General features: G+C 35.8%; 2 protein-coding genes, 1 long non-coding RNA gene and 1 pseudogene across 4 annotated transcripts in view; 1 reads left to right on the top strand and 3 right to left on the bottom strand.

Annotated features, from left to right (window-relative positions):
- Window positions 1-35,376: 35,376 nt before the first annotated feature.
- Window positions 35,377-35,898, bottom strand: LOC136233498 (uncharacterized). The gene is made up of 3 exons (XR_010690863.1): window positions 35,876-35,898; window positions 35,640-35,783; window positions 35,377-35,429 (listed from the first exon to the last, which is right to left on the bottom strand). It is a non-coding gene; the product is annotated as an uncharacterized lncRNA (long non-coding RNA).
- Window positions 35,899-35,973: 75 nt separating this feature from the next.
- Window positions 35,974-46,551, bottom strand: LOC136233591 (putative transcription elongation factor SPT5 homolog 1). The gene is made up of 7 exons (XM_066023325.1): window positions 46,447-46,551; window positions 37,231-37,321; window positions 36,919-37,080; window positions 36,786-36,834; window positions 36,585-36,674; window positions 36,370-36,450; window positions 35,974-36,082 (listed from the first exon to the last, which is right to left on the bottom strand). The coding sequence occupies exons 1-7, from the start codon at window positions 46,549-46,551 to the stop codon at window positions 35,974-35,976; spliced, it is 687 nt and encodes a 228-aa protein (XP_065879397.1).
- A 6,429-nt stretch (window positions 46,552-52,980) lies between these two features.
- On the top strand, window positions 52,981-54,800 carry LOC136233590 (E3 ubiquitin-protein ligase ATL4-like; annotated as a pseudogene).
- A 16,449-nt stretch (window positions 54,801-71,249) lies between these two features.
- LOC136232284 (putative transcription elongation factor SPT5 homolog 1) overlaps window positions 71,250-72,089 on the bottom strand; it is a 10,344-nt gene continuing 9,504 nt past the window's right edge. For both annotated transcript variants that reach the window (XM_066021344.1, XM_066021345.1), the window contains exon 22: window positions 71,250-71,544. In XM_066021344.1, coding sequence (XP_065877416.1) covers window positions 71,299-71,544 — 246 coding nt within the window. In that variant the 3' untranslated portion in view covers window positions 71,250-71,298. The remainder of the gene's footprint in view (window positions 71,545-72,089) is intronic.

The following is a 72,089-nucleotide window of genomic DNA, read 5'->3' as shown; positions in this document are numbered from 1 at the left end:
TCCAATTTTACTGTTTGTGTATTTTCTGTGTTTGATTTGTTTTTTTGGTTAATCACATCTAACACATCTCAACATAAATAATTGAAAAATTACAATCTAGAAGTACATCAGAGAAATTTGAATGTGCATCTTCAATATCATATATAGTGATAGAGTAATAGTTGACAATACTTGAAACTGTTTCTGGCATAACGACGGGAAACACTCCACATAGAATTGAATATATACTTTTTTTTCTTTAGGAATGACGTCGTGATCTTTCAATAAGTTAGATCTATGCGATGATAGGTAAAACTTTTTTTTCCATTAAGGAAAACATGATACCACTCATATAGAGAGACGTACCGTAATTACTCATAAAAGGAGAAAAAAACAAAAAATACAAATAATGAAAAAACTGTCAAATCAAAACAAAACAAAAAAAAGGAGTTTATCTTCTGGCTAAAATCCAAAAGAAAAGTCTAAAACCCGAATGAAAAAGAAAAAAGATTCTTTATGACTAGATTTAGGTCTTTTTTTCTCCGACCATAAATCAATTAATATCATATGTACATTGTTTTAACACCAATCATCTTTCTCGGGAATACTCTTACGTGCTAATTTTGGCACGATTAAGATTAACATTACAATAAAAAAGAATTAACTAAATATTACTTTTGGATGTTTATTTATTTTTATATAAATATCGTATATCATTTTATTAGATGAAAAAAAATATAAATATAGTACGGAAATTAGGAAGAATAAAACGCATCCAAACAATTCATTGTACTTTTTCTATTTTCATTGTGATTTTAAATTTGGGTTAATTTCAAAACAAACCTCTTTAGTTTTGCTAATTTGCAGATGAGTGACTGTGGTTTTTTTTTATTAAAAAGAGAGGACTCAAGTTCTTTTTCCATTTACAAATCAAGAACTTTTAAATCGATATTACTAATTTTACAGTTAATGATCTCAAAATTAAAAATTTCAAGAATTAAATTGTTTAGTACCATATTTACTATGACTGAGTTTTTTTCTTCAAAATTATTATTTTTTGAGCTTCATTTCTCTAAACATTAACTTTCTTTCTCCTAACCAAACAACGCTTAAATTATATCAAAACTAAAAAGTTGAAGAATTAAAGTGGATTCGAATAATATCAATTCTTGGAATTTTCTATTTTGACATTTATCAACGATCAAATTAACAATGTCAACCTAAAAATCATTGATTTGTAAATGGAAAAAATCTACATCCTGTCTTTTTATAAAAAAAAAACCACAAACATCCATCTACAAATTAATAAAATCAAAGGGTTTGTGTTGAAAATAACAAGTAAATTACATATATAGTTGTTAGCGATATTTTCGAAATATGCTAATTTCAACATTGTCACGTGTGGTTAGGGTGCGGGCGTGCCAGAGAAGATTACTTCTCAATTGAAATGGTTAAGTTTATGGAATATGCGCGCCAAAACTTGAATTCTAAACGAAACGATTGGCGAGGGACGCAAGGATTGAAAAAGTACCTCTTGGATCTCTAGCGCCGTTATAGAAACTTTGCTAGATAAATTGTTTTATTTAAGCTAATGCGGGTAAATTGAAGACGAGAAAATAAAGGAATTTAAAGTGCGAAATTGACACAAGATTTGGTGAAAATTGGTATTTTATTGATGAATAAAGGTTTGAATACATGAAATTGGAAATGAATTACAATTGAGAAATCTCCATATTAAACATATAGGTAATCAATTGAATTAGAACGAACAAATTAATACGAAGAATTGAAATGCAATAAAACAAATTGGAATTCAACAACAAACTCGGAGCCACAATAGCTATCTCGGATTGATGTCGAATTTTGGTGTCGGCGTGAGGTCCTTGGAGAGCTGCAACCGGTCGGGCCCGTACGGTATATGATCTTGGCAATGGCAAAACGTTGGTAGGCAAATGGGGCAGATTTAAACCTTAACTTCGGGAGGCTCGTTTGGATGCTTATGAACACGGAATTGCACGAGTAAATAGGCTAAATTTAACTTCGGGACGTCAGGAACAACTTTGTATAAGGGATCGAAGGCTAAAACAGATGCTAAGTAGACGAAATTGGGAGCTGAAAATAACTGGACGAATCTGGAAAATTCTGGAAACAGAATGTCTAAAAGAATTTGGGCTGGAAAGATCGGCTTGTAAATAGAGTTTCTGGGCACGGAATTGGGCAAATAAATATACTAGATCGAACTTCAGGACGTTAGGAACAACTTTGTCGAAGGGATTGAAAGCAAAAAATGACTTTAAACGGACGAAATCGGGCTTTGAAAGTAGTTGGACGAATCTGAAAAATTAATTTGAAAACAGAGTTTTAGCTAAGAATTGAGCAAATTGAAGGCTTGGAATGCTAAATTGAATTGGAAAGGACTTGGAAAGAGGCTATTGAAACTTGGATTGGAGCTAAAGAGAGCTAAAAAAGGAATCGAAGCTAAGAAAAACGAAGAACGAAAAGAAGAACTTTGAAGAACTTGAAGAACTAAACTTAAAAACTAAGAACTTAAAACTAGAAACTAGAGAGCATTGAGAGTAACCTTTAGAGAGGGGTTTGTATGTGTGTTGAGTGTGATTTTTAATGAAGGGGAGAGGGTCTATTTATAGTATTTTGGAGTGGTATTTTGGTAATTATTGAGTGGTATTTTGGTAATTATTCACCAACTAACTCAACTAACTCCAACTAACTCTAACCAACTAACTTAACTTCCTCCAACTACCACTAACCACCATTGACCAATTCCAACTGCTGCCGAGAGAGAGTTTACGCCCCGTGTATGTCCGACTACGCCCCGCGTGGTGTTGCTTCTGAACCTGTGCGTTTTGTTGATGATATTTACGCGTGACGTACTTGATGTTAACTCCCGCGTATTCTTGGTTACGCCTCGCGTAATGTTGATTACGCCTCGCGTAATGCAGCTTCTAGAGTTGGCGCGTTTTGTTGATGGTGCATATGCGTGGCGTACTTGGCATTACGTCCCGCGTAAGGAAGTACGTCCTGCGTATGAGAATGGACAACCCGCGTGTTGGAGCTTCTGATCTCGAAACGCCTTGTTGCCAAGTTTTACGCGTGGCGTCTCTGAGGTTACGTCCCGCGTATTGGAACCTCTGAAGCGGACCTTCTCCGGTTGCTTGATCTACGCCCCGCATATTGGAAGACACGCCCTGCGTAGTGCCGGACTTTCTCATCGGTTGGCGGTTAGTTTACAAGTGTATTTTTCATTATTTTCTAGACAAAAATAGAAACTATACCCTAAATTAAACATAAGCTTTCTATATACATAAAAATAAAATTTATTTTATTTTGGGCCAACAATAGTGCACAACCTTTGTCCATTTTCACACTTTAGTGTACAACATTCACTTTTACATAGAAAACTGTACAACATTTTGGTGACCTCACACTAAGGTGTATAATCAATAATTATGACCTACCAATGTAAGATCAATGCGTAATTTCAGCAATTTGACCTCTCTAAAATTCAAAATTGTTGTCGTGACGCGTTAACTTTGTGTTGACCAGTCAACTTTTGATTTTTAGGGAGGTTAAATTGTTGACATGGCGCATTGATTTCATATTGACCAGATACAATTACCGACTGTTTATTTTAGCGGAAAGTTACTATAAAATTGTATATTTTTATATGTAAAATTAAAAGTTGCACACTAAATTATGAAATAGGATAAATGTTATGCACGAGGTATGTACGCACTGTTCGAAACGAAGGCCGCCTAGGCGTTCGAAATCGAGAATCCGTCCCGATTTTCTATAATTAGTCCCTCTAGGCGTTTTATTGACTCATAGACAATTTTCAGCCGCTTGGGCTCCGCCTAGGCCGCCTCGACATCGCCTAGGTACCACCTAAACGACAATGAACAAAAGCATTTTTAATTATGAATTTTTTTGCTGTATTATAATTCACTTTTAAGTTGTTTCAATGGTATTGTTGTTGAAATGTTAATGTTTGCACAATTTTAAAAATATATGTTACAAAAATATACGTGTTTTTCTATATTAAATAATTTTATTTTGTTATTTTTAGATAGTATAATACATGTTTTAATTGAATTTATACAATAACTTATTGATTAATAAATAAAAAATATAAAAATATAAATCCGATTAATCTTCGACTAATCCCCTTGTAATTTTTGAAGGCTCTATCCATCCGACTATCGCCTAACGTTTTTTACCACCTTGTATGTACCTGAAAATAATCCTTTTAAATTTTTTCTAAAACGGGGGCATTTTAGGGGTAGGTCAATTTTGAATAGGTGACAAACAAAGTGGGGGGACTAGCTGGCCCTTAGACTTTATGGATATGGAAGAATTTGGCCACTATTTGTATGCAAAAAATCAAACACAACATGATCATTTCTTTAATATTATTTTATTACCATATAATTTTGTGGGGTCCGTTCTTAATTATTGCCTACTTGAGTTTATATTTTTCCTTTTTAATTGTATAAATAATTTATTAGTTCCATACATACAGTTGCGTTCACATGAACCCTAATAACTACATAAATTTGGTCATTCACCGTTAGATCTAGGCAGATTAAAATCTTAAGGTGGAAATTCAAAATATCATTAGGATTTTAATCTACCTAGATCTAACGGTGAATGACCAAATTTATATAGTCATCAGGATCCATGTGAACGTAACTGTAGTTCATGTAACATATTATTTAGTCTTTTAATTTTAAAAAAGATATTATAATATTTCTATTTTTTCTTTATCATTTTTCATTCTCTTAGTCATTTTTATCTATTTTTTAGATTTTTAACTATATATATATATATATTAGTCGTTTCAAAAAAAAAAACCTAAACATATATTAGCTTTTTGGACAACTATAATACGAAATAAAATGATCATTTACTCTGTTATCTGGTATAATATCCATTTGGCTTTTTAAACTAAGGGTTTAAAATCAATTAGGACTTTAAACTATTAAAATCATTAATCAGGTTCCTGAACTAACAAAAAATCATCAATTGAGGTCTCATCGAAAATCATTCAGTTAAACAGTTTCAGACCCTCTTTTTCAAACTCATTTTGAACCAATACAGATATTATTACAATCTATATCAAATAGTCACATTTTCTGATTTTAGGATAGGATGAAGATTCAATTGATGATTTTTACTTAGTTCAATGACTTATTTGATGATTTTTGATAGTTTAGGGTTCCAATTGACTTTGAAGCTTTAGTTTGAGGATCCAAATGGATGTAATGTCATGTTATTTTCTTTGCGTTTATGCTGGATATAACGATTAAAATTTTAAAAAAATCGATAGAAGAACCAAAAGGTTAACAATTAATGGGGCGGGTTTGGGATGGAGCGAGCAATTCCATCCCCATCCCCATTCGTAATGAGGATTTTCCATCCACACCCTATTGAGAAAAATGAGGTTAAATTTGTTCATGTCCCTGTACCAATGGGTAATAGGGATCCCCATGGATATACCCGCCCTATTTTGTAAATTTTTTCTAAACAAATATCAAATATATATAATTTACTAAATATATTTTATTTAAAAAAAATAAACATAAAATTGTGTAACCTTTGATGACGATTAAACATAAACAAAAAAAAAACACAACTTGCCTTCATTGATGATCAGACCAATCCAATTTAATGAATTGAGTGAAAATTGTGAAATAGGACTTTCTAATTTATAAGTTTGAATTATATAGGAAGTTAGAAAGTTTTATTATAATATAAGATTAGAAATTAAGAAGTTTTAGTTGTTTAGAATTTAATTAAAATGTACGGAAGTTGTAATTCTATTCGGATTGGATTCTATAGACTATAGAATATAATTATATTTTAAAATTGTTTTTTTTGCAAACTATATTAGTATTTAATATATATAATATAAAATATAATTTTTTTATATCAATGTTACATTTTAATGGGTAATCTTAACAGTAATGGGTTGGGATTCCCTATAGGACGGAGATAGCTATTACCGTTTCCAATCTATCTACGGGAATGGAGATAATTTTATTTCCCATTTCTAACCCTATAAAAATGTGTATTTGGGATTCTCAACTCTAATGGGACGGGACCCAATGAATATGGGTATTACCCGTCCAATTGCATATCAGTTTGTTTAAAAAAAAAGATTACGTATTTTCTGTGATTTAATAATAGAACTAGAGACTAATAGTTATAAATTCGGTGAATTTTTTTAATTTTTTTGTGCAACATCGTACAATAGACAGTATATTTTTTATTTTATTTTTCACGTCTAATCATATGTTTATAATTTGTTACTAATGAGTGATAAAATGACTCACATGTGAAGTGTAGATGACAAGATTCATGACCAAGAAGACAATTTGATGAATTATTTCTTAAATTGATCCAACTTGATAATGTTAGGAGTAAAATTGCTCTTGACTGCCAATGTTAGAGGTAAAATTGTTCTATTTTAGACGTTAAGGATAAAATTGCTTCTGACTATAAACGTTAGGGTATGTTCAGGGGCGTAGACATGGGGGGATGGGGGCCCGGGCCTCTCCGGCCGCCGGAACCACCTTGATCCCGGGTAGTTTCGGCCTCCTGTCTCAATTTTTTTTATCGGGGTGTTAAATTAGCACGCCAAGATGGTCCATAAAGTGTTAGGCTTGTCCAAAATTCAAAATTTTAATATTTTGGGTCTATTAGGTACTCCCTGGATCCAAAATTCTAATTTTTTGGGGCCTGTTATGACTTCTAAATCAAAATTTCTAATTTTTTTAGCCTGTTAGGCCTCCCAAAATCCAAATTTCTAATTTTTTTAGTCTCTTAGACCCTCCTTAAATCCAAATTATTAATTTTTTAGCCTCGTAGACCCTCTTAAATCAATTTTTTTTTAATTTTTTTTACCTGTTTGGCCCTCCCTAAATTCGATTTTTTTTAAAATATTAAGAATCTTAAACAAAATCTAGCTTAATTTTGAGAAATTGTATATTAATACTTAAAGTTGGTTCTTGACCACTCACATTATAACACGGATATATATATATATATATATATATATATATATATATATATATATATATATATATAATTGAGCAAGTTTGATTTAACAATTTTTTTTTAGTGATGAAGCTCTTAGCCTAGTGGTTGAGAGCTTACCTATGCCTTGGGAGGTTATGGGTTCGAATCACATCCGGGTCTGGTGGGGATTTTTCTTTATTCTTTAATGTAAGTGCATTATGCACAAATTTTTTTTTTAAAAAAAAAACAATTTTTTTTTTGCTAACGTACGTGTAAAATTGCTTCTAACCGAGTAATTCTGTATTCGCCACTGGGCATGTTTGCACTTATATTGTTGTTAGAATTGAAAATATGAGACAAATTGGGCCACACAAGAAGGGTAATAATGTGAGACATGACCTAGCAAAGAAAAATAGGAAAGTTAGGGGAAGTAGTCCATATCCATTATATTTTCAAAAGTTTGGTATCTAATAGTTAATTGTTTTGATGTATATGTCTCAAAGGTATAGTGGAGCCTTCACCTTTTGCTATTCTTTTGCACACCATCATTATCTTATCTTTGTTCTTTTATAACATGTTTAGTCCTAAATCAACTTAGCTAAAGTTCACAAAATACCCACTAATATATTTATAGGGGGAGAGACAAGAGGTGGCCGGAAGGTGCTCCGACACCCCCGACTTCTGAGATCTACCCACGAGAAGGATGGTTCAGCTTCCCTATCTAGATGTGAGTTTCAGTTTGATTCGATTACTAACCGAACCGAATTATCGATTAATTGAACCAAATATAGGAGAGAGACAGGAGGTGACTCGGAAGGTGCTCAGACACTTTTGAGAACTACCTGCTAGAAGGATGGTTCAACCTCCCTGTCTAATGGTGAGTAGCAGTTCGGTTTGGTTAGTAACTGAACCGAACTGTTAGTTAATCGAACCAAAAATTCATTCAAAATTAAAATCAAACGGAGCAAGCTCAATAATCGAATATAACCGGATCAAATTTTATTGGTTCGGTTCGGTTACTAATTGATAACTGTCCAAAACTTATCCTAATAAATTAAAATATTATAAAAACTATTTTTTATAATAAATATAAAATAAACTTGAAACTAAAAATATAGTAGTACATTGGTACTAAATATATTAAATAATCTTGTAAAATAGTAAAAAAATCTAAAAATAAATATTAATATATACATATAAAAAATATTTTTATAGTATATAAATAATTTGGTTCGGTTTTTTATTACCTCGAATTTTTTTAATAACTAAACTGATTTCTAAAGAGAGAAAAACCCTCAACCAGATGCATTAGAGAGAAAAATTAACGTCTAAAAGATTTAATTTTTTTTTTAAAGTTGTGTGTCATGCACTTATATTAAACAAAAGAAGATTACATTAAAGAGAGAAAAACCAACAGGCTAAGATACTTTATTTATTTATGATATATAGGAAATAGTAATATATTGAAAATTAATTTTAGCATTATAATTTAATTATAATTTTAATTTTAAATTTAACAGAATTATTATCTTTTCTTTAAAATTTTAAGGCCTAATACATAAATAACCCCCTGAACTTATCCAAATGTTGCAACTGCCCCTTCCAACTTTCAATTGTAACAACTTACCCCTCAAACTTGTCCAATTGTAAAACATAACCCCTCAAACTTGTTCAATTGTAAAACAGAACCCCAAATTGCTGACACAGACTGCAATTGAAGAAGCACGTGAAATACAAAAGCTGCAAACTCTCGTGATGTGATAATCAGATCTTTAGACCCAAAAAAATCAGTATTTAAGTAACCAAATCCTCAATTCTTCAATTTATTCTTCTTCTTTTTGTTATTGCTATTCGTTTTTTAGTGATTTCTTGATTCAAAGTTTTGGGATATTATGTAGGTGAAAATGTGTTTATGTGGAGAAATAGCTTCATTGAAGATTTCATAGCGTAATACAAATTCAGGGAAACATTTTTACGGTTGCTTCAAGTATGGGGTAAAAAAAATCCCAATTTGGGGTTATGTTTTACAATTGGACAAGTTTGAGGGGTTGTATTTTACAATTGGACAAGTTTGAGAAGTAAGTTGTTACAATTGAAAATTGAAGGGGGCAGTTGTAATATTTGGACAAGTTCAGAGGGTTATTTGTGTATTAGGCTAAATTTTAACAAGTAATTACATATGTATATTTTTTTCATCATGTTTTAAATTATAGTTTTCAATATGTAAATATATGAAATTAAATAATTATATAGACACATGTGCCGTGATTGGTGTTCCAATAATTATTTTCTTAAAATAAAAATAAATAAAAATAGTAAATCCAATTTGGTGTAGTCATGTAGACCTTTTTATTGATTCATGTCCATATCACTTTTCTTTCACTTTCTCAATTAATGAATCATTGATGTTTTATCATATCCATCTTAAATTTGTGTCAATAGAATTAAATTCCGTTAGTTTTACATACTGTTTATCGTTATGGTTTGCTGTTGGAAAAAAGCTACTTTTCAAGAAAGCAGAGATTATCTGCTTTTGTAAAAAACTACTTTTCACGTGTAAAAGGTAAACATGAGGTCACTAACCAAACACCTAAAACTCTCCATTTTAAAGTGAAAAGGCAAACATAAACATGAAAATGAACAAAACATCCCCTTAGGCGGTCGTAAGATAAAGTTATTGGAGGCTAAAATTTTAAATGGGTTAGTGGTTACGTTGGAACACGACTGAGAATTTAACGGGTTAAAGAGTTAATTGAGCATCTCAACAACGTGATTGAATACCCTAATCGAATAAGAGTTCACACCGTCTTTCCTGAACAAATAGGCGTGGACCACATGTAGCGCATAAGTCGTCGGGTCACACCGAGCTGTTTCCCTCTCGACAATGAAGCTTCCATCATCTTACTGGCCGACCTTAACTCCTCTTATTTTGAGGTCATATCTAGTTTTCAGAGTTTGCCTTGGTTTGGTACCGCTCCCGCGGCACGCACACCTACTATACTAAAACGTATTTAACTTGTCTTTTTTTACAACCGAGTGAACAATTGATTACATTTTACGCAAGTTCAGGAGGACTATCAAGACACTTTAAAAGTTTAGGGGACCAAAAAAATGTTTTGGACAAGTTCAAAAGGCAAATTATGTATTAAGTCTTATTATTATTATTATTATTATTATTATTATTATTATTATTATGAGGCCTAATATACAAATAACCCCCTGAACTGTCCAAATATTGCAACTGCCCCCTCCAACTTTCAATTGTAACAACTTATCCATCAAACTTGTCCAATTGTAACAACTTACCCCTTAAACTTGTCCAATTGTAAAACACAACCCCAAATTGCTGATATGGACTGCAATTGAAAAAACATGTGAAATACAAAATCTGCAATGCTTGTGGAGTATGATAATCAGATCTTTGGCGTGATACGAATCCGGGAAAACTTTTTTACGGTTGCTTCAAATACGGGGTAAAAAAATTGCTAATTTGGGGTTATGTTTTACAATTGGACAAGTTTAAGGGATAAGTTGTTACAATTGAAAGTTGATGGGGGCAGTTATAACATTTGGACAAGTTGAGAAAGTTATTTGTGTATTAGACCTTATTATTATTATTATTATTATTATTATTATTATTATTATTATTATTATTATTATTATTATTAATGGAGCCTGTTTCCTTATAAAGGTGATAAATGATAGTTGCAATTATTTTTTAAAGGTACAAATGAGATAGTGGCATTTATATGCATTTAAAGTTAGTACAAGTACACATTCAGTATTTCACATGTATTTTAATTTCATTCTAGTAATTAGAGTAATTTTTTTAACGTTGAAATTAGGTAATAAATTGACAAAATTATGCAAAAGCAAGAAAAAATTAAAAGTTATAAACTTTGAAATAAATTTTTAAAAATATAAAAATATTGTGCAGAAAAATATTTTCTAAATTTTTAGTGTTTGTTTGTTTAGAAAAATATTAGTCAATAGAAAATTATACGAAGAAAATGAGGATAGTGCTTTATTCTTTTTAGGCTTAATAGGCACCCAACCTCTTAAACTTGTAACTTTTTTTCACATGGCCCCCTCAACTTAAGGGACAACCTCTCAACCCCCTCAACTCTCCAAAAACCTCACATACAACCCCTTACACCACTATGTTTGGTCAAAATATTGACCCGTGTAGAAAATGCGCTCGACTGTTGACCACACCAATGCCACGTGTCATTTTTTTAAGGGTAAATTCCAAAAAAAATCCATGTGGTTTCACTTATTGACAAAAAAGGATCTGTGCTTTTTCTTTTGTCAAAATGGGGATTGTGTTTAAGACCGTTAACCAAAACGCGAAAAAACAGCTAACCCCGTCAACTGAGCTAACGTAGCAGAGGGTATTTTTGTCCAGTTTTTTTTCTTTCATATAAAATGTCTCCATTTCCATCAATAATCGATCATCAATTCAATTTAGGGTTTTCCCCCAATTTCTTCATAGATTGAGAAACCCTAGAAGTTAAATCCTAAATTGGGGAAAAACCCTAAATTGAATTGGTGATCGATTATTGATGGAAAGGGATGCCTTTTATATGAAAGAAAAAAAAACTGGACAAAAATACCCTCTGTCACGTCAGCTCAGTTGACGGGGTTAGCTGTTTTTCCGCGTTTTGGTTAACGGTCTTAAACACAATCCCCATTTTGACAAAAGAAAAAACATAGATCCTTTTTTGTCAATAAGTGAAACCACATGGTTTTTTTTTTGGAATTTACCCTTTTTTTAATTAAATTTTTCCATATTCGTGCGAGGTGTTGTCGCTGTTTGTCGTCGCAGCCTTATCGAGGTGCTGAGGTTGGCGATAGTGGTCGTCGAGGTGAAATGTATCCAAGTGATTGTTACAAAAATGACACGTGGCATTGGTATGGTGAACATTCAAGCGCGTTTTCTATACGGGTCAATATTTTGACCGAACATAATGGTGTAAGGGGTTGTATGTGATGTTTTTGGAGAATTGAGGGGGTTGAGAGGTTGTCCCCTAAGTTGAGGGGACCAGGTGAAAAAAAGTTACAAGTTTAGGGGTTGGGTGCCTATTAAGCCTTCTTTTTAAAAGAGTAAAACATTTTTTTAGGATAAGATGCAAAAATATCTCTAACATTTATAGCCAGGAGAAATTTTATCCCTAACATCTAAAATGGTGCAATTTTACTAGGGATGCAAGGGCGGGGCAAAGAATGCATTCCGACTAGTTGGGGATTCCCCGTCCCCGTTCCCGCGAGACAGACGGAGACAGATTTATCCCGCATTCCCGTCCCCGCGGGGATCCTTATCCTCGTTTAAAAACACTTTGTTCTCTATTGCATATCCCCATCCCCGCGGAGAATCACCATTTATATTTTTTTTTAAAAAGAATAGAAGAGATATGAGATAGCTTTGCCTTTAGTTTAGGTAAGGAAAAATATTAATTTAGTGATTATTAATAACAATATTCATTTAGTCCCATTTAATTTTTTATTTAAAAATAAGTCTATCTAGTTTAAGGTTAATGTTATAAATTATAATATTTAAAATATACTTTTAAATATAATGGGGAATAATTGGGGATCCGTCGGGAATTCCCTATCGTGGATTAATAGGGCGGGGTTGGGAATACCATTCCCCATCCCCGTTATAGGGGATAAAATTATCCCCATCCTCGTCCTATGAGGATTCTTATCGATGATTCCTCGCCCCCCTCGGGGCGGGTCACTGACGGGGATGGAGAATCCCCGTCCCACTTGCATCCCTAAATTTTACACCTAAAGTTAGCAGTAAAGAGCAATTTTACCCAAACTTAACAATATTAAGAGGTAAAATTGTTCTTGACTGCCAACGTTATGGGTAAAATTGCATCATTTTAGATCTTAGGGGTAAAATTACTCCTGTGCGGTAAACGTTAGGGTGATTTTTGCACCTTATCTTTTTTTTTTTTGGAACCATATTCCATTCATTTCTACCATTTTAAAAATAATGGTCATTCATTTTCTCATTTTCTAGTGTTGTAGCGGAACACCGGAACATATTTATTTTCCAACACAATTTTTTCTAGCAAACAAATGGGATAACATTTATTTTCATTTTCTTAAGGAAAACAATTTGTATTTAAGTTATTAATTTTTTTTGTTAATTGATCCAATAATTTTTCAACTTAATATGTTAAATTTCAAGTTAATTATTATTGCATGTAAAAACACCATTTTGTTTACTAAATTGGGTTTTTTTTTTCGAAATACTAAATTGGTTATTTTTTAGACTTAAAGCATCATCTGACCCCTGACCTATCCAAAATTGTGTTATTTGGCCACTGACCTATTATCTGGTCACATTTGGCCATTGACCTATTCCATTTGGTGAAATTTCACCCAATTTATTTAATACTTAACGGAATCGATATCTCATTGATAAGCAACAATATTTTGACACTTAAACTTGAAACGTGATATTTCTTAAAGTTTTTTTCGCACATTATGTGGAAATAATTAATTAAATTAAAAAAGAAAAAAAAAACAAAAAACAAATCCTAAACTAAAATTTATTAAGTTCAAGTGTCAAAATATCGTTACTTGTCCATGATATAATGATTCAGTTAAATTTGAATCTAAATTGGGTGAAAGTTCACCAATTTGGGATAGATCAGGGGCCAAATATGACCAAATAATAGGTCAGGGGCCAAATGACAAAATTTTGGATAGATCAGAGGCCAAATAGTGCTTTAAGCCTATTTTTTAAAATTAAATTCATTTAAAAAAAGTGTTATTCATTTTATTTATATTTATATATGAAACTTCATATTCTACGGTTTAAAATGAAGTTAGTGAGGAGTTGAATGCATATCAAAATTAAAAATTATGAATTCTTATTTTTTTTAAAATTTTAATATTTATTTACTTAATTCTCTTTTTTTTGGTAGGATAGGAAAAGAAAAACAAACACATAAAACCCGCTCAACTCGAGATCAGCCTAGGAAAACTGACCCCCACCACATCATCCAAGATCAAAGAGGAGATGAAGACCGGGGGAGAAGAGAAAGTAGAAAGACCCAACATTCTAGAATTCCCTTCCATCGCAAGACGGTTCGCTACGCGATTCTGCTCCCTATAAATATGAGTAAAACTAATAGACTTAAAGGAGGCACCAATCCTTTTAATGCCTCTAATTAAGTTAAGGCTATTCAGGCAGACAGCATTGCCCTCAGAAATCATGTTAACCGCTTCTTGGTTATCTGACTCAACAAGAAGCTTCTCCACCCCTAGATTCTTAGCAAGCTTCAGGCCAGAGAAAATCCCTCAAAGCTCAGCAGAAAAGGATGAGCCAATACCCAAATTGTGGGAGAAACCAGAAACCCACCTGCCACCATTGTCTCTAAGAACCCCTCCTGCAGCAATTCTTTCGTCTCTTAGACAAGAACCATCAGTATTGAGCTTAACCACACCTTCACTCGGCCTACACCAGCCTAAAAGATGGACCTCCTTCCTCTGAACAGCCCTAGCCAAGGGATCTTCAACAAAGCTCTCAACCAGGGTACTAATCTTTTTGGAAAAGAAATCAAGGACATTTGGCTGAGAAACCACTCCTCCAAAAATCTCATCATTCCTCCATCTTCAAATCTAATGGCAAACCACCACAAATAAAAGAACACCCTGATTCCCATCAGGAAGAAGAGTCCCTTTAATTCCATCTACAAACTAATCATTCTCTGAATGGGCTAAAAAGGAAGAGAGCACATCCCTAGGGAGAATACTCCTCCAGACCTCTCTACTTTTCTCACAATCCCTGAGAGCATGGCATAAAGTCTCCTCATACCCACTGCATCTGCCACAGGCTCCAGAATCCACCAGATGCCTCCTTTTTCTATCCGAATTAGTAAGCAACCTATTCCTGGTCCCAAGCCACAGGAAACTCCTAATACGGTACGACACTTTTAAGGCCCAAATCGTCTTCCACACCCCCCGGGACGAGGAATCCAAACCCTGATAGAACGCCTGGAAAGCAGATTTACACGAATAGGCCTCATTGTTTGTCAGCGTCCAACAGAAACTATCCTTATCTTCAATATGACTACTAATCTGAACACCTCTAATCGTAAGGAGTGAATCCAAACTGAGGTAGGAATCAAATTTATTCCAAATCCACTCACCCTCAGAATCCACCACATCAGCAATCCTCTAGTCCTGAATGTCCGACGGGGGCAAAGAAGTACAAACCTCCAATAAAGGCTTCTTACCTATCCAAATATCCTTCCAGAATCTGATGGACCTGCCATTACCCACGTTCCACCCAATTCCTGAACAAAATTCTGCAAAAACCGCACTAATGCCTTTCCAAAGAAAGGAACAACTAACCACTCTATCCTTGGGACCCCCAAACACCTTATCCTTCTGATATTTGCCACATAAAAGCTGGACCCACAGGGCTGAAGGAAACTGCCACATACGCCACAGGAGTTTCATTAATAGGACTTTATTATTATCTTTGGCTTTCCTAATGCCCAGACCTCCCATATCTTTAGGCTGACAAACCTCACTCCAAGAAATAAGGTAGATCTTCCTCCCCTCTTCAGCTTCCCCCCACAGGAATCTACGGTTGATTTTATCAAGATCTTTCAGCACAGGTTCAGGAAGATGACAAGCCTGCATAATGTGATTGGGAGTCGCACTATTGACAGATTGAATTAACGTAAGACGGCCAGCGAGAGAGAGAGTCTTAGCTTTCCACGTGGCACACTTCATATTTGCTTTATCCAAAGTATCTTGAAAAGACACTTTAGACACTCTCTGACTATGGAGGGGAACACCCAGGTACTTCCCGAGGGAGCAAGTCAGAGGAATACCCGACAGATCACTCAACCTTTTACAGATTCTCTGGTTCATATTTTTAGAGCACATCATTCTTGACTTTTGGACATTAAGCTTCTGACCCGAGGCCGAACAGAAACAATCAAGAATATCCATAATAATACTTAACTGCTCCTCATTTCCCTCCAGAAAAATCAGAACATCATCCGCAAAAAACAGGTGAGTAATCTGGGGACAGAAGCTATTGATAACCACAGGGCGGAATTTCCCATTATCAACAGCATCTTGGATCAGGTGAGACAATCTCTCCATAGCAATAACAAATAAGAAGGGACTCATTGGGTCTCCTTGACGGATACCCCGATCCGGAGAGAATTCCTCCGACATATCCCCATTAATTCTCTTATTATTTTAAAAATATAAGGCCTAATGCTCTTCTAACCCCCTTAACTTATCCAAATTGGTCATTTTACCCCCTCAACTCATTGAATGTCCTATTTACCCCCTTAATTCTATGAAAGTGGTATTTCTCACCCCTCAACTTGTCCATTTACTCCTCCAACTCATAGAATGTCCTATTTACCCCCTTAACTCCATAAAAGTGGTATTGTTCACCCCTTACAATCCGTTATCGAAGCCTAAATTGATAACTTTTTTTGAACGTTAAACCTATATTTATGTTATTTTGTACGTGGAACCTAAATTGATACTTCCTCAAAAATCATAGGCCTATTTTGGTACATTATCCCTACATATAATGTATTTAACTTGTTTATATTAATGTTCTTATTTGTATTTTTTATTCGTTTGAATAAGTCCTGTTAATTTTGTACTATAAAAGGGTAAGAAATACTATTTTTATAAGAGGGTAAATAGGACATTCGATGAGTTGAGAATGGGTAAAATGACTAATTTGGACAAGTTAATGGGGTAAGAAATACCAATTTTATTGAGTTAAGGGGGGTAAATAGGACATTCGATGAGTTGGAGGGGTAAAATGACCAATTTAGACAAGTTAAGGGGGCTGGGGAAGCATTAAGCCAAAATATTTTTTTTTTGGTAGAAAATGAAAGGAAAGCAAAGCAAAACAAGCAACTACACCGGGATTAGCCTAGGAAAGCTAACCCCAATCCTATCCTCTAAAAGAAGAGGATAAAGAGCGATAGGGGGAACGGTAAGGGTAGAAACACCTAACACCCCCTCATGGCCTGCCGTCGCCAAGTGATCTGCAACACGGTTCTGCTCCCGGAAAATGTGGCTGAACTCAAGGATATCAAATGAGGGGCTAAGCCTCTTAATAGCTTTAATAAGGTTGCGGCTATGAAGACCCATGGCAATGACTACCCAAAATCATATTGATGGCCTCCAAGTTATCTGACTCCACAGAAAGCCTCTTAACACCCAGCTGGATCCCAGAGAGAATGCCCTAGAGCTCCGCAGAGAAGGAAGAACCCAAACCCAAATTCTGGGTAAACCGAGAAAGCCAGGCGCCTCCCGCATCCCTAAGAACACCTCCGGCAGCAATCTTACCATTACTGAGGCAGGAACCATCAGTATTCAGCTTCACAACCCCCTCTCTCGGCCTGCTCCAGCTCACGAGGTGGACATCACTACTCGGGGAAGATCTGGCAAGGGACTCACCTTTGAAACTATCAATAATAGAGGAGAGTTTCTTCAAGAAGAACTCAGCTAAGTTAGGCAAAAGCACAGCTTTATTATCAAAAATCTCATCGTTCCTCCATTTCCACACTTGATGACAGATAATGGCAAAGAAAATGTCCTCATGCTCCATATAAGACAATAATTTTCCCCTAATACCATCTGAGAACCAGTCGTTCACAGAATGGGACATGAAGGAAGAGAAAGTATGATGAGGGAGAATTTTCTTTCAAACCTCTTCACTCTTAGGGCAATCCCTAAAAGCGTGGCACAACGATTCAACATGGCCTCTACATTTACCGCAAGCTCCAGAGGTCGCCAAATGCCTTCTGTAATTTTGAATATAGATATAATGAATAGTTATTATTTTTATTATTTTTTCTAAAATTTTGAATATAGATATATGTCCGACCATTAAAAAAATGAAAATTAAAATAACAGATTTATGAGGATGACTTTGCGCCTTTGAATTTAAACAAGGCTTAAACCACTTTTTAGTCCATGATCTATCCAAAATTTATGCATTTGGCTCCTGATCTATTATTTGGTCATATTTGGCCCCTAACCTATCAAATTAGATAAAATCCAACCCATATTGAATGAAAAATTAACTCTGTTAGAAAATTAACGACAGTAACCAATACAAAAGTGACACATGACACATAAATAAAATTAATTTTCACTCTATCGGAACACTAGAAAAAGTTTTTAGGATTTTTTTACTGTGTAAAATAGTTACTGTTGCCATCTCTAGTTGAAATTTAATTTTATTTATGTGTCATGTTTCGTTTTTGTATTGGTGACTGCTGTTAATTTTCCAATAAAGTTAATTTTCTATTTAATATGAGTTGAATTTTATCTAATTTGATAGGTCAGGGGCCAAATATGATCAAATAATAGGTCAGTGGTCAAATGCACAAATTTTGGATAGATCAGGGGCTAAAAAGTGCTTTAAGCCTTTAAACAATATCATTATAATTCCACTTCTAAAGTAATACCAATCCGTCCTATTATATAAATCATTCGAAACGTAAATTAAGAAATATAATTAATATAGAGTCAAATTAATAAATTTACATTAGTTAATTTAAAAAAAAATCATCTCTCGTAAGGGTTGGAGAACAAGCCTTTGACTATTCTGCCAGAGATTGATATAAGATGTATGATTGGACATTGACTATAAGCTTGAGTTTTTAATTTAAACAGTTCCACGACATGGTATCAGAGCCTATTGAGTCAAACGGTCGAGGGTTCGAGTCCTGACAACCTTATTAATTTGTGGAATTAAAAACACATGGTGTGATGGGCCAGTGTTGGAAGCGCTATAAGCCGAGGATATTGAAAATTCAAAAGTTAAATGATATTTTAAGCAACTTTAATTCTTCATTTTTTTAGGTTTAAGGTCATTTAGGTGGTGTTTTTTTATGAGAGAGAAAGATAACGTTTAGAGAGAGAAAACTCAAAAAATGACGATTTTGAAAAATAAAAAAATATAGTTACATAGTAAAAATTATACTAAACAACTTTAATTCTTGAAAATTTCATTTTGAGGTCGTTATCGACTAAATTTGGCAAAGTAAAAAAACATGTCAAATTTTTCAACAACATGGTTATGTTTGCAAAAATAAAAATATCACAAGTACCGATCTGCAAATCAGCTAAACCACATGGTAGTTATTTGTAATTATCCCAATTTTTTTTTTGGGTAAAGTTATTATGTACAAATTAAAATCATATTAAAAAATTGAACAATACCAATTATAATATTCCAAATTTTAGTATAAAAACTATTTTTATATTTTTGAAACATATATTTTTCTTCATAAATTTTGTATATAAATATTTTTTAGATTAAAAACATATGTATTTATATCCATAAAATCATTACTTTATTATAGAGTTAATACACATATGCCCTTTTCATAAAAGAAAAGACCATGCATTAAATAGAAACAGAATAGAAGGATTGAACAATGAAATCTGGAGAACTAATATGTCACTTCATCAGTTTTGGCATAGAATAGGATGCATTTGCAAGTTTATGGCAACACTATTTACAGAACCACTAGAAAAAATGATACCATTTATTAAGAACAACCTCGTAATAAGACCTGAAGGCAAGTTGATTAATATGTTGACTTTATGTCAATATATTACAATCATCAAGAACAAGACCGTAATAAAACCTGAAGGCAAGTTGATTAAGATCTAAAACCACCACATCTGCATCAAGAACAAGGCCGTAATGATACTATTTATTTTTTAAAATACTTAATTTAAGTTTTATCTAAGTTATAATGGTGAAAAACATAAATTTTACAAATTAATTTTGGGCCAAAATCCAAATTAACATAATGGAGCCCAAACATTGGCAAATTGAATAAGTTAATTTTGAATTTGTTGACATAAAGCACAACTGGAATAATTGATTTCTAATTATCCGATTTCAGGCTCAAATTGTGGATAAAAAAGGACTGAAATGAAAATTTACCACAACATTTTTTTTATAATTTATCCGATTTCTCAGTTCATGCGACACATTTTACGTGGATGTTCTCCCAATTAAAAACTCGAACTCGAGATCTCTACCTTAAGCCACTTGAAACCTTTAATCACTCAAGTCAATCTTAATTGATCTGGAACATTCATTTTAAATCAAGATATAATATACAAATTTAATTTATGAATTAAGGAGAGTGGAACTAGGGATAGCAATGGGCAAGGGATTATCCGAAAACTGCGGATATCTGAACCGACAGGGATAGGGAATAACCATAAAAATTGGGGACGGGGAAATTTTTTCTCCGAAACCTAAATGGGGATGGGGATAAGGATTGCTATATCCGCCCCGTGGGGATCCCCGCACCGTTACTGTATAAATTCCCGTGGAGATCCCCAAAAAATCCCCGAATAAAATTATTAATTTTAATTTCTAACCATTATTTTTATATCAATGTATGAAAATAAATTAGTAACTTTTTATTAAAAAAAAAATATAACCAGCAATTGCTGCTGGCTACTTTATAATGTAACTAGTATAATATTAATTAAAATTGAATGTGCATATTTTTTCTGTTTGTGATTGGTTGTTCTTTTCTGAATTGGTGAACATATTTAGGATTGCGTTCATTGATTTGTATTGGTGAACCAGGTACACATATTTTTGTTACTATTTTATTTATTACTATAAAAATAGTATTTATTTATTTATTTAGGATTGCGTTAATTGATTTTTATTGAAATAATTCTTTAAAATTTAGTTTATTGTATATTATTATTTATATTTATAGTATAATTTTTTAGTTTACTTAATTTTTAAAAAATACAAAGATATTAGTTGCGCCGGGTCGAACTGGACTTGGGAATTAGTTCTTTTAGTTTAGCCCAGCCCAGTATAAATATAGTGCGGGTTTGGTTGGACTTGGACAAAGTAATTATGTGACAAACCCGGTTAGATCCGGCTCAAATCCAGTCCGGCCCAGCTCATGAACATGTCTAGTATTTATAGATGTATTTTGGGGGTTTAGAGTCAAAATATAGGAAAATAGAAAAAGGGGTAATTTGGTAAATAAATGGAGAATTGTGGGTTGCCTGGAGATAATGGGCCTTGTGTGGCGCAACGCTCAATAAATAAATTTTAAAATAAATAATTAATAAATTAATAAAAATAATTTAAATAAATAAATAAATATTTTTAAAATAAAAAAGATAATTTTATCAATATCAAATAACTATAAAAATCTTCTCTTTTTCAGATCTGTCTTCTCTCTCTCAGATCTGTTGTCATGGTGAAGAATTTTTATGAAGATTGAGAGTTTTGAGATCTATCTCTTCTCTTTTAGATCTTTCTTTCTCTTTTAGATCTATCTTCTCTTTTTCAGATCTGGCTTCTCTCTCTTAGATCTGTTGTCATGGTGAAGAATTTTTATGAAGATGGAGAATTTTGAGATCTATCTTCTCTCTCTCAGATCTATTTCTCTCTTTTAGATCTTTTTTCTCTCTTTTAGATCTATCCTCTCTCTCTCAGATCTATTTCTCTCTTTTATATCTTTTTCTCTTTTAGATCTTTTTCTCTCTTTTAGATCTATCTCCTCTCTCTCTCGGCTAGGGTTCATGGTAAAGCGTGTTAGGGATAGATCTAGGGAGAGGGGGGCTGTGGCCGGCGAGGGGGGGTCGGATCTGGAGGGGATTTGCGGCAAGGAAGGGGGCGGTGGCCTGGTGGTTTGGGGCGAGAAGGGTGAGGCAAGTTTTGTTGGCGGCGAGCGTGCACCTGGTGTAGATCGGGGCGGGGCGCTTGGCGGGGTGGAGGCAGGGGAATCCAGGGGCGTCGGTAGGGATCTCGTGGGCATGGATGGTGCGTCGGCAGGGTTCTCGCGGGCGCCGCCCGTGCGGCTGGGGACGGATCTTTGCGATCCACAGGCGGCAGATTCGACAAGGTTGTCGCGGCTGGGTGCGGATCAATGGGAGATACGGGCGGCTGGGTTTTCTGATGCCGGGGGTAAGGCTCCCCCAATCTCGAGGGGAGAAGTGGGGCCGGGGGTGCCTGGCGCAGGGCTATGCGCCGATAGTGCCGGGCACTGCCCAGGCGCTGCCGGCTCCTCGGTCGGGCAGTGGGCTGGGGCTGTCGGCGCAGTGCCTTGCACGGGATCCTCTCCTCCGGGCTGTGAGGGGCAGGCAGGGGCTACGACGGGGAGGCAGGCTGCCTCGGGTCTGGATGTTTCTAATAATTCGGGAAGGGTGGGTGTTGTAGGAGTAGCTCATGGGAAGACGGTCTCCCCCAGACGTAGGGTTCAGATGAGCGAGATTGGTAAAAACTCTTGGAAGGACACGGTCATGGGGGTGGCTGAGGAAGAGCCGGTTTTAGAGGAAGTTTTAATGGTGGGAGATTCTGATGATATGTTCTCGGATTCTGATGAGGAAGATAATGGCCAGGAGGATCCTCTCTGTCCGGTCATTAGACTTTCCGCTGCAGAGAAGCGTGAGCTTAGAGAGAAGTGGAAGGTGTCTTTGATTGTTACTGTCCTGGGTAAGCGAATTAGTTTTAACTATTTTGCCCAAAGAATACAAGCGCAGTGGGCAAGGAAAGGTAAAGTCAGTATTACTGACCTGGAAAATGACTACTATGTCATTAAATTTACTAGGGTTGAGGATTATAATTCGGTTATCAAGGGAGGCCCATATATCATTTCCAATCATGTTTTGGCCTTAAGGCCTTGGGTTCCTAATTTTAATCCTCACGACTGTTCGGTTAACAGGATCTTGACTTGGGTAAGATTCCCGGGCCTTCCCATTGAGTACTACAGTGAAAACTTTTTGAGTAAAATAGGAGGTTTGGTTGGTAAGGTCCACCATGTGGACAAGACTACAATTGGGGCCATTAGGGGTAAGTTTGCTAGGGTATGTATAGATGTTGATCTGGCTAAACCTTTACTTTCTAAGTTCTGTGTTCAGGATAAAGTGTTCTTTATTGAGTATGAAGGTTTACATAACATCTGTTATGATTGTGGCATGTATGGTCATTCTCAGGAGGGTTGCCCTAAAAGGGAGAGGGTTGTTATAGAGAGGGTTGAGAGTAGTGTGCGGATTACTGGAGGGAACCAGGGGTATGAAGGGAACTTTGGTCCCTGGATGGTGGCAAAGAGGCCCGCTAGACGTAGGAATCAACCTGCAGTGGTTCACAATCGTCCTCCTGATATCAACACAAATTCTAAGTCCCTTTCTCCTAAAGCTACTGTTATTCCAAATGTCAAGGAGAAGCCTGTCCTCAAAGCTAGAAAGGAGGTTGGGGTTTCTTCAGTAGCCTTGCCTGGGTCCAGATTTGGGGCCCTGATGATTGAGGAAGTTCAAGAGTCAGACCAAGATGAGAATCATATGGATGAGAGTATTCCAGGATTAGAGTCTGTAGATCCAGTCGAGAAGGTGGTTGAATCTGTGAACCCGCTTTTTGTCTCTAAGGATGAAGCCCAGGGGGGGACCCTGACCCTTGCAGCTAGAAGGATGAAGAATTCAAATGAGGTTAGTATTCCTGTTCATGGTATTGATCCTGGGATTGGGAAATCTATGGGAGTTAACAAAACTAATATGAAAAAGCTTAAAGGAAAACAAAAAAGTGGCCTTAACACTTTGGCGTTTCCAGATAAGAGGGGGCCCGGGGGTACCTCGGTAAGGCTCTCAGGAGCCCCTAGTAAATACCTAGCTTAGGGTAGGGGTGTGGTCAGTTGTCCTCCTTTCTATGGATTTGTTATTTTGGAATGTTAGGGGTGCGGCTAGCAAGGCTACCCGTATCCATATTAATGATCTTATTAAGCAGTTTAATCCATCTTGTTTTGCTCTTTTGGAAACTAAGATTAGTGGTGAGAAAGCAGATGAGGTGGTTAAGAAGTTTAAGAACTGGCACTGTGTTAGATCGGAGGCAACTGGCCGGGCTGGGGGGATTTGGCTTTTTTGGAGGCCAGATCGGATTCATTTTGATATTCTTAGCATGGATAAGCAGTTCATTCATTGTAAAGTGAGTATTTCCGGCAATACTTCCTTTTTTATTACCCTTGTGTATGCTGACCCTATCTTGTCTAATCGAAAACGGCTCTGGGAGGTTCTCTATTCTATGAGTGTCAGCATTTCGGAGCCCTGGTTTGTGGCGGGTGACTTCAATGATATCGCCTTTATGAGTGATCAGAGAGGGGGATCCAATCATTATGTTAATCGCTGTCTGCATCACAAGAATAGTATGGATTTATGTGGGCTTTCCGATCTAGGGGCTTCTGGTCATAAATTCACTTGGAAGCGTAATAATACTTTTGTTCGATTGGACAAAGTCTACGCTAATGTTTTAGCTCTAACTTCCTTCCCCGAGTGCTCTGTGTTGAACCTCCCGTTCCGTCATTCGGATCATTGTCCTATTTTGTTTAGACTTTTGAGAGGTAAGCATCCTAGGGGTAAGAGACCGTTCCGGTATCAGTTAGCTTGGGAGTCCCATCCTAAGTTTAAAGAGTTCGTTCATGAGAGTTGGAGACCTCATTCGTATGTACTGCAAGCTGCTGAAGGGTTCAGGAATAAGGTGCAGGGGTGGAATAGGAATGTGTTTGGGAATATTATCAGAAGGAAGAACAAGTTATTAAAGAGGATGGAGGGCATTCAACGCAGGTTGGAGGGGAGGTTTGATCATAGCCTTGAGGGCCTCCTCAGAACCCTTCAGAAGGAGCTGGAGGCTGTGCTTAGGCAGGAGGAGTTCCTTTGGTTCCAGAAGTCTCGGAAGTCCTGGATTAGAGATGGGGATCGTAATACCAAATACTTCCATCTCTCTACCCTGATCAGAAGGCAGAGAAATAGAATTGAGGCCATTAAGGATTCTAATGGTGATTGGGTTTATGAAGATGAGGTTATTCGGAACTTAGCCCTGGATTTCTACAGAGAGCTGTTCAAAGAGGAACCTGTTCTTTTGGAGAGGGCTCACTCTATTGCTACATTTCCTTTAATCAGTGAGGATTGTAGTCAGGAGGCCTTTCAACCTATTTCCCGAAAAGAGATTGACCAAGCTATCTTCAGCATTGGGGCTTCTAAAGCTCCTGGGATTGATGGTCTTCCGGCGGGCTTTTACCATAAGCATTGGGATGTAGTGAAGGAAGGCATCTATAATTTTGTCTTGGGGGTGTTCAGTGGTTCGAAGGATATTGAGCTGGTTAATAGAACCCTCCTGGTTCTGATTCCTAAGATTGATAAGCCTTCTTCCTTTTTGCATATGAGACCTATCTGTCTTTGTAATGTTCTTTACAAAACTGTTACAAAGATTGTGGCTAATAGAATCCGTGGCATTCTTCCTGCGATCATTTGTCAGAATCAGGGTAGCTTTGTGCCTGGTAGACAAATGATGGATAATGTGGTGATCGCCCAAGAGATGGTCCACACGATGAAGATTAGGAAGGGGAGGAAAGGCATTGTGGCTCTGAAGCTGGATTTAGAGAAGGCCTATGATCGAATTAATTGGGATTTCTTGATGGAGAGCCTTGAGAGAGCTAGAATCCCGGACAGCTGGAGAAGTTTAATTAAGGTATGTATTTCTTCTCCTGTGTTTCAAGTTATGGTCAATGGGGATATGTCGGAGGAATTTTCCCCGGGCAGAGGAATCCGTCAGGGGGATCCTATGAGCCCTTTCCTTTTTGTTATTGCTATAGAGAGGCTCTCTCACCTGATTCAGGATGCGATTGATAATGGGAGTTTCCACCCTGTGGCGATCAACAGCTTCTGTCCCCAGGTGACTCACTTATTCTTTGCAGATGATGTCCTTATCTTTCTTGAGGGTAATGAGGAGCAGTTGAGAGTCATTATGGATATTCTGGATTATTTTTGTTCGGCCTCTGGGCAGAAGCTTAATATCCAGAAATCTAGGATGATGTGCTCTAAGAATATGAATCAGAGAGTCTGTAAGAGATTAAGTGATCTCTCAAGTATTCCTCTTACTGATTCTCTTGGGAAGTATCTGGGCGTTCCCCTCCATAGTGAGCGTGTGTCTAAAGGCTCCTTCAAAGAGACTTTGGATAAAGCTAATTCGAAGTGTGCCACTTGGAAAGCCAAGACTCTGTCTCTCGCTGGCCGCCTCACGTTAATTCAATCTGTTAATTGTGCTGCTCCCAATCACATCATGCAGGCTTGTAAGCTTCCGGATCCTGTGCTTAATGATCTTGACAAGATTAACCGTAGGTTCCTGTGGGGGGAAGCTGCGGAGGGCAGGAAGATCCATCTTGTGCCTTGGAGTGAGGTTTTCCAGCCTAAAGATTCTGGGGGTCTGGGTATTAGGAAAGCAAAGGACAATAATAAAGTTTTATTAATGAAACTCCTTTGGCGTATGTGGCAAAACCCCTCCTCTCTTTGGGTTCGCCTCCTTTGTGGTAAGTATCGGAAAGACAAAATCTTCGGGGGCCCGAAAGAGAGAGTTGCTAATTGTTCCTTCCTCTGGAAAGGACTTAGTGCTGTGTTTGATGAGTTCTGCTCGGGAGTTGGCCTGGAGGTGGGGAATGGTAAGTCCATTAGTTTCTGGTTTGATAACTGGATTGGGGATAAACCGTTAATTGAGGTGTGTTCTTCCCCCCCGCCTAGTGATATACGCAACTGGAGGATTGCCGATGTGGTTGACTCGGAAGGGGACTGGATCTGGTCAAAGTTTGATACTTTCTTTAGCCTTGAGACTCTCCTTAGAATGCGGGGAGTGAAGGTGAGTAATCAAGAGGAAGACTTGGATAGGCACTGTTGGGCGCTGACTAACAATGGAGTTTATTCTTGCAAATCGGCCTTTGAAGCTTTCTCTCTCTTTAGATCTGATCCTCCCTCGGATGTGTGGAAGTCGATTTGGACCCTTAAAGTTCCTTTCCGTATTAGGAGTTTCCTGTGGCTGGGTGTTAAGGACAGGCTTCTTACTAATTCGGATAGGCACAGAAGGCACTTGACTGATTCTGGAGCTTGCAGTAGATGCAGAGGTCATGTTGAGACTTTGTGCCATGCTCTTAGAGATTGCTCTAATAGTAAAGAGGTTTGGAGGAAAATTCTCCCACACCATATTTTCTCTTCCTTCATGGCACATTCTGAGGTCGACTGGTTCTCTGATGGTGTTAGAGGAAAGTTGCTTCCATACATGGAGCATGGTGACATTTTCTTTGCTATTATCTGTCACCAAGTTTGGAAATGGAGAAACGAGGAGATTTTTGGAGATAAAACTGTTTTTATGACAAACTTAGCTGATTTCTTCTCGAAAAAACTTTTCTCTATTATCGATAGTTTCAAAGGAGAGTCCCTTGCCAGAGCCTCTCAGTGTTGTGATGTCCATCTCGTGGGATGGAGCAGGCCAAGAGAGGGGGTTGTGAAGCTGAATAATGATGGTTCCTGCCTTAGTAACGGTAAGATTGCGGCTGGAGGTGTGCTTAGAGATGTAGGGGGCGTCTGGCTTTCTGGGTTCTCCCAGAATTTAGGGTTGGGTTCTTCCTTTTCTGCGGAGCTCTGGGCTATTCTTACTGGAATCAATCTTGCTAAAAGGCTGGGTGTTAAGAGGCTCTCTGTGGAGTCTGATAATTTGGAAGCAATCAAAATGATTTCTGAGAATCATTCTATGGGTCTTAACAGTCGCAACCTCATCAAAGCTATTATAAGGCTTTGCTCCTCCTTTGAGTTCGTAGAGTTCAGACACATTTTTAGAGAGCAGAATCGTGTTGCTGATCGCTTGGCGGCGGCGGGCCATGAAGGGACGTTAGGCGTTACTACCCTTCCTGTTTCTCCTAGTTTCATCTCTCATCTTCTCTTAGAAGATAGGATTGGGGTTAGCTTCCCTAGGCTAATTCCTGGGTAGTTTGTTGTTATTCGTTTTTCTTTTCCTTTTCTACCAAAAAAAAAAAAAAAAAATAACTATAAACAACTATTCATTAAAATCTAAAAAAAAACTTTTCGTGAAAAGCTCCAAACAGAGTTGTTTCCATAAAAAAAACTAAATGTTGCTATTTTTGAAGTCTAACGAAACACTATATTTCCTGCGTTTAAAATAAAATGTTAAATACTGCTCCGAAAATTTGAAATAAACGCCCCTTCAATATGAACTAGTTAGCTATACCTAGGGATGATTACGATTCGGTATACTTTGGGGTTTGAAAATCTTCAGAACTATATCTAATATAGTAAATGATACAATTCAGTTCGGTCATAAATAAAAAGTCAACAGTGTAATTCTGTATTTTTTTCCCAGATATTCGGTTCGATTCTAAAATCTCCAATATATTTACTCAGTAATATTAATTAGGGATTTGGAATATCCAGAATTATATCTAATTAAATCGATGGTACAATTCAGTTCAGAAAAGTCAAATGTTGAATACAATTTTGGATATTTTTATTCCTATAGAATCTCCAAAATCCACATAAGCCCTAGCTAAATCTATCTTTCATGAGTTTGGAATGTATTCTTTTAAGAGGAAATAAAATCAGTTTTGAAATATTTATTCTATTTTTGTGAAATATACAGTTATTTTTTTGGTTTTTAAAAACAAAAAAAATTGAACAGTTTTACAGATTTAATTTAACATTAAAAGTACTTTTATTTTCAACTACGTGACATTTTAAAAAATTCTTTATAAATGTTAGATAATTATAAATAATTAGTGTAAGCGTGAGGTTTTTATATTAAACATCCGGTCTTCCATGTCATTTGGAGGACCCCCAATTCACATTTGTACACGTGTATTGTGATCTCACGTAATAATTAAAATAGTGGGATCTCTTATAATATGTGTGGGTCCATATTACACGTGTCAAAATATGTATCGAAAGTCATCTGAATGACATGAAAAACCGGATACTTCTAATAATTTGCCCTAAACATGACTAATATGTAATTTACCTTTTTTTTTAGGTTTAAACAACTATTTCACCCTTGATCTATTCAAAATTTTGTTATTTGATCACTGACCTATTATTTGGTCACATTTTGCCCCTGACCTATCTCATTTGGTGCAATTTCACTCAATTTAAATTGATCCTTCATATAATTGTTATTCTATTAGCACGTGACGATATTTTCACACTTAAATTTGATAAATTTTAGTTTAGAGATTTGTTTTTATTTTTTAATCTAATTAATTATTTTGACATAAGAGAGTTTATGTGCCAAATAAACTTCAAGATGTGTGATGTTTCAAGCTCATATGTCAAAATATCATTACATATGAGGAGGGATAACGGTTTTGTCAAGTTTCCATCTAAATTGGGTGAAATTTTACCAATTGGGATAGATCAGGGGTCAAATATGACCGAATAATAGATCAAGGGCCAAATACCAAATTTTTTAATAGGTAAGGGGTCAACAACACTTTAAGCCTTTTTTTAAATTTAATATGATCCAACCTAAATCCACCTAAGCCTACATATAAAAATGAATGGGCCTGAAATTTATTTTAAAAACCCAATCAAGCCCGGCCCAATCCACCCCTAAATTATATATTTATAGTTTTATATTTTTTACCTATATTTAATTTCTTATTAGGCATAACATTCATTTTAACTCCTAAACTAAAATTTCAAAGTCAATTAGAATCTTAAACTATCAAAATCATCAATCAAGTCCCTAAACTAAGCAAAAATTATCATTTGGGTTTTTATACTATCTTAAAATCAGATACTGTGACTATTTGACATTAACTGTAAAAATTTATGTGTAGCTCAAAATGGATATGGGGAAGAGAGTTTGAAACTGTTCAACTAAATGATTTTTTATGAGGACTCAATTGATAATTTTTACTTAGGATGAGGACTCAATTAATGATTTTTACTTAGTTTAGGGACCTAATTGATGATTTTAATAGTTTAAAGACCTAATTGACTTTGAAGCTTTTGTTTGGGGACCAAATAGGTATTATGCCTCATTATTTTATAGCTTCTACTTTTCTTCCAGTTGGGACTGGCAAACTATTGGAATAAAAGTGTTAATTATTAATTTTGTTCAATTATTTCTTAATAATAAATATATATATATATATATATATATATATATATATATATTTTTTTTTTTTTTTGAAATAAGGTAAATTTTATTAGCTAAGATCGGAAACAAGAATGTCAAAGATAACCGGTGGTGGACAGACCCACTCACCATGAACAGATCTAGATGTAACAGCCTTAGCTAAGCTATGAGCTGCTAAATTCGCTGAACGTTTCACATAGGAGACTGAACATGAGTTCAAGGCTCTTAACAAATCACAACAATCATTCACTACATCCGATAAATAAGATAATTGTCGTTTTTGCTGATGTATGGAACTAATAACCACGAGACAATCTGATTGGACCTCCACATGGCTAAGGTTAAAATCCTTAATCCAGGACAGAGCCTCTCTTACCGCCATTGCCTCTGCTAACGGGGGATCCGTGACATCCGCAAGGTGTCCCATTTTAGCAGCAAAACATCTACCCTGATGATTCCTCAGCAGACACCCATAGGAGCTGAATTTATTCTAGGCATCCATACATGCGTCAATATTGCACACATAGCTTCCTTCCGACGATTTCTTCCATTTTGCGATTACGACCGACTGTAGCTGGGGGGTGTTTTAGATTGACGATTTGAGCTTCTCTCCAGTCGCGCAATTCCGATAAGGCCATACAGTGGATTTCCTCTGGTGTTTGTTCCCTGTTATTCCAAACCCTATCGTTCCGCGCTTTCCAAATACTCCAGCAAAGCATCGCTACTTCATTTCCCGTCCCTGACACCCCTCCGATGCAATTTGAAAGCTAGAAAATGAGATCCGTGACCGTCGATACCCTATTGTCCTGAAAGAAGATTTGCCACACTCGGTAGGCTCGCAGACAGCTCATAAACACATGAAGATCGTCTTCCCCATAAGCGCTGCAAATTGGACAACGGTTTGGGAAGGAGCTTCGCCGGGATGCCAGGTTACTCATAGTCGGTAAGCAGCTTGTGCAGATCCTCCATAAACAGTTTTTAACTTCTGGGACCACCTGTAAATTCCAGATTAAATTCCAGTTAATCACGGTGAGATTTGTCGTGTTAGAAAGGCGGGATCCAAGTGCTTTGAGGTAACCACTCTTTACTGAGTAATTGTCGGACTTTGCGTCAGGTCAGAACCAGTCATCCTCACGCTGCCTCCTTCGCGCCGGAATTGAACAGATCAATTGGAAATCCCTTCTATTAAAGATTCTACTGATGAGATCAAGGTTCCAAGCGCCATTTTCATTTAGCAGATCCTTCACCAGACCAGTAGGCAGTGTGGTATCGAGAGGGCTGGTAGGGAGAGGGAGGGAATCATCAAGAAGCCACGAGGAGCTCCAAATTGCGCTGGTTTCACCATTCCCAATTTTCCTTCGGAGACCCATCACAAGCAATTCACGTCCCGCCAGGATGCTCCTCCATACAAAGGAAGGGTTATGACCCAAAGGTGCCTGCAAAAAATCAGAGTTAGGGAAATACCGAGCTTATTATGCTTTATTTTTATTAATTAATATAGTAGATGGACGGACTGGGTTGGACTTTGAAAATTAATTCCCTTAGCCCAGTTCAGCCCAATCTGAACTCGATGTGAATATTGTACGGACTGGACTGATTTGGACAAAATAATTATATAAAAAATCTGATTAGATCCGGTTTGAGCCTGCCCAATCCAGGCCATAGCAGGTCTTAGCTATTGTAACTTAGGTTTCAAATAATCTAGTCCATAAATGACAAATCTATCATATATATATATATATATAGTAAAACCTTCAGAAATTAATACTTAATAACCTCTTTAAAATAATAATTTTTTCTGGTCCTGACTTGGGCCAGTTCAGTAAATTAATACTCGATAAATTAATATCTCTATAAATTAATAAAATTTTATAGTCCCAACAAATTTATAGATATTTTACTGTATTTCCATTGGGCTTCATATCCATATAAAAAATATAATTCTCTTAGTTTTTGTTAAAATAATTAACAAGTGAAAAATATACATGTTACATCCTTATTTTTTATTTAGGCCGATTTGATAATGTATTATTATTTTTGGCCTACAATTATGTAACATATAGAGATTTGGACCAAATTGATAAATTACCAAATATTCTGGCTCAAATTGGTAATTAATTAATTACCCTCTCTGGCCTAAAATCATGTAACATACAGAGATTCAGGCTAAATTGGTAAATTACAAAATATTCTGGCTAATTATTCTCTTCAGCCTAAAATCGTGTAACATATAGAGATTTGGACCGAATTAGTAAATTATCAAATATTCTGACTCGAATTTATAATCAATTAATTAATTATGTAAAAATGGTCTATCGAAAAGCTGACAGGAATAGGGGTGAGCATCGGTTCGGTTCGGTTACTAACCGAACCAAACTTTCGGTTAACCGAACTGAAGTTTGTGTTATTTTCATAACTGAACCGAATAAGATTTGTAACCGAATTTTATTTAACCGAAAAGTTTCGGTTTGGTTCGGTTACCGACCGAATAACCAAAAATTCATAATATTAAATTTTTGTATATTTTTATTTAATTAGTTTTCAAATAATGCACTTGTATAAAAGTTACAATTAATGAAATTAAAGACTAATGAACCAAATTTTTTATATATAAAGATAAAAATATATTTTTTAAGGATTAGATTTTATATTTTATAAGTTATTTATATATGTAAAAATAAAATTATATTTTTTATATTTATATACCAAGTTCGGTTCGGTTACCGGTTATACCGATATATTTTTCAGTAACCGAACCGATAACCGATTACCAAACTAAGCTAAAATTAAAACCGAAACCAGAATGTTAAAATAACCGAATCAAACTAAAATTTTGATTCGGTTATCAGTTTGGTAATCGGTTACCGGTTATTTTACTCAGAGGTTGCTGGAAAAACAGTTGAGAAGCAGCGTTGTTGAACGTGGGAAAGTAGTTGAGGGACATTTCTTCTATTAATCTCAATCCCCTAATTTCTTTCTCAAATTCAAGTCTCTATTTCAACATACAAATCAGACAAGATATTTCTGGTTGGTGGCTTCCATAAATATGACCATTATGTCATAATAGTTAGATTTATAGAAAATACAAACATAATAGTTAGATTTATAGAAAACACAAACATGAAAGGTATTAAAAGTTCTATTTACCAGCTCATTGTAATCGGTGACGAATTTAGAGCGTTTGAGCACCAACTGGTTTCAAGAAACTCCATGGATATTATTATGTACGGAACTTTAATCTCTTTTGCAAAAACATCAAAAAGAATATCAATTGGACACTCATAAATAACGAGAAAACGTTCTAAACACCTCATGTTATAATTGAGGTCAGAATTTTGAAGTTCTCACATGCTGGTGTGAGTTTTTTCATAAACGAAAAAGCAGAGACACTTTAAATTTTGTAAAACGTCTGAGCTTAAGTTCCAGTTTAAGTTCCAGACACATCATTCCAGGATTCAAAATCCCGGAAAGCCTATGAAACTACCCTAAAATCAGAAATAGAATCAAATTTAGCCAAACCTTGCAAATACTATTTTCTACTAACAAACATATCCTTTTCCCCCTGAATTGGGAGGACAGATCAATTTTGAATATTGTTTGCCTGAGACCAAAAAGAGAAATGAAAAGAAGACACAAAAATTTACGTGGTTCGCCACATAGTGACTACATCCACGGGAAAGCATCCGGCCACAAGAAAGAAATCTTAATACAGAAATTAATTTTTTCATTTATGTATAACGAGAAGGAACAATCACGAGTGTGCCAGTTTTGCGAGTATAACCATGTCTAAAATCTTAACATCGAGAGTGTCATCTACTTTTACAATTCCGTCAGTCCCATCCACCCCAATCAACTTACCCGTGGCTCCGCGATGTACACCCCCCATAATCTTTATCTTGTCTGATTTCCTAGGTACCACTGTTTCTATTTCGCTGGGAGGAACCATGATCGTTTCACCATTGCCATTTGATCCAAGGACTACCTTACATGACCCATCCTGCACCCACCATGTATACCAATTAATTATTAATCCATTCATACACATAATAAATGTTTATTATTCGGATCTCGTAACAATATTTTAGACATGTAACAATGTTTTTAGGCAAAAAGCATCATTAGGTCCCTGATCTTTCGGTTTTTGGTTCATTGAGCCCTTATCTTTTATTTGGATACTCCCTGATCATTTATTTTAGATCTCATTAAGCCCTTATGACCAAATTAGTAAGTTATGAACACCTAATTCTGTTAAAAATACGTTATTAACTTCATTTGTATTGAAATTATTAAAAAAATATATTTTTTATAGTTTGAATTAAGGTTTTTACAGTTTTCCTATATCCATATTACACGTCCAAAACTGTTTTCAAACAGTGTAAAAATACAAATTTCGAATGCATGTCTAATTAATAACAGTCTATTAACCGAATTTTATGTTCAAAATTACTTTTTTTTTTGTCATCAAGGGCCCAATGAGACAAAAAATAAGGCTTAATGTATCCAAATAAAAGATCAATGGCTTAAATGAACTAAAAAATAAAAGATCAGGGGTCTAATGATGCTTTTTGCCATGTTTTTATATAAAAGGCACACCATACTACACTTCCCCTCTTCCAAGAGGAGGAAAAACCTATTTTCCATAGTTAATAAAGACGCTAGGGGTTCTGGAGCCTTGGCGCACGGCGCACAGAGATGGCGCGCGCCATAGCGAGACAAGGCGCACTTACAAAAACAAAAGTTATAAAACTATAAAACTAACCTAAAGATGCAACGAATACTAAATCATGACAATATTAAGCATAAATAAGTTTTTAAATGCAAAATTAAAACCATGATAGAAAGCTAAAGTTCAATACTAAATGCTAAGTTCTGCTCCTCATCAAAACTCTCCAAATTAATCACTCATGTTTTTTTCTCATTTTGGACCCTTCAGAACACTTGACTGTCAAAAAAACCATAAAACTACCCCTAACTCACCAAGGCGCGCCTTAGTGCGCCTTTGGGAACTGCCCCTTGGCGCAAAATGGCTCGCACCATGGCGGGGGGTGTCATGGCGCTAAGGCCTGCACCTGGTGCGCCATAGGCGCGGATTTAATAACTATGCTATTTTCTTTTCCTCTCATTCATTCCCCCAACATCCTGCTCTTCCAGCCATGTCAATTGTACAAAGTTCATGAAATGCATCAAAGTTCCTCTACTCACCAGATTTCAAATCCAAATGGTGTTCCTTTAGTAGAAATCAGTGAGTGAGATCTTAACGTTTCTGATTTGCTTTGTTTAACATTTTACTCAGAGATGTAAAGTATGTAAGAGTTTTCAAAAGGTCCATAGAGACATACCGTAAGAACTTCCTTGATAACACCAATAGGCTCATCAGCACCCTTAAGGCGTACATTAACCAATATATCCGGCGCGAACCATGGTCCTTCACTGTCCCCACCTGAAATTTGATATCAATGTCAATTCACACTTTGCTCAAGGAAAGTTCACATGAATGAAATTAACAAAATTACAGTTCGCATAAAGGTCAATGAGTAATCAGGTCAGGCTACTAAAATATTCATTTTATGCTGTAGCAACCAACATTACATTACTAATAATTCCTTAGTATTCGTGAAATTAACAAATCACTGAAAAGCACAAGGCAAACCTATAACAGGAGACATGGCATCAAGACCGCCAGTTCCAGGTGTCATCGGTTGCCCTCCAGGAGTGCCAGGTAGATAGGCTGCCGAACTTGGATTCATAGGCTGCCCACCAGGAGTTGACGGCAAATATGGACTTGGTGCATTGGCTACGATATGAAAAGATTAATTTTTAATAGAGGGAAATTGAAAATTAATGTTGTGTACTAGCAAAGCAATTCAAACTGAGAAGATAAATTACCATAGCTATCTCTAGGAGTGCCACCAGGAGTTGGAGCTTCATAAGCTCGAGAAGGGGGGCTTCCAGGCTGAAAAACGAGAGAACATATGGAGGAGGACTTAGAAATTAACAACAGGATTCAATGACGAGAACAGTATGTCCAAGTTCCTAACCTGATACTGTGGACTTGTCCCCCATGAAGCAGGATTGCCTTCTTCCCAATTATCCCTGTATCAAAATTCTTTTATTAGTTAATCACATAATATTTTCTAATGAGAAAAGGAACATAATTAAAGCCCTCGCTGATGCATAGAGATATTATTCATTTCATAAATATGACAATCATCAATGTGTATCACAGAGAAATGACCTATCAAACAGAGCTTAAGGCTTACTCAAATCAAATCATAAAGAGTAGCAATAGGGAAAGAACTGAAATAGTAAGTTCATTATCAAATCATAAAGAGTAGCAATAGGGCAAGAAGTGAAATAGTAAGTTCATTATGAAACCTAACCTAGGAGGACTCATTGGCGCATAAGGATTCCAAGCTCGATCTCGCATTGGTGTCCTCATGCCATCATGAATAGGTGTTGCTGTAAATGTAGAAAGCAAGACAAATAAGGAAGAGGCAAGTTAGGTTAGGACCATAATAATCATTTCTTAAATGTTAACAAAAACAGCCAACATCCAAACCAAGCAAATAACTAGTACAAGGATTACAAACCTCCTCCAGCATCTCTCATTGGAGTCATGTATGGGTGCATTGGAGTTCGAGAAGGATGCATGGGTGTTTCACTTCCCATACCATACCGAGATTCACTGGTCAATGCATATAAAATGATAGGATATAAAAATATTGAATAAATACCAAATACATTTCAAATATATGTGCGTATGGGTGCATATATATAAAGGTGAGCTGTTAACTACCGGTGTGGGGTGGATACGACGACATTGTCAGAAATGTTATTGCGATCAACTGCAGAAACAAAATAAGCTAGTCAACAAGCAAATCAACTAAACCACCGAGCTAAAAATGCCTCATCGATAGATAATGACTTGCCTAAAATAACCTTCATCTGAGACTCCAACTCAACTTGAACTGATTGGCCTTTTATCTCTTTAACCCGCCCACTGTAGCCCTTGAAAGGACCCTGGCGTATCTTTATTGTGGTGCCAAGTAAAGCATCATGCCCTCCTCTTCCACCTCTATGCCTTCCTCCAGCTGTGACATTGAATTGGAACTTCACGATCAAATTTATTCTTAAGCAGATTAGCAATAATATGAAATATAAACATCTGCCTTTTCTCCTTCTGTAAGGGGGTTTAAGCCTTAAAGTAGACATTCCAAGGTGAAGATATTATAAGAACTTACACTCAAATGGAGCTCCTCTCCGAAACCTCCTTGGTGATGGAGGAATACGCGGGGGAGCTTTTAAACTGGAAAATCTTGAGAGGGAATTATCCTGAATTCATGCAAGCACAAACTCAAGGTAAGTTACCAATTATTTCAGATTTATCTTGATCATTTTATGAACTCAATGATATCAGGAGACTTCAACCGAAAGGATAACGTGATAACAATAGTAGACAATAACAATGAAATAATAATGAAATCACTTTTTTTCAAGTAATGTCAATATACATAGCCGTATAAAATGGTATAAATTTAAGGGTTAATTAATTTATTAGTCCCTATTTTTTGACAAAACACACTGTTTAGTCCCTGTATTTTCAAAAACACATGGTAAGGTCCCTAACTTTTTTCTCAGTGAACTATTTAGTCCTTCTGTCTGTTTGTTAGATTTTTTACCGTTTGACTTCAGAAATGACTAAAGTACCCTTTACTATTTACCTTCAAACTTCAGAAGAGGAAATCCAATTTAGAAAAAGAAACTATTTGTATGGAGAATAAGAAAAAGAACAGACCCAATGCTTACGAATTTGCACGATTAAGAAAAAAATCAAGAAGAAGAACATTCAAAGTTGATTTCAGATGCATCAGAGTTTAAAGGAAAGGAAAATAAAGGAAAAGAAAAATGCAAATCCAAATTGACTAACCGAATCTTTATGAGAGTCTAACGGCAGAGACTAAACAGTTCACCGAGAAAAACGTTAGGGACTAAATAGTTCACCGAGAAAAACGTTAAGGACTTTACCGTGTGTTTTTGAAAATACAGGGACTAAACAGTGTGTTTTGTCAAAATATAGGGACTAATAAATTAATTACCCTAAATTTAACCCTAATGTTTTCTTCTTCTTTTTTGGTAGGAACCCTAATGTTTTCTAAGTAATATCAATAGTAGACATTACTGAAAATTTAAAAAAGTTGGTTTCACTGTCGCATAAGACATTCTAAATAATTTTAACGATAAACTGAAGAAATTTCGTAATTTTTTTGTTGTTTGTCTCTAACTATATCAGTAACAGAGTAAATATTTTAGCCACATTGATTAAAAAAATTGTGAATAACTTATATGTGGTAGAGTTAGTTATTAACATTTTAACAATTTTTTTTTTTGTAGCTGTGTTAGTGACACATTAAATATTTTAGAATTCTGATATGATAGTTAAATAACAATGAAACCAGCATTTTTAAAATTTTGGTAATACGGTATGACTAAAATTGATCTTACTTGAAAACGTTAAAATTAAATTTGGACCAATTTAGATATTAGAGCAAAATATGCAGTTCACCAGAAACGTTAGGGTCAAATCTTTTGATCGAATTCTACCAGTTAGGGCCTAAAAAAGTTAGGTTTAAATTTAGATTTCCTACATTAATACATTCGATTTTTATTTGATCCGATTAAAAGTATCAAATTTGATTTTTATTTGATCCGTTACACTGTGTAATCACTTTGGCCAATTATAGGATCTATGCTCCAAAAAGAACATATGCATGGCTGCATGTAACTCAAGTAGGAAAAGCAAATGCCATAGGTGTATTTGAGGGTAGATAATTAGTTCTGGCAGATCCTGAAATTAATTAAAAATAATAGAAATAAAAGATTAAATTTTAACTAATGATCTTTTTTATAACGGTAAATTTGACTGTAATAAGGTGTAAAAATAATTGTAGGTGTAAAAATTTGATCTTTTTTACACGTTAGGGTTCATATAAATGTAGAAAAGGTAGAGCATAAAAATTTGCGAATTTCTGCAGAAAGGACGCCAGAAGGTCAGTTGACGGACTCTGCTGCAGATGTTGGGGCGAGGATGCGGGCTGACAGTAGGAGCCGAGTTGTTAGGTGGTTTTTGTTCCAAAGTTAACGAACTATGCTATGGCACGTAATGTTCGTTCTTATGTTAATTCTTTAATTCATTCTTTCATTTCTATATTCCTTGACAATATCCTGACCCGGAATATGTCCATTCTTTGATAATAAATTTGTGTTACCATTAAAAAAAAAGTCTGACGCATATAAGTTAATCATATTTTTTTTTTTGTACGAGTTGGACAAAAAAAATTCAAATTCTCATATTAAATCACAAAAAAAAAATATGAATTTTTTTTTTAATCAATTGATATCCCATCGGTGTAAAATAAAAAACAAAATATATGTATTTTGAGTGTCTAAGAATTATTTTGTCAATGTTATAATATTAGTTCTGTGATATGACATAATAAATTGATACATCTCAAATTAGGGTTTAGAGTTTTTAGGGTTTCTAGTTAGGATTAACTATGCACTTATTTTAAAACAATAGACTAAATTTTATCTAGAAAAATTGGATGGACTAGTTTGACAGTTAATCCACTATAACATCAGATCTTTTAAATAAATTTGTCGATAAACGTAACCAATTTCGTGCATTTAGCAGGTCGTTTACAGCTGTATTTTTTTTTTTTTGGTAGAAAAGGAAAAGAAAAACGAAAAACAACAAACTACCCAGGAATTAGCCTAGGGAAGCTAACCCCAATCCTATCTTCTAAGAGAAGATGAGAGATGAAACTAGGGGAAACAGGAAGGGTAGTAACGCCTAACGTCCCTTCATGGCCCGCCGCCGCCAAGCGATCAGCAACACGATTCTGCTCTCTAAAAATGTGTCTGAACTCTACGAACTCAAAGGAGGAGCAAAGCCTTATAATAGCTTTGATGAGGTTGCGACTGTTAAGACCCATAGAATGATTCTCAGAAATCATTTTGATTGCTTCCAAATTATCAGACTCCACAGAGAGCCTCTTAACACCCAGCCTTTTAGCAAGATTGATTCCAGTAAGAATAGCCCAGAGCTCCGCAGAAAAGGAAGAACCCTGTATTACGTACTAACAAAAAATATATTTTAGATAATTGATAATCAAAAAGTACAATATACTAATTAAATAACGAGTCAAATAACAATAACTCATTTACGTTGTTTGCAAACTTTTGGAGAAATGTTGTACAATTTCATAACATTAAATCATAATTTGAATGTAATGTATTATTTATATTCATATGCATTAGAGAAAAAAAAGAAGAAGGTCAAAAGTTAATATTATATTTATAAAATAATAATGTGTATACAATTCTTTTTAATAAAAGAAATTGATATGTGTGCACATCAAACCCTAATTTATTGTACCCTAACGTAACGTGTATATTATATTTATTGTACTCTAAACTCTAATTTGACACGTGTCACTTTTTTATTCCCATTGAGATCATTTTGGAATAATTTGATCTCGAACTAAACATTTGATAATCAAATTTCATTTTGGATTAAATTGATCCTACTAGGAGATTTAATTTGAACGGAGTTTGAAATTATTTACATAAAATGACGTGTCAAATAGGACAAAGAATTAACGTGTTAAAGTTTCAAATAGGACAGGGAATTAAGTGTTTAGGGGCTTAATCTTTTAAAAACGATTCACTAATGGCTTAGTGTATAAAAATTTAAAACTAATAGTTGAAATTTATTAATCAAGCAAATAGCATTAAAACGACGTAAAAATCACATTATTGAAGTTCTAAACGACGGAATAAGGTCAAATAAGGGTGGAGCGTATGACATCAGAGTGGTCATAATTAGTCTAAATATGTAAACGAACCTTGTAATTGAGCGTGTTTCGTAAATAGCCCATATATTAATAACTTTTCTAATGAACTAATGAAGCAATGGCACAATCTCTAATATATATGTTTAAAAAAAAGGAAATTTACATACAAGTACGCTTTTTAAAAACTATCTACAATTGTGTCAAGTTTTAATTTTGAATTATGTCAAGGTAATAAAATCAGTATTTTTAGTATATTATAAGAATTAGAGTATAAATTAGGGTCTAAAATATATTATATAGGGTTTAGAATTTATGAATTAATTGGACTTTAGAATTTTTAAATTAGAGTGTAAAAACATACTTTATTTATTATATATAGAAAATAACGATATATTCAGAATTAAGTTTGATAATCTGATTTAGTTGTAATTTTATTCTTTCATGTAAGAAGCCGTTTAAAAAGTTATTTTTCCTATTAAAGTATCTTCTACGAAATTAGTAAGTAATGTTTACACTTTTTTTAATATAATTTTATTTATTCATTTTTAATGTAATCTGAATTTTTTAACTAAATATTTTATTTTATTTATTTATTAGTAGAAAATAAATTGTAAAAAAATTAGCAAGAAAAATGCATATACTGTTTTGGTCCCCTCCTAAGCCATATTATTCATGTAAGCCAATACTGATATAATTAATCATTGTGTCCACACAAAATACTAGAGAATAAAAATAAGATCAAACAGCAAAAAATAGTACAAATCATCATTGATATTTCTTGAAACATAGGATGAGAAAATTTGAAACCATTATGGGTATTAATGAGTCTTGATCTCGACTCGGTTAAAGCTCGGTTCTATAAGACTCGAATCGAATTCAGAATCGGCTCGAACACTAACGAGACTGAACCAGAATTTCTTTAAGTTCGACTCGAAAGTTCACAAACATGTCCGATTATTTTTTAATTACTATATTTATTATTATTATTATTATTATTATTGTAGTCTTGAGATTTTTTTTTTGCGTAAGCGTCAATGTAGTTCAAACTTACAAAATAGCATCATTTTAGTCTTAATATTCGTAAAGTTTCTTATAGCGGCTCTCCTCTAAGACGTATGCTTCCCTAAATCCAAAACCCTAAACTCTAATAAATCATAAACATTAATTTATAAACCTAAACAGAATAAGAAAAAACTTATGAAATTTGAGTAAATTGCAATTAGACCTAAACTTATGAAATTTGAGTAGATTGAACTTTCCTCAAAATTATCATTCATTTCCTTGCAGGTTAATCTCTTTCCTTCTTCTGCTCATAAACCTTCATGGATTCCCTCTTCCCCTTCTTCAGGTATTCTTAGTCGTTTTTTGTTATTTTTCTTGTCACTTTCCGGAGAAACGAACACACTGACTGTTATGAAATTTTGAGAAATTTCAAGTATCGATTCTGATGTAGATCCAAACTCCGAACCTGCCGAGGCGAAACGAGATAGTTCCTCCGCAAACAGCACTGTATCGAGTATAAGTGGAAAAAGAAGTGAATGGGGAAGATAACGACATAGATAGAGATGGTTCTCGCGGAATCATCGATGATACCTCAAGGAAGAAACTCCGACTCTCTAAAGATCACTCTGCTATTCTCAATCTAGTAAGTTATTTCTTCATTTTGGGATGAGATTGAGAGTCAAGTAATTTTATGTTTGGTTGTCTAGAAAAATGAAAGGAAAAAAGATCCTCGAGTTGTGGATAATTTGTTTCAAATTTTCAATAATGATTAAGTCGAATGAATTGATTTTCCATCCTTTTTCTCGGCAACCAAACAGCATGTACACAAACAATTAAACTAATGAATGCATGATTTTATCTCTCTGTGTGCAGAAGCAAAAGTTGGCATTCATCTCGGCAATTAAACCAGCACAGGTGAGAAATTTTTCTGCTTTTAATAATATTTTAGAATCAAGAGAAGGGTCAAATGGCTGTTTAGTCCAAAAACTCTTAATATTTAACAAATTAGTCACTATAGAAGATATATTTAGTTTAGTCAAAGAACTCCTACTCAATTTGCAAAAGTTTCTTAAAATCTGCAAACTAAAAAAATATGAAAACAAATTAAAAACTAAAATCTAAAAGCAGATTCAAAGGAGATAAAAATTAATGATGAGCAGACGTTAGTAAAAAAAGATAAAAATGATCGGAACATTTTTCAAAGGCGACTAAACATTTTATTTACATTGTTTTCTTAAAGTTGATTTAAACGACATATAACAACTTAATAGAACTTGCATGACTCTAAAATTTATGGTTTGCATAAAAATGGTGGAGCTTCATCTTGCATGGCTCTTCCATTATTTACTTATTTCTTGATTTTTCACTATTTTACTTAGAACACTACTATTATTATTGATAACAAAAACCTAGAACATTATTAAGTTTAGTACAAAGTAAGCACATATTTTTTTAATAAATTTATTTAAGGGATAAGGTACCAAAATAGGCTTAAGATTTTTGGGGAAGTATCAATTTAGGCTCAACGTTCAAAATAGCACCAATATAGACTTAACGTTTACAACATAATATCAATTTAGGCTTAATGTTTACAATATAGCATCAATTTAGACCTAACGTACAAAATAGCACTAATATAGGCTTAACGTTTACAAAATAATACGAATTTAAGCTTAAAGTTTACAAAATATATCTAATTCAAGCTAAACGTCACGATTAAATTAACCATATTATATTATTTTCTTATTAACTTTATATGTTATCTTTTTATTTAGTTATATTTTCTTATTTATTATAATACAATTAATTAGTTTTCTTGCTCATTAAAAGTTTATATTCGTTTTTCATCAACCATTTTATGACTCCTAAATTACATGGCTCATGTAATATATGCAAACTAAAAGTAATTGAATATCCACAATATTTTGAACACTAGTTAAAATAATATTGATACATGCTAGTATTCGAAATATTGTGGATATTCAATTACTTTTAGTTTGCATATATTACATGAGCAGTGAAATTTAGTAGTCATTGAATCATTTATGAAAAACGAATATAAGATTTTAATGGAAATAATACTAATTAATTGTATTATAATAAATAAGAAAATAGAACTAAATAAAAAGATAACATATAAAGTTAATAGGAAAATAATATAATATGATTAATTTAATCGTGACGTTTAGCTTGAATTAGATATATTTTTTAAACTTTAAGCTTAAATTCGTATTATTTTGTAAACGTTAAGCCTATATTGGTGCTATTTTGTATGTTAGACCTAAATTGATGTTATATTTTCAACTTCGGTTAAGCCTAAATTGATATTATGTTGTAAACGTTAAGTCTATATTGATGCTATTTTGAACGTTGAGTCTAAATTGGTACTTCCCCAAAAACCTTAAGCCTATTTTGATACCTTATCCTTTTATTTAAAGAATATAAATTATGGTTGATTATTTTGATACAACAATATGATAATGAATTAAATATATTTTTATTATTGAAAAAAAGAATATAAAACTGAAAATATTATAATAATTGTCTATTATCATATTGTTGTTCCTCGAAAGTGGAATTAAATATATATGATACACTCTTATACTATTTTCCAGAATCATCTCCACCATTGATTCCTAAATTCTCTCTGCAGATCATTTGACGATTTCACTATTGCCAGACTATCCGAACGACTCCGCCGGTGCCGAGAGCTTGAACTTGAACACGACTACACCCTCTTCCTTCCACCACTAATCCTCCGGCTACCCATTCTCGGCGTGTTCACTCTCAATCGTAATCCCGGCGAATTCACATGTCTCCTGTTGCTGTTGGAATTCACATGTCATTTTCATTGGTTTGTTTATATTTGACTGAGCCTTTTCTGCGTTTCATTTAATTTAAGGTCTTCTTCTTCACATCTTCAACCTTAGCGTCGAATTGGACAGGCTTTGTTATGATTGCCGGAAGATGAAATTGTTTGAAAGGATGAGAGTAAATTAATTGAAAGTTGGAATATTTTAGGAAGTGCGATAATGCATGAGGGAATAAATTTATTTAAATGTTTTGATTTTGTATTTTTAGAGAGAAGAGGGAGAAGGAGGAAAAAAAAAATTAGAGAGGGATGGAGAAGAAGGTGTATTTGATTTTTAATTTTAATTTTGGGATTTGTTTGTGATAATTAGATAATAAGGGAAGTCAATTTATAAAATAAATAAATATAAGGATCAAATTAACCCTTTTCGTTTGACTTTTAACACCGTTAGTCAATTTAGTATGTGTTTGCTAACGGAATGAACCTCAAAATACCATTTTGCAAACTTTTAAACCACACGGGTGTTGTTCGAAAACAGATGTAACCACAACTGATTACGGGTTGCTGGCAGCAACCCGAACAACTGATTACGGGTTGCTGCCGCGAGCGGCAGCAGCGGACCTGCTACTTGCTGCTGCCTAACGGCAGCAAGAATTTTAGGGAACCGGCTCTACTGATGATAATTTTTAAAATTGTTTTAAAAGTTAAAAGTTTTAAATATATGCATATATATACGTTTTTAGAAAATAAAAGAGTTTTTGTTTTGATTATCAAATAAAATGAATTTATTTAAAAGTTTGATTTACCTAATATTTGATATATATAAATTAAAATGTTAAATGAATTATACAAATTAATTGGGATATGCATAATATAAATTTTGTATAGGTGTAGATACCCATTTTTGTCCGGGCCAATTTTTAAGTTTTTAATAAATTTCACTTAAAATTTGAGCAATCCGTAAATTATTCAAAATATTCGGTTTTATCAGAGAAAAATTTGTGTTTTTAAGGCTAATTTGTCATGTTTTGGTATAAATCGGTAAAAAATATTGAATTATATTCATAACATGACTTAATAGAATTAAGGTACAATTTTAACCTATTATAGATTTTATTCGAGATATATTCCTCATATTTTGGATAAAATTGGGTTTGCTTGAATTCGAGTTATAATTTATTAATTAAAGTTCATGTGTCAACCTAATATTTCAATGCTTATTTATTTGTCGTAAATTATATTTAAAAACGTCTATAGTCTGAATTGTGAATTACGATGTAAAATCGTATATTAAAGTTAATAGTGACTTTGATTATGATTTATATTATAATTAAACGTTTAGAATATATAGTTGATTTCTAAATAATGAATTATGATAAATGGACTCAAAAATTGAAAAGTGGACGAATTAACGACAAGTGAACGCTTAAAAATGGAATTTTGTTAATAAATAAATATTATATTATTATTATAAATATTTCTCTAATTATTTTCTATTTTTCAGTAATTTTGACGGATCCGAAAACCCGCTCATCAACTGAAGTACAAGTCTGACAAATCCGAAGAGTATTTATTCGTACAAGTCCAACAAATATCAAGGCTCCGGATATTGTCCATTCAAGTCAATGAATTCCAAAGCTCCGGGTATTGTCCGTTCAAGTCCGATAAATTCCAAAGCACGGGTCAGAGATCATTCAAAATTCAATCCGGCTCCATATCCAAGTTCGGGTCAGAATTCAAACATGCCTATTCAGCAAGCAAATTAAACTTCAGGGACCAAAGGGCAGCACATTCAGCAAAGTGAAGTTAATCCAAGGACCAATAATGATAATTTCAGAACTTGAAGAGCAAGTTGGCTTCCTTGGACAAGAAGAGGCCACGTAGAAGCCTCCCATTTCACTAGTTTCTTCCCAATTTTACTATAAATAGGAGGTCCCACCTCAATTGTAAGGGGCCCGAAATTTTACACAGATGGAAGAGAGGTTTCAGAAAGCGAGTAAATTACATCGATGATCATAATTAACAAATTATTTATAATTGTGTCAGTCCCTTAAATAAAATTATTTAAATGTCATATTTGGTGGTTTTTTTAAAACTGTTTTTATTTTCTGCAACTGAATAACTGAAAATTTGATAAAAATAAAATAAAATTATGATATTCTGATATTTTAAAATTTAAAATCATATAATGATAAAATACATAAAAACGATTTTCATAATTGTAAATAGTTTTTAAAATATGAATTTCTGTGTAATTTTCCCAATTTAGTAGAGAGTTTCTGGACCCAAAGTTGACATATGTCAGACAGCAACTGGGCCTAGATTCAGGAGACTTTAGAGAGGGGCCAAATTTCATACTCATTTCTGTAGTTCTAAATTGGGTAAATTCCGAAAAAACCCCTGTGGTTTCATGTTATTCCAAAAAAACCCTTGTGGTTTGTTAATAAAAAAAAAGGACTGTGGTTTGCACCGTTACCCGAAAAATGGGAAATGACTTAACACCGTTAAAGTGCTGACGTGGCACAGGGGTAAGGTTGAAAATTCGAATTTTTTTTATTTTTTTATTTTTTTCCCTTCTTCTTCTTCTTCTTCTTTCTTCTTCTTCTTCTTCTTCTTCTTCTTCTTCTTCTTCTTCTTCTTCTTTAAACATAACAAAATTTCTAAAATTTCTAAAATAAGCATCTTTTTGAAAGCAAAACTACAAGCTAAAATAGAATAAAACGGCGGATTCAAAAGGCAAGCTGTCACACCCGACCCCAAACGGCATCGGGTATGAACAGAAGATAGGATAACGAACTTCTAACAGTCAAAAGGCGAACCGATTTTCTCGTAGATAAAAATTTATTCGGACTACCTAAAGTTTTATTAATTATTTGGCTTGGACTTGACAATTCTATCAAGCTTCCTACGTATCCCGAACGTCTTTAATCTTTAAATCGGGAATCAAAGCCACGTAGTTCTACCTATTTTAGGTAGTCCGAATTAAATTTTGATCTATTAGAAAATAAGTTCGGCTTTCAGGCTGTTAGACGTTCATTATCCTATTTTCCGTTCATATCCGATGTCGTTTAGGGTCGGGTGTGACACAAGCATACGGAGATGTATCCCTTAATCAAGCCATTGAAACATCCAGGCAAACAGGTACAAGGAACTCTGTTACCAAATATATTTGGAAATACATATTTTAACCTATCAGTTTGCTAAAGAGATACCCTTTTGTTAGGCACAAAATCACCTCTTTATTAAACCAGGGCCATTTGGGAAGCGCTAACGCTAAGAGCTACAGTAGATTTGAATTATTTCCAAGACTTTAAGAATGTTCTTTTAATTTGGTATGGAACAAAACCGTGTTCTAGGCTACTACTGGGCTTACTTCAGACTCTTTATGGGATTTCTTTGTTCAACTTTGTTGGAAGGTTCTCTGTTCTCATTTGTAGCCATATCATATATCGAGCTTGATAGGAGGATGCACTTTTCTCCAAGGTGGATGATCCTTTTTCTTGCAATAAATCTCTTTTCTCAATAAACAAATTAAAGCAAACTATTTATAAAAAATAAGATAAAATACAAAAAGTTCATATGAACTCCTCAAGGTAGTCAATTCAAACCATTAAACCAAATTAATTCAAACTACAATTGGGTTTGGCTTAGGATTAGAACAGCTCAATTTGTTTTGTAAAACTGCAAAACCATCTTTAGACACTGAGGTTTCTTTCAATGGAAGAAAAACTATCCAAACCATAAATTATTATGAAGAGTTATATATAATGATATAATGTCTATGGAAACACGGTTTATAAAAATAGAGAAATTTATTGCTAACTTTAATTCAAGATTATTTTAATTAGAAAAATATAACATCAACCAAAAGAATTATGTGAGTGAATGAATGAGGCATGTCTGTGCTTATTCATTCCGATTTTTTAATTTCAAAGTATGTGAATAAACTCTATTTTAACATTCTGTCTGTTTTTATAAGTGCTATTATTTTACTTATTCCTTCAATTAGGTTAACACAAACCGTTTTATAAATCAGGCACATACATAATATTTCAACTCGCTTTGGTTTGATCTCTTTGGCTAAACAATTTGGTTTACTTAAAAAGTTTGCAAATTTGAAGTTACAATTTGGTTTAGAATTTTCTCCAAACTGCACCGAACAAGCAACAATTTTGTTATTTAAACTCAGTATCCTTTCCTGAATACTATGAGCTCAGGCCTCAGTTCATCTAAGTCATAGAATTAATAACGAACTATCATGGTATCAACTAGTCATGAGGATATGTAGCTTTTCCGTTTTTATAGTATTCCACAGCTTAAGCAAACTATCACTATAGCAAGCAACTCTGAACTTTTGCTATTCCTACGTTTAAACTATATTCACCCAATCTGAATATATATAAAAAAAAAAAGGATGGTGCTGCAAAATAGCATCTTCATCAAACCCAAACAACCAATAATTGTCTAGGACTCTGAGCAAGACCTTTATGGAACATCTCAGAATATTAGTAGGTCAGAAACTCAGATCAGGACGATACTAGTAAAGTACACATTACCCGTACGATGCTGAATATAGCCCCTAAAAGTTGAACAAAACTTTCAGACGACAAGCTCCTTAACTTGCTAGCAAGAGATACTCCACCGCCTGAATCAGCCACAGAATTAGAAGATTGGAAGAAATGAAACACAAATGCATAATAAATCATTCAACCGCAACAGACTTCAATCTAAACGAATCCATATTCAAGTGTCTTAATAAAAATAGGGTATTGCTATATACCGCAAAAGTTATACTTTCCACCGCACTCTTTTGACATTTATGCCCTCCTCACAATTTCAAACCAATAACCAAAAACTCTCAAATCCTCTCTAGCTTTTGAAGTTTTTCATAAAACCCGACCTAAAACGACATACCGCCAAAAGAAGGAAGGGGAAAAGGCTTAATGAATCTTCCGATAAGTTTTTTTTTTAAAAAATATGTCCGAAATCACGGGTTCCGCCTCCGAAATCGGAGGCGGAACCCGTTTTTTTTTTTTCCTAAACGGAACTCCGACGCCGTTGCTACCACGGGCGGAACGGACGAACTGTTCGTTCCGCCCGTGGTGGCAACGGCGTCGGCCAAGGTGGAAAGTATGGCGCACCCGTTCCACCGTATGGTGGAACTGGGTTCCGCGCTCATTCCACCGTATGGTGGAACTGGGTGGCGCATCCGTTTAGGCTTATTCCTTAAAAAAAAAAAATTCAAAATTTAAAAAACGAATTTTTAATTTAAATTTATATCGTAAGATTACTTCGTGTTCGAAATCATGGTCTTCGGGAATACTCGGATCCATTTTCGTCAAATTCGGGTTTTTAGGCTTGGGAGAGAAAGAGAGAAAAAAAATTTTGAGTTTTTAAAAAAAATAAAATGAGAAGGGCATAAATGTCAAAAGAGTGCGGTGGATGAAAAAAAAAATTGCGGTATATAGCAGCTCACTAAAAATAAGTAGAATATGACAGGATAAAATGGGAAAGTTTTGACATAAATTTATAAGGGTAAAATTGGAAATAATTAGATCAAATGTTGATTGAAACACTGTTCACAAGGATTCAGTTTTATAAGTACATATAATGTTGCATATTGCATTCTGAACTTACCGTCTACATCTATTGAACGCTCTTCAGGTGTGAAATCTGACTCCAAAGGCCGTGCCAAAAGGATGGGAAGCAGTTCTGCGACTGCAGATCTTTCCGATTTCTGATAGCCAATGGGTAAGCCCGGTTCAATGCGTGCCCAAAAAAGGAGGAACAACGGTAATGGAAAACGAAAAAGGGGAATTAATCCCAACTAGAAAGGTTACGGGTTGGCGTGTATGCATAGACTATAGGAAATTAAACGAAGCCACCCATAAAGACCACTTTCCTTTACCATTTATTGATCAAATGTTGGAACGGTTGGCAGGACACAAATTTTTCTGTACCTTAGATGGGCTATCCGGCTATATGCAAATTCCTGTGGACCCTTTGGACCAAATGTTAGTCTTTTAACCAGTTTTCTGTTCGTCTTTTAACCAGTTTTTTGTTACTCTATCAAAAAAACTATATCAGCACAACTGACAAGAAAAGCAAACTGGCAAGTAATTCATATCAAGTTCCCCAACAAGGACACAAATCTTATCAAAGTGATATCAGGAAACCCAAACATAATTGATTAAAACGCTGCAAATATTAGGCGAAGTTGTAACTCAAGCAACGTCAATGATTTAAACATTAAAAATAATTAATAATAGAAGAAAGATGGTAGGAAACACCACTACGCGGAAACTTTTATACAATTACCCGAGATAATAGCAAGAAATAGGAAAGGTAGTCAAACAAACTCAAGCCATCCCTAATCTCTTTGTTTATTAAAACCATATTCCCTAATAAAATAAGCTATACAACCAGAAACAACAATGCATTTCAAAGATAAGTGTGCATGAAACATGATACTTACAGTTCTAAGCAACCCAACAGTAAGAGGCAGGAGACGATCACGAAAACTGGAGGTTTCTTCTTCATCCAACTTAACCTGCTAAGGTGGTAAGTTATGATATTTGCAGTCATACCAAAGATTTGAGGGGAAAAAGTTATAAAATAACAAAAAGCAAGCAACCATCAATATATCTTATTAAAAAAAATCAGATTACATCAACATAAGGTATTTCATATTCCGTACAGTTGCAATTTTTCTAAAGCTGACAACACTTTATACTTAATGGACTGTAACAGCTCTCATTGTACAGGTAAAACTATAGGTGATTGATTACCTAAACATGAGAAAAAAGGGCTAAAACAAGTCAAGTGGGTCTAAACTCCAAACAGATTAAGTGGAAGGGTAAATGCAAATACTACTTGCTTAGTTTTAATGTGTTTATAAATAATGGATGTATCTTATTTTGATAATAGTTAATACTTTAAGATGTATACTTGTATTATTTAAATAATGTTGAATTACTAATAGTAGTTAAATTTAAGTTTGAGATTGTTGTTATTTGAAACCTTAAACGTAGTAATGTAATAACCTAACTGCCCCTAAATTACCAATCAAATCACAATTGCATCCCTATGGTTTGAGTGATTCAACAAACTTGGGTAGTTGGGCTTGCTTCAAATTTTTCTTAAGACGTCTGTGCTCCCTTAAATCTGGATATACCCCAATCAAAAACATGAACAGCTCTACAAACAAGTGGCATGTAGTGTAGGAATCAAGGAACAGAAAGAAGTGATATGAAAAATCAATGGCAGCTCATTCTTTGCCAACTTTTTCATTCTAGATAGGAGCAGGATAAAGAACAAGAGTCAAAACTAATTGGACATGAAGTCGTGCAGTACAAGTCTTCCATGAAGTGTACTATTACACACTGAATCTTAGATACAGCAACATTCATAAATGAGGAACATTATGAACCCAACAATGCTGAGAACTTTACTACAGGGGTTGGTACAAAATTCAGAAGAGTAAGCAGAAGTAAAGTGCACAACATCCCATCCATATAGAAGGATAAGCTAACATAGACATATAGTACGATAATCTTATAACCAGTACATAGTCAAAATAGTGCAAATCGTCATAGAGAATTTGAACTTCCAGTGCGAAGCATACTTGCCTCTCTCACACCCACAATACATTAGATAACATTATCTTTTCCAGTTATAAGTGCTCAATCTCACTGGACAAAATAATCATGAAACTACTGATACATACAGAACAACAAAATGCAAAAGAGTGACCAAGGTAACAAATTAAGGATTTTGTCAACAAGTTGAGAAATAGACATGAAATTCCGCTTACTTCATCATCTATTCCATTCGAGGGAATGGAAGCCTTAGCTTTTGCTCTAGATAAAATTACCACGTCTGTATCCCCAGCATCATGTATAGCAGCACGCATAAATTCTGCTGAGAGAACGCTGTAAGAAATAAAATAAAAAAAAATAAATGTGTATACCAACACAATGGCATTCACCTCACTTCTTGTTAAGTTCTACAGTTTTTCCTACTTAATTAATGCCTCGAATTCCAAACCATTCACTTGCTTTAACTACTCATGCTATGGATGTGGGAGCATCAACTCTTTCTTCTTCTTCCTCCTTCTTCATTCTTTCTTCTTCCTTTTTCTTTTTTTTTCTTCTATTCTTTTTTTTAATTTCAGACACTCTGAAATTTTCCAGAAATCTGTATACATAATCTGTTGCCGCTCACGTGCTTTTTACTCTTTTCCAACATAAACACAGGCGCTTAATTATAAAGAAGCAAAAAGCCGCCGATTTCATAACTCTCTTCTCTCATCTGAACCACCAACAATGGCGGCAACATTACCATCTTCTCCGATTCCACCTTCTTCTCCGATGATTTCATTCACCAGTAACAATCCGAATCAGAATTCCAATCCTTCATCTTCTTCTTCTCCGTTTCAAAATCTGAAACCAAGCATTCTCGTTATTCTCCTAATCCTCTCCATCACTTTCCTTCTCTCAATTTCTCTCTGTCTTCTCCTCCGTCATCTGAATCGGCGCTGTCTCCGCAACGTTTCTACCTCCTCAACGATTTCAACATCCGCCGCTGCTCTCACTTCTTCCTCCAACCGTGTTTCGCCTGAGGTTAATCATGTATTCTCTCTCATCGACTCTCTCCCGGTGTTCGCTTATAGCTCCATTAAACGGCGTTCGGCGACCTCTAATGGCGATTGCGCTGTTCGTTTGTCGAAGTTTGAACAGTAGGATCAACTTCGTTTACTACCTCTTTGTTTCCATGCTTTTCATGTCGCTTGCATTGATACTTGGCTTCAGAATAACCAGACGTGTCCTTTGTGTCAATCTCCGATTCATGCTTCCGACGCTGATATCTTAAAGGCGCTTTCTAGCTTCATTGACGGTGGTGGTGGTGGTGGAGATAGTTTTCGGCTTGAAATTGGCTCCATTAGCCGCCGCCAAACAGTATCTGATACCGGTGTAGAGCCGCGAAGTTCTTACTCCGTCGGCTCTTTTGATTACATTGTGGATGATGAATCGGAGGTGAATATGAGTCATACATGCAGAAGAAGCGGTTCCGATAAGGAAATCAGAGCTCAGATGTCTCAAGAGTTCAACCTGAGACATTATCCACAATGTAATCAAAAGAGAGAGAAGGAAAAAAAAATTCCAATTTCCAACCTTACCCCTGTGCCACGTCAGCACTTTAACGGTGTTAAGTCATTTTCCGTTTTTCGGGTAACGGCGCAAACCACAGTCCTTTTGTTTGTATTAACAAACCATAAGGGGTTTTTTGGAATAACATGAAACCACAGGGTTTTTTTTTTTGGAATTTACCCTTCTAAATTATAGAAATCCATATTACCTTCATTTCTTTTCTTCTTCCATTTCTGTTTCATTTTATCCTCTTTCTTTATTTTTACTTTATGAATCAGAGATTAAAGCATGGGTTGATCCCAAACTTTATTAGTTTGGTCCATGTACTTTAAGATGAACTGAGTTCATAAACCCTTTTATATTCAGTTATTTACTTTCTTGCAATTTAAATTCCAGTCATTTACATAATGCTCTTTACTAGGTGGAATCGCCAATCATTAATGCCCTTGAAGATTTGAAGGTTAGTGATTTGTTTATTCATGGAACTTCTGATTGGGATGTTGAGTTGTTAAGAGAGCTATTTTTGGAGAGAGACGTTAAGAAAATTCTGAAACTCCCTCCTCGGCTTGGAATTGCATCGGATAGTCCAATTTGGAATGAAAGCAAGACGGGTTTGTATACGGTGAAGAGTGCTTACGCATTGGCAACGGAGGTGGTGGCTCCGAATAATCATCTGATTGTTATGGGTGATTGGGATAAAATTTGGATGGCAAATATTGCGTACAAAGTCAGATTTTTTGTTTGGCGTCTTGGTAGAAATTGTGTGCCATTGCGTTTTAATTTGTGCAGGAAAGGATTATTGATTCCGGAAGATAGGTGTTTTGTATGTGGTAGTGATCTTAAAGATGCTTGGCACCTATTCATCTTATGTCCTTTTGCTGTTAGTGTTTGGCACGGGATGCGGGTTTATTGTTGCTTTTGCAACCTTTAGCGGAAGCGGCTGATAGTTTTTTGGATTTTATTTTTGCTGCTATGACTGTTTTATCCAGGATTAATGGGGAGAAATTCCTAATGATATTGTGGAGTTTATAGAGAAGCAGAAATAAAAAAGTTGTGACAGAATGTAGTGGAAAGCTCATTCCAGACTATTATTGTGACTGCCGAGGTTTTGAGGGACTGGAGAAAGGCGAGAGCTACGGTAAGATGTGGTGTTTTGGGAGCAGCAATGGGTCTATCTGAAGTTCAGTGGCGGAAGCTGTCCTTAGGTCTAAAATGTAATGTGGATGCGGCCTATTTTGAGGATACCATGCAGGTTGGGTTGAGCGCTGTTTTAAGGGACAAGGATGGAAGGTTTGTTGCAGCAAGAACCGCAACTGTGGTTGGATTACCGTCGGTGCAAGAGTGTGAGGCGTTGGCACTTTTTTCGACATTGAAATGGATGACAGAAGAAGGATTTAGCCAGGTTGTTTTTGAGTCGAATGCGAAATCTGTGGTCGATGCGATTAATTCCAAAGCTGACGATGTATCAGAGTTTGGTTCGTTGGTGTCCTATTGTCGTTCTCTTCTTAACAACAATTATTCTGTTTGTTTTGCAAGGCGACAAGAGAATGGGGGTGGCTCACTCTTTAGAGAAGTCATCTCGTTCTTATTCTTGTCCCATGTTTTTTTTGATGTTGTTCCATCTTTTTTGCAATCTGTACTTAACATTGATTGGCCGGTTGAGGCTTATTAAATGCATTCTTTTCGGAAAAAATATAAAAAGTACAGTCCTTGCTTTTTACAATTTTAATACCTGTAAATTAAATATAAGTCCATAAAAATCCATTTATTCATAACCTTTTTGGTTATACTGTTTTTGTTTTGAAGTCAAAGTTTTTTTTTTTTTTTATAAAACCTCTTTATTAAAGAGTAATTAATAAATATTTTCTTTTAATTATTTTCTGTTTTAAAAAGGTTCATTTTTCTTTTAAATCATTTTGTAAGATTTGCATGTTACTAACATAGACCTTCTTCCTCGTCGATCTCTCATAACCCACTCATCTTCTCCACTAATTTATTTTCACACAGGTTACAAAGAACACCAAAAAAAATATAATAATAAAAACCAACCAAAGATTGACTAAACTCCAAAATATATATATATAGATATGAATTTTTTCTTGTATTTCCAGCTTTGCCCTCCGGGAACTCGACTTCGTCGGGATCGGCGGTGACCATTGTCTGCCTCTTCGGACATACCACCACCGGATCTAAATTCACCACCGTCTTCCTTCATCTCCGACAATCGGGAATACACAGGGACCTAAAAAACATAAACAGAAAACGAACCATCATAGTCAGAATCGGGCTGCAAACTCGGAGATCAAAGCAAAAGAGGGGAATCGGAAAGAATACCAGAGAAAGAAGAGGAGAATGCTCACCGAGGGGTTCTCTGTCGTTCGCAAATCCTTCGCCATCCGCCGCTGTTAACCACCGTTGAAGCAACTGTCACCGTCGAAGGAAGTATCGCATAAGGAACGCTCGTCGACGTTCAGAAGTGCGGTGTCGGCAGCCATCGCAGGTGAGAACTCTCACCTGTGAGAGAGGAGAAAGAAGACGGCAGGCAGACATGGCAGAGAGCTGCATTTTTCTAAGATATAAGAGCAAGAAGGGTAGAGGAAGAAGAAGGAGATAAGCGGCTGCAAATGAAGAAAAACCCTAAAATCCAAATTTATAATCTATATTTTCAGTTTGACCCTGTATTTTATCATTATTTTTAAAACTAACCCCGTTTATCTTATTTCTTTCAATTAAGTCCCCCATATCCTAATCAAATCATAATTGTTTAAATAAAGTCTAATTAAGCTCTTCCCTATCACAATTACCCTCCTTTAATCAATTTAAATTTTAATTTGACCTCAAATCATTCCAATTTATTTCAATTAGGTCCTTTATTATTTCTAATTTTAACTCCTTTATCATTTGTCTTACTTTAATCCCCTTATCTTTATTACGGGTAAATTACACCCATGGCCACTGAACTTTACCCATTTTCACATTATGGTCACTGAACTTCATTTCTTCCCGGTATGGCCACTGAACTTTACACGTTTTAACACCGGTGGCCACTCAATTTTAACTAACTTCTCAAAATGACCGTTAACGATCGTTAACGACCTCAAAATGAAAATATTCAAGAATTAAAGTTATTCAGAATGACATTTACCATAAAACTACATTTTTTATTTTCGAAAATCACATTTTTTGGAGCTTTCTCTCTCTAAAAATTCACTTTCTCTCTCCTAACCAAACAACACCTAAATGATCCCAAAACGAAAATTTTCAAGAATTAAAGTTCCTTAGAATATCATTAACACTTTGGATTTTTTATTTTTAGCCGTCAATGGTCGTTTTTAGGCGTTAAGTGGCCACCGGTGTTAAAATATGTAAAGTTCAGTGGCCATACCGGGAAGAAATGAAGTTCAGTGGCCATAATGTGAAAATGGGTAAAGTTCAGTGGCCATGGGTGTAATTTACCCTCTTTATTACACGTAACATATACATATGTATTTTGTTAAAGTTTATCATTACTTTTATTTTATAAATCTATGCGCACATAATTCGCTAAAAAAAAAATGTATCGTGTATATGTGATATGCACGATTTTAAAACCAAATAAATCCATTTGAAATGTCATTTCGAATCAATGAAATAACCAAGTTAATTCGAATCGATGTGAAAACGTCATTCGAATTTAATACATTTAAAATACTCCCTATTAAAATTCGTATTTTACCTATGGTATATGTGATTATACGTATGGTCAAGTGGAATTTTAATTCGATAAATGCAATTACGTGTATGTTATATACGTAATTCCAAACTAAAACAAACCCAAACCTAAATCCAAAATCCACGAGTACCTGGTCTATATCGATAAGTCAAAGCAAAACAAATAACAAACACATAATATCATAATAGTACCGATACGTCGAACGGGGTAGGGTGAGATCACATCTCTTCCCTACACGTAACCGGAAAAACGAACCTCGGATCTCTCCGACGACCATCCTTATAAAAAACCATACAGAGTCAATCCAAACAGATAGGGCGTCCAATCACGCCCGCACACGTATTTTCAAGTGTTGATTGGTGGCGACTCGAAACCTAAAACACGAAAAGGCAGATCGAGCCAGCCACGCACCCCGACCTGAAAATCGGAAGCCAGGGTGCGACAATAGGTTATATTGATCTAATATGTAATTGTTACAATTTGATTAGATTAAATATAAGGGATACAAAATTGATGGAATTAAAATTGGATGAAAATTAATTTGAGATGTTAATTCGATTAACCTAAATATTACATAAATAATTATGTAATCAACCAATTAAATTTATTTAATTGAGTCTTTGTATGTTTGGAGTTTTGGACATATTTGGACCCTCTATTTAGTCTTTTGGTATTTTTTGAAGTCAAAGATATGGTACATTGACAACGCATGCTCGAGGCATATGACTGGTGATGAAACTCAATTCATCACGTTTGTGCGTAAACGAGGAGGAAGTGTAAGTTTTGGAGACAACAAGAAGGGTAAGATAGTAGGGTCAGGAACCATTGGTGGTAATCCTACTATTGAGTCAGTCTCCCTAGTCAGCGGACTCAAATATAACTTACTCAGCGTAGCTCAGCTATGTGACAATGGGAGAAAAGTTATATTTGATGACACTGGATGTAAAATATTCGAGGGTAAAACAAATGAGTTAATTTTAACTGCCCCTCGTATTGATAATGTCTTTATGCTGAACTTGGAAAAGAAGTTTTCAAAAACTGTATGCTTAGTGTCAAAGGAAGAAAATTCCTGGCTATGGCACAGGAGACTTGGTCATGTAAGCATGGACCTCCTGGCCAAATTAGCAAGAAAGCAATTGGTTGAGGGACTGCTAGAACTCAAATTTGAAAAAGATCAATTATGCCACGCTTGCCAAGCTGGAAAACAAACCAAACAATCTTTTCATAGTAAAAACATTGTCTCAACTAAGCGTCCATTAGAGTTACTACACTTGGATCTCTTCGGTCCAGTCCAGCCGCTGAGCTTGGGTGGAAGAAGATTTTCCTTGGTCATTGTAGATGACTTTTCTCGGTACACTTGGATCATCTTACTGAGTAGCAAGGATGAAACCTTTGAGACATTTTCAAATTTGGTAAGAAAACTTGAAAATGATAAAGACCTTAAATTAGCTCACATCCGAAGTGATAATGGTGGAGAATTCAAGAACCAACATTTTGTTGAATTCTGTGAAACCAACGACATTGACCATAATTTCTCTGCTCCTAGAACGCCTCAACAAAATGGGGTTGTTGAAAGGAAAAACAGAACCTTGGTTGAAATAGCCAGGACAAGGCTTCCAAAGTACTTTTGGGGAGAAGCTGTCAACACAGCGTGCTACATTCTTAATAGGGCTCTAGTTAGACCTATACTAAAGAAAACCCCCTATGAACTTTGGAAAGGACGAAAGCCCAACATTGGATACTTTCGTGCCTTTGGCTGTAAATGCTTTATCTTAAATACTAAAGACAGTCTAGCTAAGTTTGACTCAAAAGCTGATGAGGCTATCTTTTTAGGCTACTCAACAAACAGCAAAGCATACAGAGTTTTCAATAAACGAACTCAAGTCTTAGAAGAGTCAGTACATGTTGAGTTCGATGAAACTGACCCTACAGGTAGATACCAGCCGCTGACCGAAGATGATCCACACTCAGCACCCGCTGACTAAGAAACAGTCGCTGAGTCATTCCCTCAAGGGCTGACCAAAGGTAAAAGTGAAACTCAAATTACTTTCACTGACCAATCTACACCTGCAGAGATTGTTGAAACACAACCAGCGCAAGACATCAATCTACCAAAGGAGATTAGGATACCAAGAGGTCACTCAGAGAGTGCCATTCTTGATGCCGCTGAGAATACCCTGATGACCAGAAATCAACTCAGGAGATACCTCAGCAACGTAGCATTCGTCTCAATCCAGGAACCAAAGAATTTCGCTGAAGCTGAGTATGACGAATACTGGATGAATGCAATGCAAGAAGAACTTGATCAGTTCAGACGAAATTAAGTATGGGATCTAGTGCCAAAACCAAAAAGCCAGAAGACCATAGGAACAAGATGGGTCTTCCGCAACAAGCTGGATGAACAAGGGAACTTGGTCAGAAACAAAGCAAGACTGGTAGCTCAAGGCTACAGTCAGCAAGAAGGTATTGACTACGGTGAGACCTTTGCCCCAGTGGCAAGGCTAGAGGTTATTAGAATTTTATGTGCATATGCAAGCTATATGAACTTTAAACTGTTTCAAATGGATGTTAAGAGTGCATTCCTTAATGGAGTTATAAACGAGGAAGTTTATGTTAATCAGCCTCCAGGGTTTGAGGATCCTAAATTTCAAAATCACGTTTATAAGCTCAAAAAGGCTCTGTATGGCCTCAAGCAAGCACCACGTGCTTGGTATGAGAGGCTGACCAGTTTCCTGCTGACTAGAAATTATGTCAGAGGTAAAGCTGATACAACCTTATTCATTAAGAGGAAGGGTAAAGATACCCTGCTGGCTCAAATATATGTTGATGACATTATTTTTGGTGCCACTAACGAGTCAATGTGCAAGGAATTTAGTAAGTAGATGCAGACTGAGTTTGAAATGTCAATGATGGGAGAACTCAACTTCTTCCTTGGACTTCAAATCAAACAAGGGAAAAATGGCATCTTCATCAGTCAAACTAAGTATGCTAAGGAGATATTGAAGAAGTATGAACTTGAGAATTGTAAGTCAATATCTACCCCAATGGGCACTGACACTGTTCTCTGCGCTGATGAGAATGGTAAGTCAGTAGACAGCAGATTGTACCGAGGTATGATTGGTTCTCTACTTTACTTAACTGCTAGTAGGCCGGACATTCAGTTCTCAGTATGTTATTGTGCTAGATATCAATCTAACCCTAAGGAATCTCATTACATAGCTGTAAAAAGAATCCTTAGATATTTGCAAGGCTCAGTGAATGCAGGTTTGTGGTATCCCAATACTCGTGACTTCACACTCATTGGATACACTGACGCTGACTACGGACGAGACAAGCTTGAACGAAAAAGCACCTCAGGAGGATGCCATTTCCTTGGGAGCTGTCTTGTGTCCTAGTTCAGCAAGAAGCAAGCGTCAGTAGCCCTGTCAACCACTGAAGCTGAGTACGTTGCTGCTGGAAGCTGTGTTGCTCAAGTCCTATGGATTAAGCAACAGCTTGAAGATTATGGCATTCAGACCAAAACAATTGAAGTCAAATGTGACAACAAAAGTGCCATTGACTTATCAAAGAACTCAATCCAACACAGCAGGATGAATCATGTCAGCATAAGACATCACTTCATTAGAGATCACGTACTCAAGGGAGAGATCAAGCTGACCTATGTCCCAACGAATGAGCAGCTTGCCGATATCTTCACAAAGCCACTGGCTCGTGAGCAATTCAACATACTTAGAGAAGCCATTGATATGTTTAATCCTCTTCAATAAATTTCAAGTATAGTATGCATGCTGAGTGAATTTCCATGCTGAATGATTTGTGCTATTACATGCTGAGTAGATAAATATATATGCTGAGTATCTATCTCAAGCTGAGCTGCTACGCATAAGATCGATTCCTCTGCATAACACTGACTACTCAGAATTTTAAACGCCTGAAATTCTTAACACTGAGTAAAGAGCCGTTGTAAACTTTAATGCAAAGCACGTGAATTAAATAGCCACCTAGGATGACATATAGGCTATAATTAGAAAATCCACGCGCCGTATGTGTCATAAATGCCAGAATCTTTGTCGATTGAGAATCTCGAGGCAAAACGGATTACTCAACGCCTTGGATTAACTCAATATCTCTATAAATAGTGGATGAATTCCCACTTTTATTTCTTTACGCTTAGAAATCTTTGGCATTCATACTCTCGCTCTCAAAAATTCCCAAAATTCCCAAAACTTCTCTGAGAACATGATAAGAGTTTCTCTAAACATCTCCGGTGCCGGTCTCCCCCATAACCGCTCCGATGACAACCCCACTTCTCCTACTCAGCGTGACCACGCTGGAGCTACTACACCGAGCAAGAAAGCTCAAGCTGCCTCTTCCAAGGGGAAACAACAGCAAAAGGACAAGGGTAAGAAAGTAGTTGAACGCACCTACACTCAGGTCTTCGAGAGTGTGAGGGGATGGAAGATTGACCACTCGCGGTGGTTCTCAAAAGGATTTGTGGAGGCCGAGCAACCTTTCTGTGAGTGGATCAAGAACAATGGATGGACCGAGCTGTTCTCAGTTCGGGATCCTACTTACCCTGAGCTGGTACGAGAATTTTACACCAACCTGAAAGTCGCCAATGATAATAGGAACTACCTAGCAACTCATGTTCGAGGAAAGAACATCTCCATTAACCCAGCATATCTAGCCTCACTGTTCAAGCTGAAAAACGAAGGAGCTATACTTTGTAAATCTGGTGACCATACCAAAACCGACTACGTTCAGACCTTTTGCAAACCCGAGGGTCATGTAGGTGAAATTTCAAGCACTTCCATGGGTCAGCATCAAAAGATGGCCCATTACATACTGACCAATTTCCTCTACCCCAAAATCAACTGCACCAACTCAGCAACCAACTTCGAGCAGTGTTTTATATGGCACATGCTGACCTACACGCCGATAAATATGCCTGTCTTCATAATCGGTGGGTTTTTACAAAGTACAGGAACCCTTAGGCTGGGCTCCTTCATCACTCGAATCCTTCAGGATCACAAGGTGGACACGGTTGTGGAAATCCAAGTTCAGGGAACCGAAATTACAGCTGCTGCCCTATTTGGTTTGGCACATGACCTACCAATTGTGCTGAAGGAAGGAAAAGGAGAAGCTGTCCAGAACGCTGAGGGGACCACTGCTGAAGGGGTAGTAACTAGAAAAGGCAGAACACAAAGAAAGAGGAAAGCTGTGCAAAGCACCTCTAAAGCTCCTGCTCCTGCCCCAAAGAAGCTTAAATTTTTCTGCGGAGGAACCAAGCCTCAGATTCAACCAGGCCAGGGTGGATCTAGGTCAGCTGAGAAAAGACCTAGGCAAGCTGAGCCTGAAACAAAAGAAAGAGTGGTTGATGACCAACCATTAAGGAAGAGGAAGAAACAGCTTAAGTTTGAGTTGAGACCTATAGATGCTCAGCCAACAGATATCGTCGTTCCTCCTAACTCACACTATGCACAGAGTCAAGGGATTGACGCTGAGCAACAGGATGAGGAAGAACAAGACCAAAACCAATTGGGTGGTCAGTTTGTTGAGGAAGAGTTGGATGACCAGTCAGAAGAAGAAGAACTGGATGATGAGTCTAAAGGAGAAGAAAGTGGTCAGGATGACACTGAGGAACCAGCAGATGATGAGTATCTTGACCCAATCAACACTGAATTGGTTGATGAAGAAGAAACTAAGCACCCAGTAACTTCTCCTGCTGTTCAAAGGGAAGCCTCACCCTTTTGACTCCATTGAGTATATCCTTTGTGACCCTACTCCTCCAAAGCTTAGGAGACTGAGAAAGAAGACAGCCTTTAAAGAACCCGTTATTGACCTCATGGGTGACTCACCGCTGAGGGATGAGATTCCCGATCTTACAGATGTCCAACTTAAATACTTCTCCAACCCACCTGTACCTCAACCAGAGTTGCAAGAAAATCAAGCCTCTGTTTCTCAAAAGGAACATGCCGACTTAAATGCCTCCGCCAACCCAAGTAATGCTGAGCAAGTGCTCAAAGATTCCGCTCCTCAAACTGTTGAGCAAGCTAAGGAATTTACTGCTCAGGTGGTCACTGAACTTCCTCAAATTCCATCACCTAGTCAGCTTCAGCCTGACACTGAGCAAGCAACTTTTTCTGCTAATCCTCCACTTCCCCAACTAAATGAGCAGAATTAGATTCTGTCAGTTTCCACTGACAATACTAATTCCAGGCCAGCCGCTGACAATGTTGGGCCTTCCAATGACGAGCAGAACCAAACACTGCCCTTATTCGGTTCTACTCCACCTCCGGCATCTGGGCCAACACAAAATGGATCCTTTAGCTACCTTAATGCCTCTGAGTCTGGTCGAAGAATCGTTGACTCATCTCAAGCTCTTATCCAGGACCTCCATCAAACAAGTACCAATGGCGCTGGGTCTGCTACTGTTGAGTCAACTCCATTTTCATCTGTCACTCAGCTTCTTACTGAGATCAAAGGTATGAAGGATCTTTTAAGTGTCATGACTACACTACAATCTCAACAGCCCAGGCAGGACTCCTTAACAAAGCTGGCCGAACTCCAGCTGACCATGGTTAACCATCTGAACTCACTGCAAGGGGAGATTCATCAATTGTCAGCTGCGAACTCAGCATATGCCACTTCTACCGAAGTACAACATCTCTTCAGCCAGCTTCACACCGAGCAAGAGAAAACAAATCACAAGCTTTCCACTTCCTCTCAATGCTCCATTGAGCAAATTAGCGAGGCTGTGCGTCTGCTGAACTTAAACAGGCAAGACATGGCAACTGATGAGCTTAAAACCAACGAGATTTTGAAGTATTCTCGAGCAACTTTTAGCAATGTGCGCCAAATCAACGGTCAGCGTGAGTATTATGACTCCTCTTTGCTAAAGATGTTTCATCAAGCCTTTGCCATGCTCACTGAAACCATGCACTGGATTGGCAAGTCTCAAGCCACTGTTTTAAGTATGCTGAGTGCTGCATCAATCGGAATTCCTCGATCCATTGTGGATGATGGTGTTCCAATTTTCGACGGAATGAATGAAAGCACGAGAAAGCTAAAGGCATTTTCTCAGCGCCTCACTCAAGCTGCAATTGATTCCACCTTCATTCCCAAACCTGATGATGGCAAAACGGGGGAGAAAGAACAAGCCCCAAGAACTCAGCAAGCCTCAGTTAGTCAGCCGCAACACAAGGGCAAGGGCAAACAAAAGTAGCTAGGATAGCTAGTCTTTGAACCTTTATGACTATGTTTTATTTATGAACACTGTTGTGCTGACTTTAAAATTAAAACAAATTATATGCATCTCTATCTCTCTCATACTGACTACTCTTGTGCGATGCTTACTTAAGTGATTGATATAATTTGTTAAAACGCATCTTCATTAAATCAATTGTGCTACACTGTCTATATTAATTGATGATATGTCTGTTGTGTTGATCATACATGTTGACCACTTCTTATATGTCCACTTAACTAAAACTCATTGAACAAAGCTTACTCAGCGCTCTCTGATATTTAAACCTTCCATGTAAAACTGAGTTAAATAGAATATGTTCCATGAGCTGGCCTATCTCTGAAAATTGACCTTAGACTTACTCAATTAAACCTTGAAATGTTTAGAGTAAAACTAAGTCAGTAGCTCAACGCTTATGGGGGAGTTATTTGATAAAATAAGGTCAACTATCATGGGGGAGCTCAACACTGAGTTCTTCGACTGAATATTTTTGCCAACATCAAAATGGGGGAGTTTGTTGAAACACCTTTCCACATGATTTTGATTTGAAAAAATTATTTAAGTAATGATAAAAATATTCTAACACATTAAATTTAAATGCTTTGATTTATTACACTAATGTGTTTGTTCAATGTTGAGTTTAATTATGTATAAGACATTGAGATTAAAAAGCCCAAAGGCCCATAAAGTGGAAGTCAAGCCCAAGTCAACACATCAAGACCATTCGGCTCAAGAGTTCAAAACGAAGCCATATCAACTAAAACGACGACTCAGCAAGAGAAGGATCGAGAAGCCTTCGTGGCAAAAGCTTCAAGAAGAAGCTGCTGAGTTGGACGACAAAGCAGTATGGACAGCGGCAGACAATGTTCAACTTCTAGACAAAGTATTTCTACTTTGGGAAAAGTTCAGAAGGCGTAGAAAGCTGTCTCGTGGACTTTTCCTTAAATGGCGAAACATTCTGCCGAAGACTGATGAAGACTGAAGATGCAAGAATCCTATTGGCCAACGACGCTGAGCACGCCCAGAGTGACAACGACAGGAAGCCGTTTCCCTCCAACGGTTATTTCGAAATTCAAAATGACCAGGTGCCTCAAGTGTCACTATATAAAGGCCATCCATTTGCTTCAATCGATGCAGAACTTCAAGTAGTCGAAACGCTGACCAAATCCATACTCGAAGATTCTGTGAAAAAAGCAAAGCAAATACCTTACACCAATTTCCATATTATTGTGTAAAAGTCTAGAGTGATTTCCAATCATCTAAAGTGTCTTAGCAATCGTTGTTTAGGACAAACACTTTATCATTTCTAGAAGAATAGAAAGGAGAGGCTGAGTACTCGGTTATAGTACTCAGCATAGATATAGGAGTGAGTAGAGGTATAGAGGAAGGTACTCTTGTTATACTCAGCTTCTATTTGTAAAAGGTTTCGTGCTCTACCTTTAAAGAGCTCAGTAGAGAATTCAAAAAGCTCGGAACGAGTTCCGGGGACTGGACGTAGGCGGAGAGGCTGAACCAGGATAAGTCTGCTGAGTAATATCTTTCTAACCCTTAAACTCCTTTAATATATATTGCTTGCTATGAAAAACTGACTAAGTAAATAACTCACGCTGAGTTAAGTTTACTAAGAAGCTGAGTTCAGGAATAGACTCTAAGTGCTATTTCCTGACTCAAATAAAGAAGCAGACTTAGTCATAAGTTGACTAAGCTTGTGTCTTGAATCTACTTAGTGACGATGTGTAATCCTTTTCATAGGAAAAGAAGTCAGCCTCAACGGACAAAATTTTAAATAGTTCATATCCCCCCCCTTGGAACTAACTTGTCACGTTATAAGGGACCAACACATACCACCTCCAGGGAGAAAGATTATTACTTGCAAGTGGGTTCTCAAGATGAAGGAATGGATATCACCTGCAAAGGGAGTCAAGTATAAGGCTAGAGTTGTTGCTAGAGGTTTCAATCAAAGAGAGGGAGTGGATTATAATGAGGTATTCTCACCAGTAGTCAGACACACCTCTATTAGAGTGTTGCTAGCTATAGTTACACATCAGGATTTGAAGCTTGAGCAACTTGATGTAAAGACAACCTTTCTGTATGGAGATTTGGAGGAAGAGATCTACATGACCCAACCAGATGGTTTCCAGATTCCTGGAAAGGAGAATTATGTTTGCAAGTTGAAGAAGTCCTTGTATGGACTTAAGCAGTCTCCCAGGCAGTGGTATAAGAGGTTTGACAGCTACATGATGTAGCTGGGCTACACCAGGAGCCCATATGATTGTTGTGTCTATTACAATAAACTAGAAGATGAGTCCTTTATCTATCTGGTGTTATATGTAGATGACATGTTGATAGCTGCAAGGAAGAAGCACGACATTCAGAAGTTGAAGGGTCTTCTCAGCGCAGAGTTCAAGATGAAGGCAGCTCAGAAAATTCTGGGAATAGAGATTTACAGGGACAGAAGCAAAAGGAAACTTTTTCTGTCACGGAAGGACTATAATCAGAAGATCTTGTCAAGATTTGGCATGTCTATCGCAAAGCCCATAGATACTCCTAGTGCTGCAAGTGCACATCTGTCTATTGCTTTTGCACCTAAGTCTGCTGAAGAGAAGGAGTACATGTCTCGAGTTCCATATGCTAGTGCAGTAGGAAGCTTGATGTATGCAATGGTCTGCACTAGACCTGATCTTGCACAGTCCGTTAGTGTTGTTAGCAGGTTTATGGGTGAACCTGGCAAGGAGCATTGGCAAGCTGTGAAGAGGATCTTTCGGTACCTAAAAGGTACATCTGACGTTGGTCTCATTTATGGAGGTGACACAGAGTGTTTGGTGACAGGTTTTTCAGACTCTGATTATGCTGGAGATGTTGACAGTAGAAGATCTATGATTGGTTATGTTTTCACTCTTGGCGGTTCAGTTGTCAGTTGGAAAGCTACTTTGCAGTCTATAGTGACTTTGTCTACTACAGAAGCAGAGTATATGGCACTGACTGAAGCTGCTAAGGAGGGGATTTGGCTTAAAGGATTGGTTAGTGATCTTGGTCTACATCATGATCAGGCTACAGTGTATTGTGACAGCTTGAGTGCAATCTGTTTATCCAAGGATCAGGTTCATAATGAGAGGACCAAGCATATAGATGTGAGGTATCATTTTCTAAGAAGTGAGAAGAGGGTCAAGGTGAAGAAGGTAGGCACTGCTGACAATCCGGCTGACATGTTTACCAAGCCTGTTCCACAGAGCAAGTTTCAACATTGTTTGGACTTGCTAAACGTCAGAGATTATTAGTTGCCCTGTGGGGGCGACTCTGAGGCAGAGGGAGAAGTCTGTTCATCTGGCACTGTCATGGGTGCATCTGTTATGTTTTCAGGAGGATTCAAGTCAATGTGGAGATTTGTCGTAATGCCTTGAATCAGTATATCCTGTTTCTTAGTCGGAGTAGTATTGGGTTTAGATTCCTAGTTAGATTAGGATCATGGGTTCCTAGTTGGATTGGGATCATGAGTTCCTAGTGGGATTGGGATCATGGGTTCCTAGTGGGATTAAGTTAGATTGGGTAATATAAATATCCCATTATGTAAACCTAATCATTGTAATCTGATTTTCGCCTCCGAATAATACTATTCTGCTTCTGCCCGTGGACTAGCCAACACAATGTTGGTGAACCACGTAAATCTGTGTTTTTCGATTGCTTATTTATTTATCTTTCATTAATTCCGCACAACAGTCTCTATAGCCAGTTTTTATTGTAGGGCATATTTTCTCCATTTTCTCTTATTACATCCCTTAAGTTAGGTATTGAAGTTTGATTATTAGCTATGTTGCACGGAAACTGAAAATGGAAACAGATATCGGGAAACGTTATTTTTAAGAAAATTTAGTTAGGAATTTACAATGGAAATGTAAACGGAAACAGAACCGCTACCCAAGAAGAGTTTCCTTGAACATAGATTATTAGGGTATACAACAAACTTAATTAGGAGAGGGTGTGTGTGCTTGATCAATCATAAACCAATTTTGGTCACTTATAAAACAATTCAATTTATAGAGTAGTGACGTTTAAGAGGATTTTTTTCAGAAAAAGGATCAAGGCGAGGTTGTTGACAGACGACCTCACTTCGATACCACTGTTAGGAGAGTACATGATTAGAGCGCTAAGAAATTAGAGTAAATTGTAATAGATGTGTGTATCTGCCTTGATTATGAAGTCACATTCTATTTATAGGGAGCCATGGGTTAACACCGTCTGTCGGTGTCAACACTTACCTTAGATTCTTTGGCAGACAGGTATTAGTTTATGACTGGTGGACATATTTTAAGTAGTTAGTGATATACCCAAATAGGAATCCCTTAATCTTAGGCGTGATTGAAGGGTACTGATCTGAAGAAGATTTGAAGATAATACCATCAGGGTCAGCTGCATAGGTGGCCGCCTAGGGTCTCCGATTTATAGGGACCTCCGATCGAAATTTGTTTCAAATTTGATAATTATTAAATTGTTATGGTTAAAAAGTATGTAGACTTGGATTTATAACAAAATGTAGTGTTAGGCGGAATGATAAAAACGTAGTGGAAGTGTTTGTGAGAGTGGAAGTTTGATTCTTGAATTTGTATGTTTTGGTTCTCATTTTCTATGTATTCCTGCTTTTCTTAATAATAATAAAGTTCTTTTCTCTTTATTTTTTATATATGTTTTGTTTTTAATTTTATTATTATTATATAATTTTTATAATTAATTTTTTTATCAAATTTAATTTGTAATTTGAATGTTTGCTAACACTTTAATGTTTGTTAAATTTTAATTTATTATTTAGTTTTATTCTTATTTTTTTAATATTTCAAATTGAGATCCTTTTTTAGTGGTGAAGCTCTTAGCCTGTTTGGTTGAGAACTTACCTATGATCTTAGAAGTCATGGATTCGAATCACATGGATGGGGTGCTGGGTTGAGGGTTTTCCTTTGTCTTTAATATAATTTTCTTTTGTCTAATGTAACTGCATTGCGCACAACTTTAAAAAAAAATTGAAATCCTTTTTTAATTATTAAATCTTTTATTGATCCTTGAACAATAACTACTGCTAAAAGACGTTTTTTCAAGCTGAAGTTAATAAAAAATTATATTCGATCAACTATGTCACAAGAAAGATTAAACGGTTTGACTATTTAATCTTAAATTTCGGCTTAATGCATATTTAAAAAAAAAGCTAGGCATTAAGCCTTCAAAAAATAGAATTCCTATTTATTGTTAAATTTAGGCTTAATATATATTTATACCCTTAATTTTGGTAAGTTTTGTCTATTGACATGATGAGATAGTATTTGCATGATATAGAAAAAAAAAACAGCGTGTGAATTCGTTTTTGTATAATGGTAAGAATTATCATACATAATAATACTCACATTGCCAATAGGTAGAAGTTAGCAAATTTAAAAATATAAATATGCATTTAGCCTTAATTCGGTCTCCAATCTCACTATAACTACTTTATATATTCGTTTAAAGATATAAACGTATATTTAGCTTATCATATTCCAATAAATAAAATTTACTTTCGTCACTATCAAATACATTTTGCGACCATAAACACAACTTTGTAATATATAGTTTTCGATAGAATAGAATAGATAATTACCTGCTGTGATTCTTCTGCACTAAAAGAGTACAAATTTTTTAATATTTGTGAATTTTATAAATGGAAAAGATAAATTTGTTTATAACAGAAGTCCTGTAAAAATGAACGACTACAATTTACATAGAATTATAATCAAGCCAAAGCCGAACTGGATTATAATCAAGCCGAAGCTGAACCGAACTTTGACCTGTTCTATTCGCAAGCTTGTTCACGACATAATTTTGGAATCTATAAAGCTAAATTTTACACAAAACTAAGTTCATTATTAAAATAATCGAACGAAACTTGCTCATTAGCATGTTCATAGACATTATAATCGAACTTCTTCATGAACCTATAATCGAGCGTGCTCAAAAGCTTTCCAGCCGAGCGTCACCGTGCTTAAGTTCATCACGTTCATGAGCGACTCGCCTCATTTACAATCCTAATTACACTTATTTCTTAATCATCACGTGTATATTGGTGTAATTATATGAATGACTATATTTCACAACACTCTAATCCATCGTTGCAAATAGGACATTGGTTCATGAAAAAAAAATATTACCACCATTTGCCTCCCCCAAACTCTCTCTCAACACATATCAACACTTCAGAGAGACGAAATCTGTCTTTAAGAGACTGCTAAAGACAGATATGATAATCAACAGGTTTTGGAACAAAGCCACGTTTTGGAAAACCAAACCAAGTAAACATCTCATTATACCCATTACAACTACCCAAGCAAGCGAGAACATCTATGTCCTCATCTAATGTAATGCAACAAAGCCTTAGTCCCGAAATGATCCGGTCACTGTAATATCCATGGAGCAAATACTTCTGCTAGAACGGAAAAGAGAGGGAACAACCACAAGAAAGAAATCTTAATACACAAATTAATTTTTTTCATTTATTTATAATGAGAACGAACAATCACGAGTGTGCCAGTTTTGCGAGTATAACCATGTCTAAAATCTTAACATCCAGAGTATCATCTACTTTTACAATTCCATCCGTCCCATCCACCCCAATCAACTTACCCGTGGCTCCGCGATGTACACCCCCCATAATCTTTATCTTGTCTGATTTCCTAGGTACCACTGTTTCTATTTCGCTGGGAGGAACCATGATCGTTTCACCATTGCCATTTGATCCAAGGACTACCTTACATGACCCATCCTGCACCATGTATACCAATTATTAATCCATTCATACACATAAATGTTTATTATTCGGATCTCATACAATTCAAATAAATAAATACATTAAAACCTTTATATAGGAATACTCTATACATGAATAACTTCTATTTTGTTATAAAAAAACTCAGTCCCAACTTGGTAATAACCTCTATTACCCAACTCTATTTAGTAATAACCTCCCAATTGTTATACAAATAGCCCGGTCCCAAGTGTATTCCTGTTAAAGGTTTTACTGTAAAAGCAACCTATAGCTTCATTTGAGATAATAAAGGGGAAAAAAACAACGGGGACAAATACAGGGGGGAAGCGATAGAGATAAATGCCAATAGAACAAGAATACGCTCTCCTGTTCGGATAGGAAAGATATGTAACAATGTTTTTATATAAAAGGCACACATACTACACTTCCCCTCTTCCAAGAGGAGGAAAAACCTATTTTCCATAGTTATTAAAGGCGCATGGCGCACTAAGGTGCTAGGGGTCTTGGAGCCTTGGCGCATGGCGCACGGCGATGGCACGCGC

This window comes from Euphorbia lathyris, chromosome 6 (genome assembly GCF_963576675.1).
Source record: "Euphorbia lathyris chromosome 6, ddEupLath1.1, whole genome shotgun sequence".
In the NCBI taxonomy this organism is placed as follows: Eukaryota; Viridiplantae; Streptophyta; class Magnoliopsida; order Malpighiales; family Euphorbiaceae; genus Euphorbia; species Euphorbia lathyris.
Note: the sequence above shows the minus strand (reverse complement) of the source record. Positions and strands in the feature narration are given on the sequence as shown.

Bases quoted from the DNA above. Each gene is read 5' to 3' on its own strand.
- LOC136233591 (XM_066023325.1), bottom strand. From the start codon at position 46,551: ATGGGAGGCTTCTACGTGGCCTCTTCTTGTCCAAGGAAGCCAACTTGC. The intron at 36,675-36,785 runs GTAGTTAACAGC...TGCATTGACCAG, and splicing joins GTCGTATCCACCCCACACCG to TGAATCTCGGTATGGTATGG. The intron at 36,451-36,584 runs AGGAGGTTTGTA...TTCTACATTTAC, and splicing joins ACTCCAATGAGAGATGCTGG to AGCAACACCTATTCATGATG.